The sequence below is a fragment of the Rhinatrema bivittatum genome, chromosome 3 (genome assembly GCF_901001135.1).
Source record: "Rhinatrema bivittatum chromosome 3, aRhiBiv1.1, whole genome shotgun sequence".
Taxonomy (NCBI): Eukaryota; Metazoa; Chordata; class Amphibia; order Gymnophiona; family Rhinatrematidae; genus Rhinatrema; species Rhinatrema bivittatum.
The window spans coordinates 299,750,376-299,822,464 of record NC_042617.1 but is presented as its reverse complement, the minus strand read 5'-3'; the positions used below and the strand labels follow the sequence as shown (position 1 = coordinate 299,822,464).

Below are 72,089 nucleotides of genomic sequence, written 5' to 3'. Positions count from 1 at the left end.
GACAGACTAGAGACTCAGGACCCTGACGTCTGCTGAACCTGAACACACAAGAGACTCAGGAATGCAATACTGGTCTCTGGAGTAGCCCTCCAGCCACTCGATAGCCCTTTCAGACCCGCCGCCTAGAAATGGCAGGCGCGACAGGATGGACGGAGATCAAGGACAAGTGATGGCACTTGGAGACTTGGACGAGACGGAGACAGGCAGGCACTGCCCCTCAGGGTGCCCTACACACACCCCCTTGGGCTTGCCACGGACCACCCTGTCCCACTGCGTGCCCTACACAACCTGAAGAGGCTGGTCACGGACCACACGGAGAGCGGGACAAGAACAGGACTGAAGCTCAGGATGGAGGAGGAATCCGGGCAGCGCTTGAAGAAGGATCCAGCCGGAACAGGACTCCAATGACTGGGAATGGACACCGGATCAGATACGGATTTACTCACAGGATGGTCATCTGGAGGCAGGGTCTGGCAGGTGAGGCTAGGCTTGAAATCCGGAGCTAGGAACTAGAGAATCAGGGACCACAGGACACAGGAACAGAAGTACTGGAACAACTGGAGATGGGTATCGAAGAACTGGAATATCTGAGGACAAGGACATCTGAAGAGAGGAGCCGGAGAGAACTAAGACATCTGGAGATGAAACATTTGAAGACAGGACGGACGAGGATGCAGGATCCGACAAAAGACCAGGAACCATGGACGAAGACAAAGGAGCTCCTATGAAGAACAGAGGGCCTTGAAGAAGCGAAGATGGACCTCAGAGCCTCCTGAAATGAAAAGCTGGAACAAATGAGGAATCCAGGAGCAGACTGGCTCCTTGCAAAGGCGACAAGGGACTGGCAAGGGGTCCTTTTATAGGGCTGAAGAGGAGATGCCTAGATGAGGTTATCAGGTGGGGCCGCAGGACTTTTCTACCGTGGGCCCTTTAAATAATCGGAAGAGGCGTGGCCGCATGCCTAGAGAGAGGCCAGGACCAGAGACAGCGGCGGCGACATCCACGCCGCAAAGATCAGGCCTGGAGATGGCACTCCAGCTGCACAGAGGCAGCAGCATTGGCGGCCTCCAGGCCGCGAGACAGGGCCAGGACGTCAGCGGCTCCACGCCGCAAAAGAGCAGGTTTGGCGGCTCTACCCGCCGCAAAGAGAGAACAGCGGTGGCAGGGCCACGCAGGGCAATGGTGACGGCGGCCTCCAGGCCACGAAGATGAGAGACTGCTTGCGGCTAGGCCCGTGAGCAGGATTGCAAAATCCACCCCCTCATGCAGATGACCCTGATTAAAAAAACAAGTTTTCCCACTCCTGAGGTAAATCATGACTTTGGCAAGTGAAGACTTTATACTCAAGATGGAAAGAAAGGACTTTCTACCAGCCATATAATTGAATTCAGGCGTCTAACTAGTGTGGCGTTTCACTCACTACTTAATTAAAAAAAAAATAATTATTGTCCTTCTTCTCATGTCCTTGTCACAAGCTAGATGTTTCTTTCCCAGAATGGTACCCAAGTGTTAGATTCTTTCCATTGCCTTTGCAAGGTCTTCCTTTGTACAGGTCCCCATAAGATGTAAGCCAATGAGCAAGCACTCTGCACAGAAAGTCTGCCCTTCTTGAGTAAGCCCATTAGTCTTTGATCTGCTTGTTCCTATGATGAGGCATTACTTACATCCTATGTTGACCACTAACAATTTGATTGGTGAGACTTTTTAGAAAAGAATATGACTGATTCAAATAGGAAAGGATTTAGGGTGGCCCTGGAAGAGTAAGGATTTCTTTGCCCACTGAATCCTAAATGTATGTAGATGGAGAATAAAAGGTTCTCACAGGTTCAAATTTTATTGAATCAGATGTCTTAGTAGGTTGTGATACTGATCTTTCTAATGGCCTATCATAAAAATATGTTGTAATATAATATATGAATCTTGGAGATAATATAGGCCCCTTCTTCATATGGTAGGAAACATCTAAAGAAGGGACTCAAAAACCTACTACAACCAATGAGGTTAACTTTCAAACAACTCTATGTGGCTCCATATACGCACATATAGCTGCACGGAAATCTACGACAGACACACATATATTATCAAATATGCGCATCTCTACCCTGCAACACAACTAGTCATAAGAACATGTCATACTGGGTCAGACCAAGAGTCCATCAAGCCCAGCATCCTGTTTCCAACAGTGGCCAATCCAGGCTATAAGTACCTGGCAAGTACCCAAAAACTAAGTCTATCCCATGCTACTGATGCTAGTAATAGCAGTGGCTATTTTCTAAGTCAACTTGATTAATAGCAGGTAATGGACTTCTACTCCAGGAACTTATCCAAACCTTTTTTAAATCCAGTTCCACTAACTACACTAACCAACATCCCCGGCAACAAATTCCAGTTTAATTGTGCATTGAGTGCAAAAGAACTTTCTCCGATTAGTTTTAAATGTGCCACAAGCTAACTTCATGGAGTGCCCCCGAGTCCTTCTATTATCCATAAGAGTAAATAACCGATTCACATTTACCCATTCTAGACCTCTCATGATTTTAAACACCTCTTATCATATCTCCCTTCAGCCGCCTCTTCTCCAAGCTGAACAGTCCTAACCTCTTTAGTCTTTCCTCATAGGGGAGCTGTTCCATCCCCTTTATCATTTTGGTTGTCCTTCTCTGTATCTTCTCCATCTCAACTATATCTTTTGTGAGATGCGGCGACCAGAACTGTACACAGTATTCAAGGTGCGGTCTCACCATGGAGCGATACAGAGGCATTATGACATTTTCCGTTTTATTCACCATTCCCTTTCTAATAATTCCTAACATTCTGATTGCTTTTCTCACTGTTGCAGCACACTGAGCCGATGATTTCAAAGTATTATCCACTATGATGGCTAGATCTTTTTCCTGGGTGGTAGCTCCTAATATGGAACCTAACATTGTGTAACTATAGCATGGGTTATTTTTCCCTATGTGCATCACTTATCCACATTAAATTTCATTTGTCATTTGGATGCCCAATTTTCCAGTCTCACAAGGTCCTCCTGCAATTTATCACAATCTGCTTGTGATTTAACTACTCACCAGGTCATCGAGACCCCCCTGTTTCTTCATAGAAACATAGAAACATAGTAATGACGGCAGAAGAAGACCAAATGGCCCATCCAGTCTGCCCAGCAAGCTTCGCACTTTTTTTTATTCTCTCATACTTATCTGTTTCTCTTGGCTCTTAGTAACCTTTTGGTTCTATTTCCCTTCCACTCCCACCATTAATGTAGAGAGCAGTGTTGGAACTGCATCTAAGTGTATATCTAGCTTAATTAGTTAAGGGTAGTAACCGCTGCAATAAGCAAGGTACACCCATGCTTATTTGTTTTCCCAGATTATGTAATTCAGTCCTTGTTGATTGTTGTCTGTATATAGATCCACTTTTCTTCATTCCCCCTGCTGTCGAAGTAGAGAGCTATGCTGGATATACGTGAAGTAGCGGTCTTTCTCCCCTGCCGTTGAAGCAGAGAGCTATGCTGGATATGCGTGAAGTAGCGGTCTTTCTCCCCTGCCGTTGAAGCAGAGAGGTATGCTGGATATGCGTGAAATAGTGGTCTTTCTCCCCTGCCATTGAAGCAGAGAGCTATGCTGGATATGCGTGAAGTTGCGGTCTTTCTCCCCTGCCATGGAAGCAGAGAGCTATGCTGGATATGCATGAAGTAGCGGTCTTTCTCCTCTGCCGTTGAAGCAGAGAGCTATGCTGGATATGCGTGAAGTAGCGGTCTTTGTCCCCTGCCGTTGAAGCAGAGAGCTATGCTGGATATGCGTGAAGTAGCGGTCTTTGTCCCCTGCCGTTGAAGCAGAGAGCTATGCTGGATATGCATGAAGTAGCGGTCTTTCTCCCCTGCCATTGAAGCAGAGAGCTATGCTGGATATGCGTGAAGTTGCGGTCTTTCTCCCCTGCCATTGAAGCAGAGAGCTATGCTGGATATACGTGAAGTAGCAGTCTTTCTCCTCTGCCATTGAAGCAAAGAGCTATCCTGGATATGCTTGAAGTAGCGGTCTTTCTCCCCTGCCGTTGAAGCAGAGAGCTATGCTGGATATGGGTGGAGTATCAGCTTGTTTGGTTTGGGGTAGTAACCACCGTAACAAGCAAGCTACTCCCCACTTTTTTGTGAATGCAAATCCTTTTTCCACATTTCCTCTTGCCATTGAAGCTTAGAGCAATGTTGGGCTCTTAGAGCAATGTTGGAGTCGCATTAACCGTGTGTATGTTTATTGAAAGAGGGTATTATCTCCAGGTAGTAGCCGTCATTCCCGCAAGCCACCCACTCTTCATTCACGTCCTCTAGACTTTATGGATCCATAGTGTTTATCCCACGCCCCTTTGAAGTCCTTCACAGTTCGGGTGTTCACCACTTCCTCCGGAAGGGCATTCCAGGCATCCACCACCCTTCAGCCTGAACTCTCCCAGTTCACCCAGATCTGCCATCCAGGCAATAGTATACAATAAACAAATCTGATATACAATTGCTCAATATATTTAGCAGGTGTAAGTTGTCAAATGTACATGTATATGTGCCTTATAAAATAGCAACTTACGCAAGTAACCATTGGCCCTATCCCTTGCAACTCCCTACACTAACTAAAATAGTGCGCACTAAATCAAAATAGTGCTCAGTAAGCCAAAAATTTTAAAAACAAAATTTTGTGGGTTTTTTTTAATCATTTTGTCATTGACATTGCCTATGTTGTTAAAAAAAAAAAAAAGTACATCCCTATTATTTAATGCTAAACATTTTGGCAAGTTCTTTCAGTGTCATGTTCTGAAAATACTTCAGTTCCAGGACAAACCTTTAACTGATTGTACAATTCTCATGTGCCTATGGAAACTGTAATTCATTGGAAGTTATATTGAGAAAAATAGGTCCATGCCCAGTGAATAGGCCAGACAGTGCCTGCTACCTTTAAACTGTGGACTGCAAACCAATATTCACTGTATGTGTCTTTCACGTTTCACAGATGACCCAGTGTTCTAATGTTGTGTTTAATCTAGAGAAAAGGCAATTTTAGTTCAAACATTTTTATTATTTGAATAAACAAACAAACGTGACAGAGGACGCTGTGTTTCTGATGCATCCTCGGACAGAATACATTAATTAAAACTGTAGAAGTGTACATAATGAACCCCGTCCCCTTCCACCCCTCCCCCCAATCCCCACCCACTCACTCTAAAGCAGGGAATCAAGTACCACACTGTGTCAACCAAAAACAAAATAGACAGTGTCAAAATGTCCATAGAGATTGCTAGAAGTTTATAAAAATTTTAATCGTTCAAAATCAGACTCTTGGATCTATGCAGGAGTGCTTGGATGTACGGGTCCCATATCGACACAGAAATTTCCTTCGATGAAGAGGAGAACATCGGGAGACCATGTCATCCATCCGCATCATGTGGTGAAGGTGGTTGCGCCATATCCAGAAAGTCGGGGCTTCCGAATCTTTCCAGCCCATAAGTATCACTTTTTTCCCCACCAGACTTACTTTCTGGATAAGTAAATGAGGTCCAATACCCCGAATCTGTAAAGGAGGAATGCAGCCAAAAAGCAACAGCAGCTGAGATATGGGAATCGGAACTCCCAGCACATCTGCAACATAACTGGCAATACGGCCCCAAAAATGTTTTATTGGGGGGCATGCCCAAAAGGAATGGGACAACGTACCAATATTTGTCTGACACTTCTTGCAAGCAGCAGAGGGGGAAGTTTTTGAATGAAATGCTACTTGGGCAGACACGTATGCTCTCCAAAGGAACTTGTACTGCATTTCCCTATAATACATGTTCGAAGAGGTCTTGGAGACTCATTTAAAGCAAGACTGGAGAATAGAAACAGTAATTGTAAACACACCATCATTATTCCATCTGTCCGCTAATATAGAGCAAGTATCAGTGCTTGAGAGCTTTTTGAGACCCTTATAGTAAAAGCACAAGGAAAGAGGTGCGGCTTCTCAAACAGGAACAAGGCGTCCAGGGAATGGAATACAATTGATTGTAAGGATTCAGGTGGTAGAGACCTAATGTGGTGATGTATTTGTAAATAGGGAAAGACCTGCTCATTGCCAAGGTGATACAATTCTTTCAACCCTGGGAATGACAGTATGTGCTCCTCTTTGTCTAATAGGTGGTCCAGCTGAGTGATTCCTTTAGAGGCCCACAAATGGAACCCAGTGGATTGGGAACCTCTAAATAGGCAAAAAATAGAAACAAACGGGGGATCTTCATCAATTTGGTTAAGGCTAGCCAGGCCTGTCTAATAGGCAAGGTGAAGATATTCTGGACTAAGAAGGCCGGGAGCTAATCTGAAGGGGCTTGCAACACATACTTCAAATCCAATAGGGCCGTGAGCGCTTTTTCAGCGGAGAAATTAATATTAAAGGGCCTGTCTAAGAGCCATTCCCTGATGATATGCAAGTTGCCAGTCAAATTATAAAGTGCCAGATCAGGCCCTCCCCCCCCCCATACCCCATTTTTCTTTCAGCCAGCTCAAAGGTATCCTGGGTTTCCTGCCCTGCAGAGAAAAGAGCGCAGCGCTTTGTCCAAGCTTACGAGGTCTTTGTGTTTGAGATGGAGAGGCACATTCTGAAGAACAAAATGCCATTTGGGGAGGATGACCATTTTAAACCGATTGACCCAACCAGCCAGAAAAAGTGGTAGAGCACGCCAAGCGCGCAGCCTCTCTTGAGAGGATTTTAACAGGTTAGGAATATTTAGGCTATACAATTTTGGCCGGGGAATACAGAAGGGAGACCCCCAGGTATCGAAAGGAATCACTGGCCCACTGCAGGGGGAAAGGCCCGTCCCATCGTTCCCAGAGGGTATTAGGAAAGGCCAAGGCTTCAGATTTGTCAGTATTAAGGCACAAGCCAGAAAAAAATCCCAAACGCCCAAACTAATTGCAAGAGGAGTTGGAGGGAGCATATCACATCTGTCAAAAATACCAGTATGTCATCGGCAAAAGCTGTGTGTTTGAACATTTCAGTCTGAAAATGAATCCCCTTCACCTCTCATGCTGCCTGAATGGATAAAAGGAGGGGCTCAAGTTGTAGAAGAAATAAAAGGGGGAAGAGAGGGCAGCCCTGCCGTGTACCCATATAGCCTGGAAAGGCTTCGGACTGTGAGCGATTTGCAACAATGAGGGCGGTTGGGTCATGATACAGGAGCTGAAGGGCATCATAAAAAAGCCCCCCAAATCTCATGTCCCACAAGATGTGAAAAAGATATCCCCACTCCACCCTGTCAAATGCCTTCTCGGCGCCAAAACTAATCACGAGGTAGGGGGTTTCTATCTATTGACACATAGCCATGGCCGCTAATACATGCTGAATGTTGGTAAGGGCATAGTGCTTCCTGACAAATTCCACTTGGCTAGGGCCAATCAGGGAAGGTAGTACCTCTGCTAAACGGTCTGCCATAATTTTAGCCAGCAGTTTCTGATCAAAATTTAGCAGGGAGATGGGGCGATAGGACGCTGGGGAAAGGGAGTCTGTCCCAGGTTTGGGAATGAGTAATATGCGCTGTGTGGACATGATCAAGGAATGCTCCAGCTTTTAACAGCTCAGAAAAAGTAAGCGACAGAGGGGCCCCCAAGGAAACAACCAAACATTTATAGAATTCGGCTGTAAAACCATCAGGGCACGGGGCTTTGAACTGTCTTGCCTGGTGAATAACTAGCTGAACCTCCTCTTCCATGATTGGACAATTCAGCCAGGTACCCTGGTCGAGAGATAAATGGGGGAGACTCAATTGGGTGCAGAATCTGTCACAGGCCTCTCAGTCCCAACCCTCAGTAGTGTATAAGTCAGAATAGAACTTCCTAAAGCTGCTTAAAATAGCGGGAGTGTCATTGACTACCCGCCCAGAGGAAGGGCGCAAGGACGCTACATGACGCGGACTGCAGGCGGCCCTAATCAAATTAGCCATCAATTTACAAGATTTATTACTAAATTAGTAGAGCTTGTATTGATAATACAAAAGGCTCTTTTTGGCATGCTGGTGCAGCAAAGAATTCAGGGCTCCTTGTAAGGAAAGATAGCCTTCCCTACTGGGGCACGTTGAAGTTGAGTGCTCAGAGCTAAAAAGCATTTATCTAACGTTTTCCGCCTGTGGGCTAAATAGGAGATTATGTGTCCGCGTATAACTGCTTTTGCGGTGTACCAGAACAAAATTGGGGTCTTGGAGTGTTCGTGGTTCAGGTGTGAATACTCTGACCACTGAGCTTGGAGGTATTCTTGGAAGTGAGTATCATCGGCTAGGAAATATGGAAAACGCCAAATGGAGGAGGATGGGGGAGAATGAGAAAACATTAAGTCTAACCATATGGGAGCGTGATCTTAAATAACAATATCATCAATGCCAGCATCACTAGTTTTAGAAAAAATATGATTACTGATTAAAAAATAGTCCAATCTAGAAAAATTGGCATGGGCGTGGGAGAGATGAGTGAAGTCTTTTTCTATGGGATAGAAAATGCACCAGGCATCAACCAAATGCAGGGATTGCTCCAAAAAAGAGAGGCCCTTACCCACACGGGTATCTCTCTGCTGCGCATGAGATTTGCTAATTGAAGATCACGAGTAGCGTTAAAATCCCCCCCAAAAATAATGGCGTCTTCCATATAAGGAAGGAGTATTTTGTAGATCTCTCTAAAGAAGCCAGGACTGTAATTGTTGGGGGCATAAAGGTTGCAGAATACAATAGTGGAATTATTAATATCAGTGACCAAAATAATATGTCGCCTCTGGGGGTCTTTGATTTCCCTATGAACCTTAAGGAGCAGTTGCTTGTTAATTAATATGGCCATGCTGGCTGATTTAGAGGAGGCAGATGCAAAGTGGACCGCTCCCACCAAACTCCTGCACAATTTCCCATGCTCTACATCATTAAGATATATCTCCTGCAGGAATACTAAATCTGCGGATTTCCTCTTTAACAATTTGAGAATTTTAGACCACTTAATAGGAGAATTAATTCCGCAAACATTCCAGTATATTATACTAGTTCCTCAATTAGGTGATCAATTTACCAGAAAAAAGTACATAGAAGTGGAATATCGTCATTCATAATGAGAACCCTCCCAGCATAGGCCCCCATCACAATCAGAAACATCAACATTAGGCTTATAGTGACTAAAGCAATCATGTAAAAAAAAGCACAGTATGGAAACAGTGATTTTGTGAAAGTTCCCTGTATACCCACCCCCCATCCATCTCCCAACCCCAACCCCAAAATACCCCATACATCCAAAACAAGATATTGGAGATCACTACATTCAGGACCTGGCCTGCAATTGTTTCTGCATGGTCACCGGACCAGGTGTCTCCGGGCCAGTCGGAGGCGGTGGAACTCGGGCATTCAGGAAGCTTTGCACTTCCTCGATTAGCAAGGGCCCTCAGGTGTAGTGACCCGAAGTCCCAGAGCTATCAGCTAAGAACAAAAAGGGGTCAATGCCTGGCGCTGTGCCGCCAAATTAGCAGAAAAATCCTGGAATGCCAGGATCTTTTGGTTGTCATAAGTTAGAGATTTCCCAGCACGTATCCCTTGCAAGATTTCATACTTATGTGCAAAATTAAAAATTTTTGCGATGACCACTCGTGGATGGACAGCGTTTACCTTTCTAGGCCCCAGCCTATGTGCACACTCAACCCGCAGAGGACTATGTGCACGCGAGAGGCCTAATTCCCCGAAGAGCCAGGTTTCTAAAAAGGCAGGCAGGTCTCTCTCTTCCAGAGATTAGATCTGCGTGAGAGATTTTCCAGGTCCACTAAGCACTCGGTGTGTTTCACTAGGGAGGCTTTCAAAAGTGAGATGTCTGGCTGAGACATGAAGAGGCCATCTTGGATATTACCAAAAAGCACAAAGGAAGGTGATCTATGAAAGCCGTTAGGAAATACAAAAGAGATACATGCCTGTAGTCTTTTTTGATTCCTTTATTGAAGTGTACAATCATGGACTCTTGATTTGGTTCAAGTCATGAACTTGTTTGTTAATTGTATTTGCATCTGTCTTATCCACTTGGCATCACAAGTGGAGACCCGTATTCAAAAGTGGACTGCAAGATTTAATATTGTTGCGGATAAGACAGATGCAAATACAATTAACAAGCAAGTTCATGACTTGAACCAAATCAAGAGTCCATGATTGTACATACAAGCCCCTGAGGCAGCCGTCACAAGCGGCGAAACTCGGCCAGAGTCGGGCTATCATTTTTTACGTCTCCACTTTAATAAAGGAATCAAAAAAGACTACAGGCATCTTGGATATTGGACACGCATTGTTCCACTTCTACAAACCGAGTCATATCCAGCGATGGCAGCGGATAGCTCGGACAACTTAACTGAAATAGTTTTGAGTCCGGGTCCCAATGCCTCCACTACCACCGCTTTAATATCAGCCAAGGCTGTCGTGGGAGTTGGCTCCGCTGGCCGATCTCCGTCGCTGCAGGCTGTTCAGGAAGTCGGGGCCTTTCCTTTTCTTTATCTTTCTTGACAATTGAGACATCATTTTCCAAAGCCAACAATGACTTGACAAAGAGGATAGTTCAGCGGGGTTAGGTGAGCTGAGAAAAAGTTATTTTGTGAGTGTGGATGGGGCCAGATGCAGAGGACATGATCTCCGAGAAAAGACAATTTTTTGTAAGTTTCCTGATACTTTTTTGGCGAGGCCAACATAAGAATTAGCCAGATGTTTTACATGAGGTTTGGGAATTTTTGGGGAGGCAGGGAGGGATCTGCTACCAGATCAGTTTTAACTGGCCTATACTGAGGCTATATGCCACAGTTCTTCATTCACAAATGCTCAAGCTTTTCTTCCCATTTTTAACTGCCTTCTATCTAGTCTAGCCATTGCAGTGATAATACTTTCAGCAGGGGGCACAAATGATGATTTTGAGAAACCCACAACACATAAGCATTGTCAAGTTAAGTGTAAACCATTGATAAGACAGGCGAAGAGAGAATTTGAAATGAAGTTGACCGTAGAGGCAAAAACTCATAATAAAAACTTTTAAAAATATATCCGAAGCAAGAAACCTGTGAGGGAGTCAGTTGGACCATTAGATGACCGAGGGGTTAAAGGGGCTCTTAGGGAAGATAAGTGTTGCGCTGGAGCAGGATTGGTGAAGGATTGGTACGGCCCTCTGGTCGGACCCAGAGAGCCGTACCAATCCTGCCACCAGGAGGCGGAGCACACAAGGAGACAGAGGCTAACTGGAGCTTCACCAATAACAGTCCGGAGTTTCCGCAGGTTGAGCCCTTCGGTACCCGGACTGCCTGGACTTAGGTGGGCCTCTAGTGGTCTCCTGGAGAGATAGCGGAGTGGTATGCCCACCATGAGCAAGGGTACTAGGTTGATGCAGAATGGATGGACTAGACCCGAACTGGAAGCTCCAGAGACCTCAGGGAGGTAGCAGTTCAGAGAGGTTCTCCGGGCAAGACAGGCAGCATCTGTGGGTCTAGTCAAGTGGAAGCCGCAGTTAGTTTCCAAGCAGGTTGGTCTGGTAGTCACAGTAGGCCAGAAGAGAGGGTCCAAGTGAAGCGCAAGAGTCAGAGCCAGAGTATCAGTCCAGGAATAGTCAGCCAAAGCAAGGGTTGATACTAGAGTCAGTTCCAGACGGCAGACAGGAGAATGGTCAGGCAGGCAGAGGTCAGTACCAGAGGTCAGTCCAAAGAGGTACTACCTGAGAAGGATACAGGAACACACTGAGACACAGGGAATGAAGAGATGCTGGAACAGGAGACGCTGGAATGAGAGAACACTGGAACACACGAGGCAAACTAGAACAACAATGGTGTCGACCTGATTGCCAAGGTGAGGCTCTGGGGACTGGGCCTCACCTTTTATACTAATATCATGTGAGGTCATCAGCAGGCGCCGTGGACTGGCTTCCCGCGCTGGGCCCTTTAAAGAGCCGTGCGGTCCGTGCGCGTGCACGCCTAGGGGCAGGGCCGACGCCGAGCCCCGATGTGAGGAGCGTTGCGAGACTGAAGGCCCTGATGGGCCTGGAGACGCCGGGGGTGCCGTGGACAAGAGGCACTGGTAGTGGCTGCGAGTGAGGGGGAACCGGAGCTGGTAGACGGAAGCGCTAGGTGAGCAGGCCTGGCTGCGGCGCCAATGCAGCCAGGACGCGCAACAATAAGGCCAGTGCAGAAAGACTAAATTAATTCTTTGCTTCTGTGTTTACTAATGAGGATGTTGGGGAGATACCAGTTCTGGAGATGGTTTTCTTTTTCTTTAATTTTCTTTTTATCATTTTAACAAAACAAACAAGACAATTCTTACTAAATGAAAATGCAATAATACACTTAAACCAAAATATATAAGGTTTTCAGAAAATATACATTTTCCCATTAGGTAACATAAGTAAGAGGGGGGTGAAATTTTCAAGGAGAAAATAACAAGAAAAGAAAATACAGGAAATAGGCTTAACAATATATAAAGCAATCATATCTATTATGGATCCTCAGACCTAGGATTACCAGGAGAGATTGTTATAACACTCCTTGCGTTAATAAATGATTTTATATGCTCGGGTAAAAAGAAAACGTAACATTCATTTTGGGATTTAACAATACACTTGCACAGATATCTTAGTATAAAGGAAAACCCCATAGAAATTACCTGAGTTCTCAGGGCAAGAAAATCTCTCCTTCTTTCTTGTGTTGCTTGTGCGAAGTCAGGATATATACGGATCTGAGATCCATAAAAAGAAACTTCTATAGACTTAAAATATCTTTTCATGACTTCGCTCAGATATAAACGAGACCATGAGAGTTGATCCCTCATAGAACTCGGCCGTGGAGTCTTCCAAGAACTGGGTCAAATTTTCCAGAATCTCAGTACAATTTTGCATAGCAGCTCTATCTTTGACAGAAACAGGAAGAAAGAACAACTTGCTAATGCAAGGAGTTTTTCCTTCTTCAAATTTTAAAATTTCAAGGAAATATTTTTTTAATGTTATATTAGGAGATTCGCCCACGATCTTAGGAAAATTAAGGAAACATAGATTTCAGTGTCTCAAATAATTTTCCAAGCTCTCCAGCCTTCGGGAGACACTATTTAAATCCTTAATCAATTTTACATTACAGTCCTGGGACTTCTGCAGCACTGTTTCAATTGTATCCACACGTGGTTTGATCTCATTAAATTGGCCTTCGTAGGTTTCCATTTTAGAATTAAGATAATCCATCTTGGTGTAATCCCGCATAGAACTTCCCAGAGCAGCAACTAGGTCCCAAATTGCATCCAATGTTAGTGTTGCTGGCTTGAGGGCATCTGAAAATGGGAAACCTGAGAGGACTCACTCATTTTCCCCTCCACTGATATTCCAGCCAGTGTCATCTTCCCCGATCCATCCATGGCTCTTTCACATACCTCCAGCTCCCTGGCCGGGGTCGATGTAACCGGCTGTGACCTCAAATCCGCACCACCCGATGCTTCCGAGGTTCCCGCGAGAGGTGTGAGGGTCATGGGTTCTTCTCCTCTCTGGCCCCCTCCCGTCGGCATCACAGGAGCCGCGTCAGTGCTCTGCATTGTGACTGCCAGTGAGAAGTCAGGGGAAGTCATTGCCATTAGGAAGCGAGGATCCAGGGGACTTAAGGTGATCTCCCCCAACGATGCCGATGCTCCTTCACAGACCTTCGTAGTGGGGGCTTCCTCCCCCTGTGCTATTGCTTTTCCAGATGCGTACGATGTTATTAACCGCTGCCCTGTTGGAGGGTCCGTGTCTGAGGGGTCGACTCGGACCTTTCCTTTCCTCTTAGCCGGTATGTTTAGGAAAAAGTTTCTCAAAGTAACCAGAGCAGCTTATGACCATCCGGTTCACACTGCCATCTTGCCCCCAGCGGAAATGGTTTTCAAGAGTAATGAGTCAGAATAACTGAACCAAATCACTATGAACCTGGAAGATATAGTAGGCCAGATTGACAAACTAAAGAGTAGCAAATCACCTGGACTGGATGGTATGTATCCTAGGGTTCTGAAGGAACTCAAAAATGAAATTTCAGATCTATTAGTATAAATTTGTAACTATCATTAAAATTATCCATTGTACCTGAAGACTGGAGGGTGGCTAATGTAACCCCAATATTTAAAAAGGGCTCCGGGGCGATCCGGGAAACTACAGACCAATTAGCCTGACTTCAGTGCCAGGAAAAATAGTGGAAAGTGTTCTATCAAAATCACAGAATGTATAGAAAGACATGGTTTAATGGAACAAAGTCAGTATGGCTTTATCCAAGGCAAATCTTGCCTCACAAATCTGCTTCACTTTTGGAAGAGGTTAATAAACATGTAGATAAAGGTAAACCGGTAGATATAGTGTATTTGGATTTTCAGAAGGCATTTGACAAAGTTCCTCATAGAAACATAGAAATGACGGCAGAAAAAGACCAATCGATCCATCCAGTCTGCCTAGCAAGTTCCCACACTTATTTTCCCATACTTATCTGTTTCACAGACCACCAAGTTCAGGGCCCTTGTTGCTAACTGTTTGATTCAAATTTCCTGCCACCCCCTGCCATTGATGCAGAGAGTAATGTTGGAGTTGCATCAAAGGTGAGCATAAGGCTTAATGTTAAGGGTAGTAACCGACGCATCAAGCAAGTTACCCCGATGCTTGTTTACCCATGCTGCACAGATCAATGCCTTATTGGATGTTGTCTGAATGTAAATCCCTTTTTCCACATTTCTCCCTGCCGTTGAAGCAGAAAGCAATGCTGTATATGCATTCAAAGTGAAGTATCAGGCTTAATTGGTTTAGGGTAGTAACCGCTGAAATAAGCAAGCTACTCCCATGCTTATTTGTTTACCCAGACTGTGTAGTTCAGACCTTGTTGGTTGTTGTCTGAATGCAAATCCTCTTTTCCACATTTCCCCTTGCCGTTGAAGCAGAGAACAATGTTGGAGTTGCATTAACCATGTGAAGGCTTATTGAGTAAGGGTAGTAATCACCAGGTAGTAGCCACCATTCCAGAAAGCCACCCCCATGGCTCTTCTCTTCATTCCCATCCTCTAGCCTTTATGGATCCACAGTGTTTATCCCATGCCCCTTTGAAATCCTTCACAGTTTTAGTCTTCACCACTTCCTCTGGAAGGGCATTCCAGGCATCCACTACCCTCTCCATGAAGAAATACTTCCTGACATTGGTTCTAAGTCTTCCTCCCTGGAGTTTCAAATCGTGACCCTTGTTCTACTGATTTTTTTCCTACGGAAAAGGTTTGTTGTTGACCATGGATCATTAAAACCTTTCAAGTATCTGAAAGTCTGTATCATATCACCCCTGCTTCTCCTCTCCTCCAGGGTATACATATTTAGATTCTTCAATCTCTCCTCATAAGTCATTTTATGAAGACCATCCACCTTTTTGGTCGCCCTTCTCTGGACCGCCTCCATCCTGTCTCTGTCCTTTTGGAGATAGTCTCCAGAACTGAACACAGTACTCCAGGTAAGGCCTCACTAAGGCCCTGTAGAAGGGGATCATCACTTCTACTAGATATTCCTCTCGCTATGCAGCCCAGCATTCTTCTGGCTTTAGCTATTGCCTTGTCACATTGTTTTGCCGACTTCAGATCGGTAGACACTATCATCCCAAGGTCTCTCTCCTGCTCCATGCACAACAGCCCTTCACCCTGTTATGACCGTCGTCCCTGAGCTCCTATGGTGCTTGTACCAGTCTCCGAGCCTGCGGTTCCTGCCTTGGATCCCTGCTCTTCAACCTTGAACTCTGACTTTGGGTACCCGCTCCTTGGGGGCATGCTCTGTGCTTCCTTTTCGGGACTTCATCCTGCGCTGCCCCGCTCCTCGGAGTAGCCTCAGCGCAACTTCACCAGAGATCCTGTCTCTAAGCTTCCCCGCTCCTCGGGGTAGCCTCAGCATTACCACACCGGAGTTCCTGTTGCTACACTTCCCCGCTCCTCGGGGCAGTCTCAGCGTTACTACACCAGAGAGCCTGTCTCCACGCTTCCCTGCTCCTCGGGCCTGCTCTGTGCGTCTCTGCCTTGGAGCTCCTTCCTCTGGTTTATCCTGTCTCCTGACCGGCCTGGCTTTGCAATACTTTGGACTGTTCTCTCATACCCTGCTCCTTGGGGCACCCTGTAGTATTGCCTCAGTGCAGGTGTCTGCGATCACGTGGCTGTGATGCAGACAACTCGTCTAAGCCTCTTGCTCCTGGGCCACAGCCGTGGTCCAGTAGCCTGTGTTTCCATTTAACCTCGTCTCCCAACGGTGGGGAGAGTCAACTCCCACCTCAGGCCAACAGTCCACGAAACCTAAAAAACCTAACAAATTGCCAAGTCCATGGACCCGGCAGAGGACTCACCTAGCCAGGCCATCCCTGGCCTGGCGCAAAGAATCAGTGAGCAACAAAAGTTCCTGGAAACACTAGCAGCTGCCATAGACAATTTGAGCACTCGTTTAGACGCCACAGTGACCACCACCATGACGTCTCCCAAGCTTCAGAAATAAGACTGGCAAGTTATTGGCCAACTTAGTCAGGGCAAAAAGGAGTCATAATTGTATAGTCTCATTACAAGGCCCAGATGAGGTTAGACACACTTCTACAGAGGATATTTGTCAAGTTCTACGGAGCTTTTATATCAAGTTATATACTGAAGAATCCCCACAAATGCAAAGGACCTGGAAGAAAACTTTTTTCAGGGGTTACATCTCCCCCAAGTGACTACGGCCCAACTTGAGGCATTGAACAAACCCTTTACCATCTCAGAAGTCTTAGAGGGAATCAAAACCAGCCCACTACACAAAGCCCCAGGACCCAATGGGTTTAATGCAAATTTTTATAAAACACTGAAAGGGGAACTTAGTTCAGTCCTAAAGGTTTTTTGTAGCAGTATCGCAGGAAGGAGGATTCCCCAGGGATGCAAACGAGCCTAAATTATAGTGCTACCCAAGGGTGGCAAGGACCACACTCAGCCTTCCTCTTACAGGCCCTTATCACTTCTGAACTTTGATCTAAAGTTATTTGCAAAAATATTGGCAAATCGGTTGAAGGGGGTTTTGCCCATGCTGATCTCCTCCAACCAGGCAGGCTTTGTACTGGGTTGATCAGCTGGAAAACATATAATACAATTGTGGCAGGCTATGTGGCATTGCAAATTAGACTCCACCCCCACTTTAGCAGTTGGATTTGAAGCAGAGAAAGCGTTCGACAAGGTGGCTTGGTGGTATTTATTTTCAATACTGGATAGATATGGCATGTCGGGGGCTATTGTAAAAAACATATCCCTTCTGTACCAGGAACCCTGTTCAGCAATATTGGCAAATGGGGACATGTCCCAAGAATTTCAATTGCAGAGGGGGACAAGACAGGGCTGCCCTCTTTCTCTGTTGCTATATATACTTACCTTGGACCCAATGCTGCAAAAAATAGAGACATCGCCTCAGGTATTGGGATTTGAAAGGAGGGGGGAGACTTTCAAAATAGCGGTGTTCGCAGATGATGTGTTGGTGTTTCTGACTAACCTGGTATCTTCCCTAAGGCAGGTTATGGCACTACAGGGCCATTTTGGGCAGTTCTCTGGCTTAAAAATAAATACGGATAAATCAGAGGCGTTAGATGTAACGAGGCAATTAAAAACCAGATGGCCGGGCCCTTTTCCATTGAGATGGGTAGAGAAAGAGATGAGATACCTAGGGGTGAACATCCCAGTGGAGATGGAGGGATTATACAACAGCAACATTCTTCCTTTACTAAAACGGACCAAGGAGAGAATGCAGAACTGGCAAGGCTTGCCTCTTTCACTGGGAGGGTGGACACAATTATTCAAAATGATAGAACTACCCAGATGGTTATACCTCTTTCAAATGGTACCCATTAGACTAAAGAGAACACATTTGTTAGAATTGGACAGAGCACTAGGCAGTTTTTTTGTGGAGAAACAAACGGGCGAGACTGGCCTTAACGAAACTACAAATGTCCTACATAACAGGCGGTCTGTACTGCCCCGATTTGCATCTGTATAATATAGCCTATTTGCTACACCACGTCTATGATTGGGTATGGGGTGCAGAATGTTTTTTCGCCCCCACTCCTTTTTGCAGGCACGGAGCGCTCCGGTACAGCTGGGAAACATTCTACAGGTGCCAGTCTGCTCCCTTCCCAAAGAGCTTGAAAGTAACCCCATGGTGGACGCGTGCCGACAGGCATGGAAATTCCTTTGCGCAAAACTACAGGTGCCCTGGACAGGGATGCCAGTGCTTACGGTTTGGGGGAACCCAGGTTTTCTCCCAGGTATGAATATGGGGGAATGACAATGGGAAAAAAAGGACTTAACACATGTGTATCAGTTTATACAAGCTGATACGGGGCAAGTATGTAGCTTTCAGGATTTACAAACCACATTATACGCTTCCGAGAACTGAGTTCTTTGCCTATTTACAAGTCCGGCATTTCATAATGACAGACCTTCAAAAAACCCTCAAACTTTGGAACTATACTAAAATAGGGAATTTCTTCAGGTCCTGTCGGGGAAGAAGCTGTCAGGGTCATTGATAAGGGCCTTGAGGGAGGTAGGGGCGGGGGAGAACACACAGGCCCTGACTGGGAGATGGAATCAGGAAATGCCAGGAGCGGTGATGCCAGGCTTGCTACGTGCATGCTTTGCAAACCTATGGTAACTGAAAATGTGAAGCTCAGGGAGGTGCAGTTCAAATTTCTATGGCGTATGTATATTTCACAAACCTGGACATACAAAATAAAATTGACTGATACGGTTAGATGTTTCAAATGTAACATAACCTCGGACACATTGTTTCATTGCTTTTGGGAATGTCCAAAGGTGGTTCCATTTTGGGGGAATTTTTTGCAGTACTTGGGACAATTGCTATGTTGTACTCTGCCGGCCTGGGCATTATTGTGCTTGTTTGATTCTCCAGAAGAACTCACAGAGGATAGGTCGGACTGTAAATATATGTTTCTGAAGAAGGTGTTTCTTCTGGCTAAGAAGTCAATACTGGCGCATTGGTTGGACACTAGGGCACCATTCCTTACATATTGGAGGATACAACTGCACCAAACGATGGTCTTCGAATACCTGTCGGAGCGTAGGTCAGCTTCAAAGCGATATGTGGTGTTCATGGATATCTGGCGGGAGTACATAACATCTCTAACCCCCAAAGCATGAAATAAAATATTTATATTGAAATAAAGATATACAAGCCTTATAGACACAACTGAATAGTATTTGATATCAAGGAAACATGGGGCAGCAGGGGTTTTGTCATTCTTCACCCACGCCCATGGGACTATTGAAGGCGGTGATGTAGTAATGATGGACTGGGGTGCAAACTGGACTGCTGGAGGTTCCCGTACAGAGAACTTGCCACTTAGGTTGCCTACCCTTGGCAGGGGAGGGGTGCGGGTTGAAATTATTATCATTACTGAATTTTGGGACATTGGATGTATGGTATGTATAAGTGCCCACATGGTATTAGTAAGTCTTATGCTCTAATTTGTGGTGTTGGGTGTAATCTTACACCGTTTATGTGTTCAAGGAAAATGTGAAATAAAGAAGGGGAAAAAACGTATTCCTTAGCTCTCCCCAAAAAACTGTAGTTATAGCTGTCTCCTTGAAGTTCAAAGCAGACTGAGCCATAAGAGGCTTCTAGGAAAAGTAAAAAGTCATGGGATAGGTGGCGATGTCCTTTCATGGATTACAAACTGGCTAAAAGACAGGAAACAGAGAATAGGATAAAATGGACGATTTTCTCAGTGGAAAGGAGTGGGCAGTGGAGTGCCTGAGGGATGTGTACTGGGACCCGTGCTTGTCAATATATTTATAAATGATCTGGAAAGGAATACAAGTGAGGTAATCAAATTTGCAGATGATGCAAAATTGTTCAGAGTAGTTAAATCACAAGTGGATTGTGATTAATTACAGGAAGATACCTTGTGAGACTGGAAAATTGGGCATCCAAATGGCAGATGAAATTTAATGTGGATAAGTGCAAGGTGATGCATATAGGGAAAAATAACCCATGCTATAGTTACACGATGTTAGGTTCCATATTAGGAGCTACCACCCAAGAAAGAGATCTAGGCATCATAGTGGATAACACATTGAAATTGTCGGTTCAGTGTGCTGCAGCAGTCAAAAAAGCAAACAGAATGTTGGGAATTATTAGAAAGGGAATGGTGAATAAAATAGAAATTGTCATAATGCCTCTGTATCGCTCCACCTTGAATACTGTGTACAATTCCGGTCGCCACATCTCAAAAAAGATATAGTTGCGATGAAGAAGGTACAGAGAAGGGTGACCAAAATGATAAAGGGGATGGAACAGCTCTCCTATGAGGAAAGACTAAAGAGGTTAGGACTGTTCAGCTTGGAGAAGAGACAACTGAGGTGAGATATGATAGAGGTGTTTAAAATCATGAGAGGTCTAGAATGGGTAAATGTGAATCGGTTATTTACTCTTTCAGATAATAGAAGGCCTAGGGGGCACTCCATGAAGTTAGCATGTAGCACATTTAAAACTAATTGGAGAAAGTTCTTTTTCACTCAACGTACAATTAAACTCTGGAATTTGTTGCCAGAGGATGTGGTTAGTGCAGTTAGTGTAGCTGGGTTTAGAAAAGGATTGGATAAGTTCTTGGAGGAGAAGTCCATTACCTGCTATTAATTGAGTTAGAAAATAGCCACTGCTATTACTGGCATGAGTAGCATGGGATAGACTTAGTTTTTGGGTATTTGCCAGGTTCTTATGGCCTGGATTGGCCACTATTGGAAACAGGATGCTGGGCTTGATTTACCCTTAGTCTGACCCAGTATGGCATGTTCTTAAGTTAACTGGATAAGTTAAACCTGCTCCATAGCAGGTTTAAATTAAATTTAGCCACGTAAGATTTCTCTGGCTAAGTAGAGAAAAATGTAGATATTCAGCAGAATAGCAGTGCTGCTGAATACTCCATGTAAGTTAGTTAGGTAAGTCTTATCCGGCTAAACTACTTAGCTATCTCTGAATTGAACTCTTGATATATGCGTGCATATAATGCATGTCCTCTGAGGACCTATTTTTTAGGCGGCCAAGGTTTTGTAAATTACTTTCCTTTCAAGTCACTGAAAATCCACTTACCTGCACATGGCTGACTTACACTAGTTAACTCCATTTTTACTTGCATAAAAAGGTCATTCACCCTGCTTTGCTAAACGTTTTCCCATAGACACAAGGAGATGGGAGAGGGGTGATTTCCAAAGGCAGCTCTGGGGTTTTCTTTATGCACAGAAATACCTTTTGCAAAACCTGCCCGCCTGATATACATGCAAGTTTAACTGGATTGAGCGGAGGCATTCCTGAGGGTAAGGTCGGGAAGGAATTTGGACTTTCCATGCATACTCTGGGATTTCCAAAAAAGTATGTACACATTCTAGCAGGTGTAAACACGTGCAAGTGGGTTCAGTAGGATGGACTTATGCACGTACGTCCACTTTGAAAACTGGTGTAACTTATGTGTGTATTTACCAGCTAACTTATATGTGATGTCATGTGTGATGTTACCCCCAGAAATGGGGGACAAAGCCTTATCTTTGAAAATGTACCCTTTCCTGCATTCTTTTTTTTTTAAGAGACCGGGAAACTGAAAACGGCTCTCTGATGTGGTCCCTTTCCGGGCACCTCCTTGCACAGCGAACGAGCAGAAATGTATTGTGCATTCGTGAAACTCTTCCTAAAAGTCCTTACAGCTCATAACCTCTAAGAAATAATCAGCAGTGTAGTAAAGAAGGTGATCAAGCAGCAGCCGGTTATATGTGCCATGGGCATAGCGTGAATATTAATGTAGATAAACAGCTTTATAAGATATCATGCAATCTCATTTCTAACATGAGATGCAAGAAGGACAATCAACATACAGAACAGATTTTTTTTTTTTGTCTAATTACTCCTGCAAACGCAGAGAGTGAATAGCGAATAGCGCATATGCTTTCATGTTCTGAATGCCTTCAAGCAATGCAAATTGTTATAGGTGTGTTTAAACAGACCCCACTGCTATAGCTGCAAGGCTTAACAAACACTGAACTACCGTTAAGTTGATCTGTTCAGCTCATATAAAACGAGGCCGTTAACAGGTCTCTAATCAGAGGGGCTCGGTCTCCTTCACTCTTTGCTTGGCTCCTTAACGCTGCTTTACTTCTTTTAAATTCAATTTCTCCTTGAACAAAAAAGTACAATGAGTCACTTCAGGGGCTTTAGTGTTGGCTCTGCCATTACTCCTAGTGTAGCAGGTAGAAGCAGAACCGGCTTTAGTTCAATGTCTGCATCACATGGTGGGGCTGCTGCCAGTTTTGGCCGTGCTGCTGGTGGTGGTGGAGCTAGCACTAACTTTGGCAGTAGAAGTTTTTATTCTCTAGGTGCAAGTAGACGCATTTCCAGTGCTGCAGCTGGGGCCTCAAGAGTCGGGGTAGGCTATGCCGCAGGAACTGGCAGTGGGTTCGGGGTTGGGATTGGGGTTGGAGCACGTGGTGGGTATGGGTTTGGTGGATCTGTTGGAGGCTTTGGGATAGGTGGTTTTGGGGGTCCAGGAGGATTTGGAGGTGGCCCTGGATTTCCCGGTTACCCACATGGAGGCGTCCATGAAGTTACCTTCAACCAGAATCTCTTGGTACCACTCAGCCTGGAAATTGACCCAGACATCCAAAAAGTGCGAACAGAGGAGAGGGAACAGATTAAGGTCCTCAACGACAAATTTGCTTCTTTCATTGATAAGGTAAGGTGGCAACCATTATAACTTATTGCCTATAGCCCATTGAGTGAAATCACTTTGCAAAAGTGAGGCTTTTGGCTTACATGTGTAGCTTCTCTTTGACTTCCAGTTTATCCCCTGTAGGTTTGCTTATTGGGTAAAATAAATATTTTTTTCTTTGTAGTTACCGCACAGCAAAAAACCTTAAGAAATTATATGTCAGAAGAGCAGAAATTATGTTAATTATTTGACATGATAGTAACTGAATGTAAAAAAGATTCTCTTGAACTGGTGAACTACACAAAAAGAATCTGGTGCTCAGAGAACAGAAGCACATGCCATGTGCAATCCAAAAATCCCTATATTTTTTCCAAACTGACTTTTATTACCGAAGTTTTGCAAATTGACTTGATCTTTCACTGGTCACAGGAAATCATCAACACTTTGTTTCAACTCCTTTCGGTCAGTCTGCTTCCATGCGCATTTTCTTCTGCTTAGAACCTAAAAATGACAAAGTAGCAGTACATTTAGGATAGATTTAATTCTACAAAGAAGCTTTAAAGCAAGATCTGTGTCCTGCATATTTGCTTAGCACACTCTTTTCTGAGTGCATGAATTTCTATTTCTTCATAAAATATGAAAAAAAAAAAGAAAATTATAAAAATGAATTCAAGTATTTTATTATTCTTTAGCCTGTGGAATAAGCAAGGATAACATGCAAATTATTTTTTCTACTCCATCCACTTGCTGTCCATTCTTCAGTGACAGCTTTTACTTGGCTGCTGCATTGCCCACAAACATGCTCTGATGTGTCGGCAAATTGTTTTGATGACAATGGTTCAGTAGTTAGAAATTAATTGAACCTGTGGGGGTTTCAGGTCCGGTTCCTTGAGCAACAGAACAAGGTGCTGGAAACCAAATGGGCACTTTTGCAGGAGCAAGGGGGCCTATCACCCACCTCACGCAGGAACACCATTGAACCCCTCTTTGATGTTCACATCAACGACTTACAGAAGAAGGTGGATAGTCTCTTGAGTGAGAAAAGCCGACTGAATGGAGAGCTGAAGAGAATGCAGGATGCAGTTGAAGATTTCAAGAACAAGTGAGTACCCTTTATAAATCATACAATGCCAAAAGAGTTTGCCCAACTAGTATTCTGCATAGAAAGCTCATGCTATATGCCTGTATTACAGGTCATGGGGGAAACAAAATTTACCAATGTACACTGCGTCGCATCCACTAAGATACTTTGCAATTCTGAATATAGATGCCAAATTCTGTGTTTCAGTTCTTATGCCACAAGATATTTATCCAGTAGCTGATATGCACTGTAGAAAAGATTATGTTGGGGCCATTAGAATGCACATTTATATAATGCTGTGCTCTGAGAAGACGCGGAAGTCTATGAATTCCTTTTCATCCCCTTTTTTTTTTTAGCCAAGATCAAATGTCAGGTCTGAGCTATGAACTCAAGATGGCCCCTTCTTGTCCTATGGCTGAGATAGAGAACCTGTCTTTCCGATATAGGTATCTCTGGGACAGTCCACTTTTGGTTTCAGTCATATCTCACAAATAGAGTCCAACAAATTTGTATAAACCAAGCAAGATCAGCCCAATTTCCTTTAAACACAGGAGTCCCACAAGGATCTGCTTTGTCAGCAGCACTATTTAATATTTATCTCATACCCATTTGTCAATTGCTATCAACTCTAGGTGTTTCTTACCGTCTATATGCCGACGACATAGTTCTACTTTCCAACCAGACACAACTGGAACTCCACTCTAAACTTCATTGAACTTTGCTTAACCTCAGTTAAAAAATGGCTATCCTACAACAAACAGTCTAAATCTAACAAAAAATGAAATAATGATGCTAGAACACCCATTATTTGAAAAATTCCTAATTCCATTTTCCTTGATAACACATCCATTAATATCTCCAAACAAGTTCGTAATCTTGGTATTATATTAGATCCAAAATTCAATCTGTCTACTCATATAAAATCCATTATCAAATCCTCATTCTACAAACTTTGATTACTTAAACACTACTTATCCCAATCTTTTCTGTATAGTACTTCAATCCCTAATACTTACTGGGTTAGACTACTGTAATTCTCTTTACCTAGGTCTATCTCAATCTGCTATACGCCCACTTCAACCTGTACAAAATGCTGCAGAACGGCTACTTTTTAACCATAGACTACATGATCATATAACTCCGATTCTCTTTCAACTACACTGGTTACCAATCCAAAGGGCGTATTCGATATAAAACCCTCACCATAATACACAACCTTATCTATAATAACAATAAGTACTGGTTATCTTCTACCCTTCACTTATACACTCCCTGCAGAAATATTAGATAAAAAAATTAATTTCTCCTACCGGATCCATCCCCTAAATCAACCAGGCTATGACACGTGAGTGCGCTTTTTCCATCGCAGGGCCAACATTATGGAATACTTTACCTCTTGATCTCAGATTATTATCCAATAACAAAGACTTTAAAAAAGCACTAAAACACTACCTTTTCAAACTAGCTTTCCCAGATCTATGTAAATTACCTTCTCCATAAGTTCAGTTCATGTTTTGTTATTTTATATTATTTTAAAGTTATATATTGTACTACTTATTTTGTTATTTTTATATTATATTATTTATCTTGCGTTCGTTTACTAATTATGTATGTTTTTATTTATAACCTGCCACGAATGTCGGAGAGCGAGAAATAAATACTTTTAAACAAATAAATAAATAGAACAATATGGGAGAGGGAAGGGCTAATGCTTTGCCACCATACCTAGTGGGGCACATGAAACCATCTGGATGTTGGCCCCATTCAGGAGGACTAAACTTCTGAATGAGATACTGCTAATAGACTGTAAAATAAAGTCGGTATAGTATGGCACACTGGTACTGGATCTAAGTTATAGAAACGAGACTCTTGCAAGGTAGAACAGTAATTAGAATGCAGTATTGTATCCCCATCCCTCAGCATTCTACTGTACCAATTGTTTAGCCTAACAAACAGTAAGTAGTCATTCTCTCTCCTTTGTACCTACAGATATGAGGATGAAATTAACAGGCACACGACTGCAGAGAATGAGTTTGTGCTTCTCAAAAAGGTCAGTAGTTGAAACATAAAAAGATGGTCTTTTAATAAGGTTGTATTATAAGCAAGCAATAATAAACCCTGTGAACTAATAATTCCAATTGGGAATTATTTTTAATGTAGTAATTAGAATGTCTTAGAAAGAATTGTTCTTTAACCGCTAAGTTATGGCCAAACACAGATATCAGCACCTGAAAGAGGGACATAAAACTATGAAACAAGCCAAGAAGTAATGCTTCGAAACAGCTGGGGCTGGAAACATTTGGAGGCAGAGTTCAGAATCAGGGAGAAAGCATGATTTGTGCAGATCTAAACAGGCTTTATAGACAGCTAATGCTCCAATACTGCAGTCCCACTTTCTGCACTGACGATTAGCTGGACGTTATCTCTACTGGGGATTGGACAACAAGTGATAATCTTAAATGGCAGTAGGAGAGATTTTAGGTGAGACATTAGGACGGTCAGGCAAGCACTGGAACGAGTTGTCTGGGGAGTTGTTAGAAGCTGTCACAGGTTAGGCACAACCATCTGTCTGGGATGGTTTAGGAATAGGGGATCTCATCTGAAAGCAAGACAGGTGGACAAGATGACCTTTTAAGGTCTCTTACAGCTCTCTCTTTCCCATGATTCTGAAAAGGGTCTTACCATAACAGTCCTAGAAAATAATTGCCCTTCTTTGTCTCAAGATTATCTAGACCTAGTCAGTATCCAGATGAAATGTTGTACTTTCCCTGACACAGTATGTTGATTAAGGAGAAAAAAAATAACAGCGAAACAAATGAATGGGCCCACTAAACGTTCTTATTCGTCAAGGTCTTTTGCCATAAATAGAGAAAGGGAGAAACACCTTAGTGAATCAGGCCCTAAACCTGTCCACCATTTTCTTCCATAAGACCAGTATTGCTTGTACCCTTCTGTTTAGGAAGTGGACGCCGCCTACATGACCAAGGTGGAGCTGGAGTCCAAGGTGGATGCTATTACAGAGGAGATCAACTTCCTGAAAACCGTCTATGATGCGGTAATCAGTGCACTGAATTAAACCAACGGGCCAATCACATATAGCCGTGAAAAGAGGAATAATGTTAGAAAGGAATGACATTTATAGCTAACCGAGCAGGTGGCAAGGTGTGATGCATTTCAAAAGTGCCTAGGGGGTGTCTTAACACTCACTCTGCATTGCTTACCGTTTTCATTTCTAAGTTGCTACTCTTGGCATGTTAGTTACGTAAGTGTGTAACCATGCTTGGAACAAAGTCACAATTTATATCGCACAGCCCAGCTCTTGACTGGCAATAGTGCCACAAATGGCAGCACACACACACAAACACACACACATATCGTTTAACCATTTTATTCTTTCCTATTTCTTCCTCTTCACCAAGTTTTGCTACCCTTGTTAATTGTAACTGTACCTTTGGTCACCTCAGTTCTAGTTTGATGTATTTAATGCACTCCCGTTTCATGTAAACCAGCAAGATATGTTCTCATGATTGCCGGTATATAAAAACCTTAAATAAATAAAATAAAAATAAACAAAACACACCCCTACTGCATAAACCAACCAGATGTCATCATGTATGACATCTGGTTGGTTTATGCATGTATTTCCTTTTATCCTTTTCGGATCATGAATGCCTGCAACAGTGCAAAACCATTAATGGGGGAACAGCTGAAAGGATTTTAACATTACAAGAACTGGAAAATTCAGTTTTTCAAATTATTGCAGAATGAATACTACGGTTGGCTAAGTATTCTTTGCAGTGTTGTACAGTACACAGAGGGTACAGCTTTCTTTAAAAGATAGCCTTTCACAACAGCCTGGAAGGATTACATTATCTGAATCTGAGATTCATGCCTGTGCTATTCTGTTGTTACTTTGACCTCTCAAATGTTCTCTTCCACCTCCTCCTCTCCCCCAAGTGATGTCGCATGGCTTGAATTTAGGAGCCTTTTTGAGTGACTAACAATTGCCATCTAATTTACAGTAAAGTTGTGATTGGTTTCCATACAAATGGTAAAATTTACAACTATCTTCCAATCCATCCATTTCGCCTTCCTCTCTTCCCGTATTTACTTCTGTATCCATCTCTCTCACAAGTCACTGCCATGTATCCTCTACTCTCATCAAGGGTTGCCAACTCACCCCAAATCAATTGAGCAGGTTGATCCAGTCCTTGTTTTGCCCCATAGAAGGCTTAGAGCTGTAATTCTGATTATCAAAGGGAAATCAATAGAGCAATCAGAATTACAACTCTAGGCCTGCAATGGGGCAAAACCAGGACTGGATCAGCCTGTTTATTCGATCTGGGGTGAGTCGAGAGCCCAACTCTCATTCCATGCCCAATCAGGGCACCCTCCTCTGTCACTGCACACTTGCACATCTTTCTCTTTTGCAATGCTCCCTGCCAGGCATTCATCTTCTTCTCTCATGCTACGCTCACTAGCATGATGTGCTCTCCTTTCCTGTCCCATGCATGCTTTCTTGTCTCACAGTTATTCCCATGCATGCTCTCCTCTCTAGTGCTCACTCCCAGCCACCACCCACCGCCATTCACAAACACTTATTGCTTGACACATGCAGGAGAAGTGTTCTTGCCAAGGCCAAGGCTGTCTGAGGTTGGTAGCAGCATGCCCAGCAAGTGGGAAATGATGGCTATCCACAGTGGTGGTTTAATGTGCATGGCAGCACCAGGAAGGGCAAATCTAGAACCAGTGTGGACTCCCGGTTTTCAGTACTAACCACGGGAAAAATGCTAGTGTTAGAGACAAGGTTACAACAGAATAAAAATAAAGAATGGGCCAAGAGTGGATTCCCATGGCCTGGCGGCAGTAACAACTGGAATGTTAGGGCTCGGCCAGGTATTAACTTTCTGCCTCCTGCAGGTGACTTAGGAGAGAGCAGATAGCACTTCTGTACATATGATCTAAAAAGTCTTAGACAATATACATTTAAGTAGCAACCACCAGCTACCTCTTACAATTTTAAGTGTCCGTAGCCTCATTTCAGCTCACATTTACCACCACTAAATTCAAGCTTTGTCATACTGCTTCACAGCAGGCTACGGATTCTGTGTCTGAGTAACCGAAATAAGAAAGGCATGCGAGATAAGACTGTGCCTTTGTAGCCAGAAGAGTCCATGAAATAAAGGACTTCCCTACACACCTTGATGACAGAAACTTTGTGCCGTTTCCAGGAACTCACTCAGATACAGGCACAGATCTCGGACACCTCTGTTATTTTGTCAATGAACAACAACCGAAACCTGGAGCTGAACAGCATCATCGCTGAGATGAAGGTTCAGTTTGAAGACATTGCTACCAGGAGCAGAGCTGATGCTGAGGCTGTATATCAAACCAAGGTGAGATTAGATGGATGAGCAAAGTAGGAGAGTCACATTCTGTTTGCTGAAGATTTCAATATTGCTTAATATGTTAGTAAGATGCAAATACATGTACTCAGACAAAGTAATAGCCAGGCTAAATCTATATGGTATCAGAAAACGGAGTTTATCACTGCCAAATGTAATGTAGTGTGTAATTCACCTCATAAATGGCACATCTTCTGAAACTGCATGATTAAATAACCAGAAAATTGAATGGACGATGGCCTTGTTATGCATTTCAAGCAGCAGGTTTTATCTAGATTCTTCTAAATTTCAGCTTGCCTGCGTCTTGGCACTAAAAGGTTTGGGGCGTAACCCTTTTAAATCCGCTCCTGTGCATGCCGAGCCTATTTTGCATAGGCCCGGCGACACTCGCAAGCCCCGGAACGCGCTTATGTCCCGGGGCTTGAAAAAAGGGACAGGGAGTGGGCAGGACTGAGGCAGGCTTAAATAAAAAAAAGGGGGGGGGGGATTTAGGTAGGGCTGGGGGCGGGTTAATAGGGGAAGGGAGGGAAGGTGGGGGGGGGGTAGAAGAAAAGTTCCCTGCGAGGCCGCTCCAATTTCGGAGCGGCCTCGGAGGGAAAGAGGAAAGCCATCGGGGCTCCCCTAGGGCTCAGCGCACGCAAGGTGCCCTTGCGCACGCCGACCCCGGATTTTATAACATGCGCGTGGCTGAGCGCGCATGTTATAAAATCGGGCATAGATTTGTGCACGCCGGGTTGAGCACACAAATCTACGCCCGCACATAGATTTACAAAAATCTGGCTCTTTGTGTTTGGCATTATTCCTCAGTCCCCTTTGTCTCCTTGATTTTTTGGGTTCAAGCATATTTTAAGTCCTATAATTTCAGATTTATGAAATGAACCTTTCATAGCCATGTCCCCTGTTCTTACAAATCCTGTTCACTGAATGCGCTCTTTAGTTGTTCATGTTGTATTCATGCTTTATATCTAATTGGTGATATTGGCATGGAGTTCTGATGATGATCAGCAAAGCAACCCCTCCCTGATCTGCCTGGATTGGGATAAGCACGGGAAATCTTTAGTTACTAAAAAATGAACTATAGGAGTAGAATTAGCGGATAGGTCAATCTGACTGGCTGCACTTTCCCCTTCCTCTTCCTCTTCTGTCATTCACATGTCTTTCATGACAGTCACAAAAACATGGAGGCCTCCTAGGCAGGGAGGCTTCCCCCAGGGGAAAGAGACTAGATTTGGATCCCTACAGTTCTTCCAACCCTTTACCTTGATAACTAAAAAAAAAAACCTTTATAGAGCATCTGAGGACAAGGGAAACATGGAGCAGAGGGAAAGAATGACAGAGACGGCAAGAGATGACAAGAGGGGTTACACATAGATAAATCCACCTTTATGTACACAAGGTAAAGTATTTCTAAGCGCTAGGTTCCTAGAGGACAAAGGTTTTTGCTGTAATTGACATTAATTTAATAGTGCAGCCAACATTCAAAAACATGAGGTTGAGGAGCAATGTGAGTTTCAAAAGCTTGAAGCTGCCCAATTATTTTGGTTTGAGTGCAGAACTCTGGTCTGTGAGCTCTGAGGCAGTAGCAGACTGTGGGGTGCAGCCACTGCAGTGCCTACAACACAGGGTGGTAATAAAGGGGGAAATGGTCAGGTGCTGATGCCCTTCTGTTGTTAGGATGACCAGATTTCTCCATGGGTCTCTTGCTTTCATGCTATCTTCTGTCCCCAACCACATCCTCTCATACCACTCTTTGAAGATCTTTACTGGCACAGAAGAGAGAGGATCACTTAGGATCACTTTCATGTGACCAGAAATGCCTTCTTGTATAATACACTATTTTTAGCATGCACAAGAGGGCCTTGCCATAAATGTTAAAATTTATTGTGTAGACTCCAATATGTGGAGAACTGCATAGATATGCAAAGTCAAGCAGGATGCTCCCTCAAGCCTGCAAATGTTAGACTTCAGGAGGGTAATTTTCCAAGGGTCTTCTGCAGGTAAATTAGTGCTTTCCTTACAGACCTGGCCCTTTGGATATTTGCTAGACTGATACAGAAATAAAATTATGCATATACACACTGGATTTATATGCATAAAACTGGATTTTACATGTGTAAATGTACTTTACCCATGTAAGTGGACTTTTGAAAATTGCTACAATATATGCTATTGTCAGTAGGTTTTACCCGCATTAAGTGCACTTAACAAGGGTAAATGGCTTTTGAAAATTGCTCTGATAGTATGTTACATTTACATGCAGAACTCATTTGAAATTTCAACTGAATATGCGCACACTTTTATGCACATAGAGGAGAGGCATTTCATGGGGTGCACTCTGGGCAAGGTTGACACTTTTATGCACACATTTTGATTTTAAGAAGTATGCTTGTAAATTCTTTGGGCAGAACTATGCTCACCAAAAAGCAGGTAGAATCGTGTGCATGTAATGTAGCCAGGCTAAGTTTCAAACAATTTCAGATCTATTAGTTAAAATGTAGAACCTATCATTAAAATCATCCAATGTACCTGAAGACTGGAGAGTGGCCAGTGAAACCCCAATATGTAAAAAGGGCTCCAGGGGCGATCCAGAAAGCTATAGACCAGTGAGCCTGACTTCAGTGCTGGAAAAAACAGTGGAAATTATTCTAAAGATCAAAATCACAGAGCATATAGAAAGACATGGTTTAATGGAACACAGTCAGCATGGCTTTACCCAAGGGAAGTCTTGCCTAACAAATCTACATTTTTTGAAAGGGTTGATAAACATGTGGATAAAGGTGAACCGGTAGATGTAGTGTATTTGGATTTTCAGAAGGCATTTGACAAATTTCCTCATGAGAGGCTTCTAAGAAAAGTAAAAACTCCTTTCGTGGATTACAAACTGGTTAAAAGACAGGAAAGAGAGTAGGATTAAATGGACAATTTTCTCAGTGGAAGGGAGTGGGCAGTGGAGTGCCTCAGGGATCTGTTCTTATAGACCCGTACTTTTCAATATATTTATAAATGATCTGGAAAGGAATACAAGAAGTGAGGATATTCAAATTTGCAGATGATACAAAATTATTCAGAGTAGTTATATCATAAGCAGATTGTGATAAATTGCAGGAGGACCTTGTGAGACTGGAAAACTGGGCATCCAAATGGCAGATGAAATTTAATGTGGATAAGTGCAAGGTGATGCATATAGGGAAAAATAACCCATGCTTTAGTTACACAATGTTAGGTTCCATATTAGGAGCTACCACCCAGGAAAGAGATCTAGGCGTCATAGTGGATAACACATTGAGATTGTTGGCTCAGTGTGCTGCAGCAGTCAAAAAAGCAAACAGAATGTTAGGAATTATTAGAAAGGGAACGGTGAATAAAACGGAAAATGTCATAATGCCTCTCTATTGCTCCATGGTGAGACCGCACCTCGAATACTGTGTACAATTCTGGTTGCCGCATCTCAAGAAAGATATAGTTGCAATGGAGAAGGTACAGAGAAGGGCGACCAACATGATAAAGGGGATGAAATAGCTCCCCTATGAGGAAAGACTAAAGAGGTTAGGGCTGTTCAGCTTGGAGAAGAGATGGCTGAGGGGAATATGATAGAGGCGTCTAAAATCATGAGAGGTCTAGAATGGGTAAATGTGAATCGGTTATTTACTCTTTCAGATAATAGAAGGACTAGGGGGCACTCCTTGAAGTTAGCATGTGGCACATTTAAAACTAATCGAAGAAAATTCTTTTTCACTCAGCGCACAGTTAAACTCTGGAATTTGTTGCCGGGGATGTGGTCAGTGCACTTAGTATAGCTGGGTTTAAAAAAGATTTGGATAATTTCTTGGAGAAGTCCATTACCTGCTATTAATCAGGTTGACTTGAAAAATAGCCACTGCTATTACTAGGATCAGTAGCATAGGATAGACTTAGTTTTTGGGTACTTGCCAGGTACTTATAGCCTGGATTGGCCACTGTTGGAAACAGGATGCTGGGTTTGATGAACCCTTGGTCTGACTCAGTATGACAATTTCTTATGTTTCTTACACATGTAAATTCACTTTGAAAATTGCTGTAAACTGGACATGTAAGCCCACAGTGTTATGCAGCCTGTTATAAAATTGCCTCCAAAATCAAGATGCAGAACTAGAGTCTGTTTTCTTCTATGTGTTGCCAACAGTTTGAGGAGCTTCAGAGCACTTCTGTCCATCATGGAGAAACCCTGCGCACCACCAAGAGCGAGATTGTTGAGCACACCCGCATGATCCAACGGCTGAAGGCAGAAATTGAGAATGTGAAAAAACAAGTAGGTTTTCACTGAGCATCATAATTCCTGAACTGGACAACACGGACTCTTCATTTGTAACTGAATGAAAATTAGGGATGTGCTGTCGTTTGAAACAAAATAGGAAATGTCAACAGTATTTCCTGATTTGCTTCATTTTCAAAATGAAAGAAAAACGAATGAAATAGCATTCATTTTGCCTTTTATTTTGTACCACCACCGGCTGCCAATTAAAAACAAACATCAGCTGGCATTTTTAAAAAGCCCCTGGGCTTTCTCCTATCCCTGAGGGTAGCCTCCTGACACCCCTTAAACCTCCCCTGAACACTCTTCCACCCCCCCATGGGGAGCTGGCACCATTATGAGAAATGGCACTTGTGGACCGGAAGTAACAGGGGATTGCTCCTGCTGCCTCGGGAGGGTAACCATTTTCAGGTTTATGCTAAGAGAACGATCATGGGGAACCTCAGGGGATGGGAGAGAAAAAGGGGGCACATGGGGTGAAGCAAGTTAGAGGGAGCTTTGTAAAAATGTTGGCTGTGGTTTTGTTTTAGTGCGCATTATTGTAAAGTAGCACGCACTAAAATGACCCCTCCCCCCCCCAAAAAAAAACAAAACAAAAAACCTGAAACAACTCCCCAAACAAAATAAAAACCCTGCACATCCTTACTGAAATACTTTTGAGTTCTCTGTGAATTTAGTGCTTGCAGTCAAGGAGCCTGTGGTCTTCTTTAAACCTAATCAACTATGTAATCTAAATACTAATGGTTGATACTTTTGGATGCAGTATTAATTTCCAGACTGGAAGCAGAAGGACTGAGATAAGGAAATATTCTTATAGAATAAAACACAACCCAATCTTTCATGATTCTATAGCCAGAAGAGAGACTGCATAATTAACATCTCACTACAGAATAAATAAGTCATTGCAAAATACTCACAAGAGCTACTACCCCCACTACACAGAAACAGTTCAGCCTTTTGCAGGCATTGTGTTGAAAAAAGCTGCTCTCTCTCCCCAGTAGTGCATGGGGCAATAGTGTGTTGCTGCAGGCTGACTGGACAAGAAAGTGAGCCAATCAGGTTCCTACCAGTGAGAAGGCCGGCCAATCAGCATAAATGCAGGAAGGGAGTCCCATCTGAAACAGAGAGGACTCTCTGACTCTGGACACACTGCTAGTATAGCTGCTGGCATCTAGTGGCCAGAAGTAGACTGCAGGCTTTTATTGGCACTAATGCTGCTGCTGGTTCACCTGGAACAGCAAGGCATGTATACTGTCTTTGCTGTATATTAGTTTTGGTATTATATATTATTGGTAAAGATTTTTATTTATATATGCCATCCTATTTTTTTCCTTTCCCCTGGTTTTCTACCCTCAGTGGTTTCTGCCACCCTTTACCCTCAGACAGCACAAACAGGTGGTTTGGGGGGAAATATCACCAGCCCAAGGGCTGGAAGGGTTCCTCCTCCTTCATGACACACCCTCAGCGCCCCGGGTAGTTGGCAGGGGTGGACATGGGAGCGGCAACTATCTTCACCCGTTCCTGGCCTTGAGCACAGTGTATCTGCAGTATCCTTGCACAGTAGCACATGTTGCTATGGCCCGAGCCACAAAACTGGCTTCTCCCCGCCCCCCCCCCCCCCCCTTCCCCCCAGGTATTTCATAGGCTTTTATTCCAGTAAATAGCTACTTACCCGGGTAGAATGGCCTGTCTAAAACCTGGCACATGGCACTTTTAGCTGCGGGAGAATGAGGCATTCCTGCAGGCGTGTTTAGTTTGGGGGAGGCGGAGGAAGAAAACAACACATTCCAGTTTCAAATATCAGTGCCCTCGTTTTCTCCTTTTCCACCTACTACCTGCACAGATAGCGGGTCCAAGGATACGGGGAAGGCTTTTGGCACACCAGGCTATAACAGCCATCCTAACCCTTCCCTCCTGGGCACGTGCCCTTGGAGACCTATCTTGGGTGCGAGAGGACACTACATCACCTTGAGGGCAGGTCCTAGCTACAGGATTGCTTCCTGCCTCATCAAGCTGATGCTCTCCTTCCAGGCGACCTTTCTACAGCAAGGCAGCACAGGGACTACCAGATTGGAGGTGGGACTGCTCTACCATGTCCCTGAAGGTCTCCTGTATGTACCTCCTGTATGTACCTTAGCTCCTCTAGGTCTGCCACTCGAACATCCAGAGATTGGATGATCTCTGAGGACCTGGAGCTCTTTGCACTTAGAGCACACACATGATCTCTTGCCAGCTGAGAGATAATCCCACATGTGGCACATGAACCTTTCGGTCCTCTACTGCTCTTCTGGACAGAGCTCAGGGGGTATTTCTTGGTAGGCCAAAGTTATCTGGTTATCTTAGCCAGATCATTCAGATATTCAAAGTTAGCTTGATAACTTTAGTCATGCCAAGAGGCAGTTCTAAAGTTACCCAGACAAACTTTCTCAGAAAACTTTGGATTGTCTGAGAACAGGCAGTGGCATGGCTGAATATACAGTGCAAGTTACTCAGGTAAGTTTATCCAGATAACTTACCCAGACAAACCACAGTTGAATATCAACCGCAAAGTGGCATGCCCAAGTCAAAATTAGTATTTTATTTAGTATAAAGCACCTATAAAATTTGTATTCATAGGTGTTTTAGAATATTTAGCTAAAAGTTTTTAAAATTTGCCACTTTCCGTTGCCCACTGTAGAATAATCCCACTGCCATGGCATTATGTGCAATCACAGCTGTGTGTGGGTCATCAAGGCGATAAATTCAGCTGACTGAACAACATGCAAATGTATTATAATTCTCCTCAGAATGCCAAGTTTCATGTTATTGCTGTAGAATTAAGCTAGAAAGAATACAAGAGATGGCTCTTGCACTATCACTTCTGACTTGCCAGCTTCTTAAACTCTTTCTGACATGACCTGCTTACATTCAAAAGAAAATTGTGAAAGATAAATATGGGCATCTAAGTGTCAGGATTTGCTGATAATGGATAATGGGAAAGCAAATGAGCTGTCATTAGGCTATATCTGCTAAATACTGAAATATATCATTATTTTTTTATTCTTCTTGGTTTGAGAACTAGGGAAGAAGACATCCAAGCATATGTAGAAAACACCAAGAACTAATAATAATAATAATCATAATAATAATAGAATAAACATAGTGGATTCCACACACTTTATATAGTTTAATACTTCATCAACATGACACAGCCACCTCTGAGGTGAAAGTCTAGTTAAATGTTTTTGGAGCCTGATATATGTGTGGGTTTCCAAGGAAGACTGGGAAATAAGGTGAAATACTAATATTATTGTGCAACTATTTTATTTATTTATGTATTTGTTTGTTTATTTATTTACAGTGCTTTATATGTGCAAAAAGATCTAGGCAGTTTATATAAGGATAACATTCATAAAAACTACAAATAAAAGATCTAAAAACAAAATAAAACATTGAATAAATTTAAAAAATCAGAACATTTAAATGAAACATTGATTTGACAATAAGCTGCATAGTCATATTTGGTGAAAGCTAAACCAGAATTCATAGAAGTGCCTGCTTAATTAAACCTGTTTTAACATGGCCTGAAATGTTTTAGTGAAAGTTAAAAGACACACTTCTTGAGGAAGTGAGTTCCATGGAGTGGAAGCAGCCACAAAAAATGCCCGCTCCTGAGTCTCAGCTAGCTTAGCTTCGCGAACTGAGGGCCCATAAAGAAGATATATCTCTGAAAGGATCGTAGATTACAAGTTGGGTTGTAAATGTGAAGCACAGATTTGATCCACAGCAAATTGTGAATCAGAAGGTACAGAGAAGGGCAACCAAAATGATAAAGGGGATGGAACAGCTTCCCTATGAGGAAAGGCTGAAGAGGTTAGGGCTGTTCAGCTTGGAGAAGAGACGGCTGAGGGGGGATATGATAGAGGTCTTTAAGATCATGAGAGGTCTTGAACGAGTAAATGTGACTCGGTTATTTTCACTTTCGAATAATAGAAGGACTAGGGGGCATTCCATGAAGTTAGCAAGTAGCACATTTAAGACTAATCGGAGAAAATTCTTTTTCACTCAACGCACAATAAAGCTCTGGAATTTGTTGCCAGAGGATGTGGTTAGTGCAGTTAGTGTAGCTGGGTTCAAAAAAGGTTTGGATAAGTTCTTGGAGGAGAAGTCCATTAATGGCTATTAATCAATTTTACTTAGGGAATAGCCACTGCTATTAATTGCATCAGTAGCATGGGATCTTCTTAGTGTTTGGGTAATTGCCAGGTTCTTGTGGCTGGTTTTGGCCTCTGTTGGAAACAGGATGCTGGGCTTGATGGACCCTTGGTCTGACCCAGCATGGCAATTTCTTATGTTCTTATGTACCTTTAAAGCAATCTTGTATAGGGATGTGAATCGTTTTCCATATCGTCTTAACGATAGAAATCGTGTGGCAGGGCAAGAAAATCGTCTTAGGCACGATTTTTTAGTTAAAAAATCGTTAAAAATCGTTTTTTCCGGTTAGTGCGCACTAACTCGAGTTAGTGCGCACTAACGGGAGTTAGTGCGCACTAACTGGGAGTTAGTGCGCACTAACTGGGAGTTAGTGCGCACTAACTGAAAATGATACAATTTGACACTTTTCAGGTCAGTTAAGGTCAGTTTAGGAATGAATATGTATTCCTATTGGCTGCCCTCTTATTTATTCATGTTACCAAGTTTCCTACTGACAGTATATGGGGGATGGGAAATGGAAACAGTTGGTAGCTTGACAAAACAAGTAATGTGATCAGTCAATGTGACTAGAACTTGTGCCCTAACCCTGATACCAGGGGTATTGTGATCTTCCTGCACACAGTGCCCTATCCCTATTAATACCAGGAGTGTTGTGATCTTCCTGCACACAGTGCCCTATCCCTAATACCAGGGGTGTTGTGATCTTCCTGCACACAGTGCCCTATTCCTGATACTGGGGGTGTTGTGATCTTCCTGCACACAGTGCCCTATTCCTGATACCGGGGGTGTTGTGATCTTCTTGCACACATCCCGATATCAGGGATAGGGCACTGCATGCAGGAAGATCACAACACTCCTGGTATTAATAGGGATAGGGCACTGCATGCAGGAAGATCACAACACCCCTGGTATCAGGGATAAGGCACTGTGTGCAGGAAGATCACAATACCCCGGAGGAGTGAGGGTCAGGCAGCTCCCCCCTGTCTGTGAAGCCAGCCTCTCACTAGTAATGCAGGGAGGGAGCTGTCTCAGACTTCACCATCCTCCCCCCCCCCTTACCCACACACCATTCACTAGCTGGGACATGGGGGAAGTCAGGAGTGAGGGTCAGGCAGCTCCCCCCTGTCTGTGAAGCCAGCCTCTCACTAGTAATGCAGGGAGGGAGCTGTCTCAGACTTCACCATCCACCCCCCCCCCCCCCACCCCCACACCATTCACTAGCTGGGACATGGGGGAAGTCAGGAGTGAGGGACAGGCAGCCCCCCCCTGTCTGTGAAGCCAGCCTCTCACTAGTAATGCAGGGAGGGAGCTGTCTCAGACTTCACCATCCTCCCCCCCCCCTCACCCACACACCATTCACTAGCTGGGACATGGGGGAAGTCAGGAGTGAGGGTCAGGCAGCTCCCCCCTGTCTGTGAAGCCAGCCTCTCACTAGTAATGCAGGGAGGGAGCTGTCTCAGACTTCACCATCCTCCCCCCCCCCCCTCACCCACACACCATTCACTAGCTGGGACATGGGGAAGTCAGGAGTGAGGGTCAGGCAGCTCCCCCCTGTCTGTGAAGCCAGCCTCTCACTAGTAATGCAGGGAGGGAGCTGTCTCAGACTTCACCATCCTCCCCCCCCCCCCTCACCCTCACACCATTCACTAGCTGGGACATGGGGGAAGTCAGGAGTGAGGGTCAGGCAGCTCCCCCCTGTCTGTGAAGCCAGCCTCTCACTAGTAATGCAGGGAGGGAGCTGTCTCAGACTTCACCATCCACCCCCCCCCCCTCACCCACACACCATTCACTAGCTGGGACATGGGGGAAGTCAGGAGTGAAAGTCAGGCAGCTCCCCCCTGTCTGTGAAGCCAGCCTCTCACTAGTAATGCAGGGAGGGAGCTGTCTCAGACTTCACCATCCTCCCCCCCCCCCCCTCACCCACACACCATTCACTAGCTGGGACATGGGGGAAGTCAGGAGTGAGGGTCAGGCAGCTCCCCCCTGTCTGCGAAGCCAGCCTCTCACTAGTAATACAGGGAGGGAGCTGTCTCAGACTTCACCATCCTCCCCCCCCCTCACCCACACACCATTCACTAGCTGGGACATGGGGGAAGTCAGGAGTGAGGGTCAGGCAGCTCCCCCCTGTCTGTGAAGCCAGCCTCTCACTAGTAATGCAGGGAGGGAGCTGTCTCAGACTTCACCAACCTCCCCCCCCCCTCACCCACACACCATTCACTAGCTGGGACATGGGGGAAGTCAGGAGTGAGGGTCAGGCAGCTCCCCCCTGTCTGTGAAGCCAGCCTCTCACTAGTAATGCAGGGAGGGAGCTGTCTCAGACTTCACCATCCTCCCCCCCCCCCTCACCCACACACCATTCACTAGCTGGGACATGGGGGAAGTCAGGAGTGAGGGTCAGGCAGCTCCCCCCTGTCTGTGAAGCCAGCCTCTCACTAGTAATGCAGGGAGGGAGCTGTCTCAGACTTCACCATCCACCCCCCCCCACCTCACCCACACACCATTCACTAGCTGGGACATGGGGGAAGTCAGGAGTGAGGGACAGGCAGCTCCCCCCTGTCTGTGAAGCCAGCCTCTCACTAGTAATGCAGGGAGGGAGCTGTCTCAGACTTCACCATCCTCCCCCCCCCCCCCTCACCCACACACCATTCACTAGCTGGGACATGGGGGAAGTCAGGAGTGAGGGTCAGGCAGCTCCCCCCCTGTCTGTGAAGCCAGCCTCTCACTAGTAATGCAGGGAGGGAGCTGTCTCAGACTTCACCATCCTCGCCCCCCCCCCTCACCCACACACCATTCACTAGCTGGGACATGGGGGAAGTCAGGAGTGAGGGTCAGGCAGCTCCCCCCTGTCTGTGAAGCCAGCCTCTCACTAGTAATGCAGGGAGGGAGCTGTCTCAGACTTCACCATCCTCCCCCCCCCCCCCTCACCCCCCCACCATTCACTAGCTGGGACATGGGGGAAGTCAGGAGTGAGGGTCAGGCAGCTCCCCCCCTGTCTGTGAAGCCAGCCTCTCACTAGTAATGCAGGGAGGGAGCTGTCTCAGACTTCACCATCCACCCCCCCCCCCCCTCACCCACACACCATTCACTAGCTGGGACATGGGGGAAGTCAGGAGTGAGGGTCAGGCAGCTCCCCCCTGTCTGTGAAGCCAGCCTCTCACTAGTAATGCAGGGAGGGAGCTGTCTCAGACTTCACCATCCTCCCCCCCCCCCCCTCACCCACACACCATTCACTAGCTGGGACATGGGGGAAGTCAGGAGTGAGGGTCAGGCAGCTCCCCCCTGTCTGTGAAGCCAGCCTCTCACTAGTAATGCAGGGAGGGAGCTGTCTCAGACTTCACCATCCTCCCCCCCCCCCCTCACCCACACACCATTCACTAGCTGGGACATGGGGGAAGTCAGGAGTGAGGGTCAGGCAGCTCCCCCCTGTCTGCGAAGCCAGCCTCTCACTAGTAATGCAGGGGGGGAGCTGTCTCAGACTTCACCATCCTCCCCCCCCCCTCACCCACACACCATTCACTAGCTGGGACATGGGGGAAGTCAGGAGTGAGGGTCAGGCAGCTCCCCCCTGTCTGTGAAGCCAGCCTCTCACTAGTAATGCAGGGAGGGAGCTGTCTCAGACTTCACCATCCTCCCCCCCCCCCCTCACCCACACACCATTCACTAGCTGGGACATGGGGGAAGTCAGGAGTGAGGGTCAGGCAGCTCCCCCCTGTCTGTGAAGCCAGCCTCTCACTAGTAATGCAGGGAGGGAGCTGTCTCAGACTTCACCATCCTCCCCCCCCCCCCTCACCCACACACCATTCACTAGCTGGGACATGGGGGAAGTCAGGAGTGAGGGTCAGGCAGCTCCCCCCTGTCTGTGAAGCCAGCCTCTCACTAGTAATGCAGGGAGGGAGCTGTCTCAGACTTCACCATCCACCCCCCCCCCTCCCCCCCACACCATTCACTAGCTGGGACATGGGGGAAGTCAGGAGTGAGGGTCAGGCAGCTCCCCCCTGTCTGTGAAGCCAGCCTCTCACTAGTAATGCAGGGAGGGAGCTGTCTCAGACTTCACCATCCTCCCCCCCCCCCCCTCACCCACACACCATTCACTAGCTGGGACATGGGGGAAGTCAGGAGTGAGGGTCAGGCAGCTCCCCCCTGTCTGTGAAGCCAGCCTCTCACTAGTAATGCAGGGAGGGAGCTGTCTCAGACTGGTATCAGGGTTAGGGCACTGTGTGCAGGAAGATCACAACACTCCTGGTATTAATAGGGATAGGTATACTACACTGAGGGTAAGTTTATACTATAATTCTCTTATATCAAATGATTATATCCACAAAAGAGAATACACTAATTCACCAATACAATCTCAAATTTATAATTTATTAATGAAACATATAAAATAGATCCTATCTAGACAATAATTTCTATCTAGCACAATCATTCCTCCATACCACAATCATATCTCAATTACAGTCATGCCATACCTATAAAAACATCATATATAAAAATCCCAACACCAATGTGTAACACTTCTTATTTTTATAAATCTAATATCAAATGTCTTATTGCAATAATCTCTGTAATACTTCTAATAATTTTATCACAAACTGTAATAATGGTGATGCGATATAATTCCGTGTCAGCAGAACCCGATAAGCACAGGTTCAAACATCACACTCTATACTTTTCTAAATGTTCCAAAAACGGTGACATCGTCCGGGCGGGTCCAATGGACGATGTCACCGTTTTTGGAACATTTAGAAAAGTATAGAGTGTGATGTTTGAACCTGTGCTTATCGGGTTCTGCTGACACGGAATTATATCGCATCACCATTATTACAGTTTGTGATAAAATTATTAGAAGTATTACAGAGATTATTGCAATAAGACATTTGATATTAGATTTATAAAAATAAGAAGTGTTACACATTGGTGTTGGGATTTTTATATATGATGTTTTTATAGGTATGGCATGACTGTAATTGAGATATGATTGTGGTATGGAGGAATGATTGTGCTAGATAGAAATTATTGTCTAGATAGGATCTATTTTATATGTTTCATTAATAAATTATAAATTTGAGATTGTATTGGTGAATTCGTGTATTCTCTTTTGTGGATATAATTAATAGGGATAGGGCACTGTAAGAGATGACTGTAGTAGATTGAATAAAGATCTGATGTTTCTGCTCTCCTCACACCAAACAAAAACAACACACAAGCAGAGAAGCCCTTCTTACAAAGCTGAGCTAGTGAGTTAAGTAGGAGGAAAAGTAAACATACTGGTGCCAGTGTGGCTACTTAAAAAATACACTTACCAACAATCAATTACATATATTTGAACTGTGTACAGTTCCAGCCAGGATCACCTTTCTAAAATGCACAGTGATTGGCAAATTCAACATGCACTAGCATTTCAGGTGCCTGCTAACAAAAATAATAAACAAACAAGTTCTAGTCACGTGAGTGCTGATCATTACATTACTTTTTTTGTCAAGCTTCCAACTGTTTCCATTTCACATCCCCCCAACCATATTGGTAACATCAATAGATAAGAGCACAGCCAGCCAATAGGAATACATACATACATATTCATTCCTAAGTGACCTTTACTGACCTGGGAAGTGTGAACACTTTATTTCATTTCTGTTGGTGTTCGTTAGTTTCCAGTTCCATTTCCCATCCCCCCAACCATCACCTCAGTGGTAACCTTGGTAACATCAATAGATAAGAGGGCAGCCAGCCAATAGGAACACATATTCATTCCTAACTGACCTTCAGTGACCTGGAAAGTGTTTATTTGTATCATTTTCAGTTAGTGCGCACTAAATCGAGTTAGTGCGCACTAACGGGGAGTTAGTGCGCACTAACTCGATTTAGTGCGCACTAACACGATTTAACGATTTTTAACGATATATCGTTAGAATTTCTATTGTATCGTGTTCTATAACGATTTAAGACGATATAAACATTATCGGACGATAATTTTAATCGTTGAAAAACGATTCACATCCCTAATCTTGTATGTAATCCAAAACGGCACTGGCAGCCAATTCAAATTGTAAAAAGCTGGAGAAATGTGGTCACTCAACCCCTGACCTGTAATAAGCCTAGCAGTGGCATTCTGCAAAACTTGAAAAAGGTTAACTAATGTACAGTCAGTTACAGTTATCAGTTGATGGCAGTATTAAAACTTATACTACTATGCAAAAGTCTGATGAGGGTAGTAGGGGTTAAAGACCACCAACTAAGTGCAGTTTATATAAAACCATATCTCACCACAGCCTTAATCTGATCTCGAAGGGTCAAACTGTTGTCAATCAAAACCCCCAAGATTTTCACACAGGCCACAGTAGGCAGCTCAATATTCTCAAAAGGAATTGTACCTGGAAGAGAATCTCCCTTAGAATGCTGGATTAAAATAATCTCTGTTTTTAGCCATAAAGATAATTTATTATGCATAAACCACTGGTTAATTGAGGATAAACAAGTTGATAATAGAGTGATTGTGTTAGCCCATGAAGACTGTATGGGAATAAAAAAAAACTGCATATCGTCTGCATACAACCGGTATCTCGCGCAGAGCCCAGCCAATAAGTCTGCAAATAGGTGACATAAATATTAAACATTGAAGCAAAGTTGAGCCCTGGGAGCCACCAGTTGTAATGGGATGCCAGTCTGAGCAGCTCCCATTCAATCACACTTGTTGTGATCTCCTGGATAAATAAGACCTAAACAATTACATTTTTATAAACTAAATTAACAATGAAATGCCCACAGAGTACTTTGGTCCTCTGTAAACGGAGTATTTTGTGATGAGATGAGAATTAGAACTCAGCAGGTCTCATGGGGGTGGGGAGGAGGGGTTAGTTTTTGTAATTTCATGCAGAAGTTAGTTACACCAGTTTCCAAAACAAACTTTATATGAATAAGTCCGCTTTGAAATCATACTAGCACAGGAGCAGCAGAATGCCTTTCTGTTTGGGGAGGCCAAGCCAACTAAACTCCACCCGCCCCCTCCCTCTCTGTCCTCCTTCCCTCCATCAGTCTCCCTCTCTTTCTCCCTCCCTGTCGTCCTCCCCACCCCCTCTTCTCTCTCCATTTCTTCTCCCACTTCAGTCCCCATTTCCCCCATCCAAGGTGATGAGCGGCAGGAGGAGAGCAATGGTGCTGCCTCGTGCTGCATCTTCCTCTTTCCCTGCCACCTGACCCGACTGCTGCTTTCAGCTGTGCAGCCACACAGACTCCCATGCACTTGAAAGCAGCAGTGGGGCCCAGAGCTGATTCCTCCTTCTTCTCCTCCTCCTGCCGCTGAACAGTTGCGGCCTGCCCGACCTGGCCCCTGATCTTCCGCAGCGACTCTGCAGAAAAGGACAGATTTTGGTCGGGCCACAGCCCCTGTGGCCCACTTCATTTTGACACCAGTGTCCCACCAAATCTAACCACGCCCATTTACGCCTGGTATTTAATGCACCGAAATTTACCAGGAAAGTTTGCGTGTACACGTTTGAATTTTTAAACATAGGTTTGCAAGTCTATACCCCTCCCCAACTCCACTCCCAGGAATGCTTGCATCCAGTCCGGATAAACCTACACACAAACAGGACGTTACTCTGCATATTGGGGTGATCATTTTTAAAATGCCTGTTTCTGCGAGTAAAACGCTGTTTTACCCATGGAAAATGCTTTTGAAAATGACCTGCATGATGACTAACCAAAATCTAACCAATTAAATAAATGGAAAATAAATCTGAGCTCTTCGTTTACAGTGTGCCAAATTGCAAACATCCATCGCAGAGGCTGAAGAACGTGGTGAGATCGCTGTCAAGGATGCCAGGTTAAAACTGACTGAGCTGGAGGAGGCCTTGCAGAAGGCCAAGCAGGAGATGGCCCGCCAGCTGCGGGACTATCAAGAACTGATGAATGTCAAGCTGGCCCTGGATGTTGAGATCGCCATGTACAAGAGGTTGCTGGAAGGCGAGGAGAGCAGGTGGGTGCAATATACCCCTATCCCAGGAGGGGGGCACAGATTTGGGCCTCAAAGAGCTCTCATTATCATAGTAGATGATGGTAGAAAAAAGACCAAATGGGTCTATCCAGTCTGCCCAGTTATACCTATCCACATTGCCAAGCATATCAGTCACAGAGCCCTGATCACTTTATTGAAGACAGTTTGCATCATCTTTCTCCGTTGTTTTACACCCTTTGGGGTAACTGCTATGCAAAATCCCCTTTCTATGTCACACCCAGCACCCTTCCCCTCCCATTACCAACCATAAGGTTCCATAATAATTCAGTCACCCATACTAGCATGGCTATTATGTGAACAACCACTGTCGCCAACCTGCTGCACCAATCTGGTCAACACGAGAAGCCCTTATTCTGCCATACAAACCGAGCTATGGGAGCACCTGCATTTTTGATAGGACTTCTAGTTTTCATTGCAGTTGCAGCCCACCAGACAGACCCATCTACTGATTAATTCTGTCATCGCAGATGGCCAGACAGACCTGAGTACATGAGCGCACGCATTTCCTTGAGTGCACTGTATGCCGAGAACGCGCTAGGCTCCCAGTCCCTTCCTTCCTTAAATTCCATGGACCAGTTGCAGTGCTGTTGAAGAGGGGGCAGGGGTCTTCTAGAAAATTAAAGAGCTGGGGGGGGGGAGAGGGGGAGGAAGGAGAATATACTCCCTCACTCAGCAAGCCTTATTCTCTTCGGTCAACCCTGCAGCTGATCTGTGTTAACTAGCCAGTTTAAGAAAATTGTCTTCCAAAAAAACAAGATGCTCTTATTAAAAAAAGAGATAAGAAATCCTCCAACTCCCTCTCCCCTCCCCACAATACTACTGCCTTATGGCCTTTTTTTTTTTGTTTTTCCAACTGGGGTGCCAGTCCCAAGGCCCGCTCTCAGCGAAGGGAGCAACTGCAGCTGAATGTTGATGGTCCTGCATGCGACTGAGTCAGCATCTGCTCCGCCCTCAGGCTGCGTGGTGGCAGGGCAGGAGATCGGGGAAGTCTCCCCTGGCTGTGATGCAGGGCGCAGCACAGTTTTGTGCAGTTACAGGGCAGCTCTTGCTTCCTCCTCATCCCTCTGCAATCACTGTCAACTCAGGCCGATGCAGTATGGTGCGCTCGACCGAGCACAACTGTTAGCCCCCGTTTGGCCACACGTTTTCGACGCACTATTTTTACCCCTTATACAACAAGGGGTAATAGCGTGTGGAAAACGCGTGGCCAAACCCCCCCCCCCCCCCCTGAAACGAATAGCACCCGCAACATGCAAATGCATGTTGATGGGCCTATTAGTCATTCCCGCGCGATACAGAAAGTAAAATGTGCAGCCAAGCTGCACATTTTACTCTTAGAAATTAACGCCTGCCCAAAGGCAGGAGTTAATTTCGGCCGGCACCAGGAAAGTGTACAGAAAAGCAGAAAACTGCTTTTTTGTGCACCCTCCGACTTAATATCATACGATTTTAAGTCGGAGGCCCCAAAAATTAAAATAAATAAATAAATAAATCAGCCCGCGGCTCGTGGGTTGGAAGATGGATGTTCAATTTTGCCGGCGTCCGTTTTCCGAACCCGTGGCTGTCAGCGGGTTCGACAACCGATGCCAGTAAAATTAAGCTTCAGCTGTCAAACCCGCTGATAGCCGCTGCTTCTGCCAATAAGGAGGCGCTAGGGACCCACTAGGGTCCCTAGCGCCTTATTACTGCGGGCCCTCATTAGCATAGAGAATCGTGTGCCCAGGAGAGTGGCCTGGGCGCGCGTCGGGAGAGCAGGCACATTTTACTGTATCGGCCCGACTGTGAGCCAGGAGCAGTGCTGCTAGGGCCTGCTGCTGGGAGGAGCACTGCTCTAGCACGTCTAGCTCTGGTTATTACGGTAGCAGCCGGGGCTGGTGCTTCCATTAGACAAACTGGGCAGTCATCTAGAGCTCCAACATCATGGGGACAGCAAAATCCCACCGGCATGAGGCCTAGGTGGGGAAAGCCAATACTGCCAAAGAAGGGAGCGCTGTGCTGGAGGGATGCTTGAGCGGAGCTTCACCTACTTGAACCAGCCCTGCTTGCAGCCCGCCCGACAGACCTAGCTGCTATTTTATTCTTCTACTGTCTCTTCACTTTGGTTTGCAACCAAGGATCCCCTGTGCTGCTTATCTCATGCCTTCTTGAAATCTGTTTCCGTTTTGCCCAACACCACCTGCTCCAAGAGGGCGTTCTATACATTCATTACCCTTCTCCTAAAAACATTATTTCCTGACATTGTTCCTGGTTCTACCTCCTCAGCGCCTTATATAATGACTCTTTATTATAGAACTTCCTTTCCAATGAGAAAGGTTTGCATCTTGTGCACTATTTATTTATTTTTCAATGTAATAGGTATAAACACCGTTTACAGTACAAATAATAAAGTTAACAAAATATAGAAGCTGTCTGCAAATGACAGTAACATAAACACAGGACACGCACACACACACACACACACACACACATATATCCAACTGTGTTAAATTAAAAACAATATAATCTACATTTTTTTTTTGCATTATAAAAGAACCTCTTTATATTGTTTTGGAGTTATATCACAGAATATTTCCCAAGCATTTGCATAATCCTTATATAACTATTTCTAGAAAATGTGAAGTCTTATTTTTCCAACAAAGTCCAGTCTAGCATAACCTTATACCAACATTTTATTGGTGGGGGCGTTTCTTTAATCCAAAATTTCCAAATACATAGCTTAGCCAATATTATGGCAATACATGCTAATTTAGAAAAACCTTTCGATAAATTTAAAACCCAGGATGCATAATCCAGCAAAAAAATTTCTTCTTGAAAGGGTGGTTTAAGAGACACAACCCTCTCAACTACAGAGCGGACTGAATCCCAAAAGTCATATAATCTTACACAAAATAAAAAATTATGAATCAAATTTCCAATTATCACTTTACATGCACTGATCAGAATTTATTAAGCTCATATGCAGAGTCCTCTCTGCAGTAAAATAACTTCTATGTAGAATTTTAAATTGTGTTTCTTAAATTTTAACATTTAAATTACTTAGCTTGCACTGGTTTCCCCATAGCATCATAAAGCGACGGATTCCCAATTCAGCATTCCATTGCAATGTTAATTTGGACAAGGCTGCATTCAAGGTCATTTCTAACCTCATTTTACACTGAAATGTAATCTTATTATGCTTATGACCTGTGAGATTCATTACAAAAGTAAGAGAAGAAGATTTAAATACATTGAGACTTGTTGTTGCAAGCTCCTAACATAGTACCTGATTCACTAAGGGTTTTTCCCCATCGACACAAAATGGGAGAAAAGCCTTATTGAATCCGACCCATAGCGCCTAACCTGTAAATGGGCAAAAAGACTGATCCCAGTGCCTCCCCCCAACTCCCGGGTGAGAAGGTGCCAGGATCAGGGCAGAGGGTCCCTTACGCCTGGCATTGGACAGAAAAGAATCGGGGGGGGGGGGGGGGGGGAGGGGTGATATTTTCTATCCTTGCAGACGGGTGTGAAGGAGGGAGGGAGGCTGCTATAGAAATTTCTAATTCACCGGGTCTGGCCTCTTTCTAAATTTGACGGGTTTTAGGGGCCAGATAACTTTAGACCTGCTCAGTGGCAAGTCTAAAGTTATCCGGCTAAACCTAGCCGGATATACGCAATATTCAGCTAGCTTAGCTGGATAACTCAACCTCCCCTCAGGAACACCCTTGAAATATCCCTTTATAGCTAGATAAGTAGTTATCCGACTTTTATTTAGCCAGATAATTGGCTGAAAATGCCACATTGGCCATTTAGATGGATAACTGGTGAGTTAAAAACTATTGAAAAAAACCCTCCTATAAACAGAAAACCGTGAGTAAGGCTATGGACAAGCTATATCCTCTGCCAGAAGAAGCTTTGGAGCTGTTACCAGTTCCCAAGGTGGATGCGGCAGTGTCGGCGGTCACCAAGAGAACCACTATCCCGGTCACCGGAGCAATGGCCCTCAAGGACTTCCAGGATAGCAAATTGGAACTTCAACTCAAGAAGATTTTTGAAGTGTCAGCTCTGGTGGTGCGGGCCGCCATGTGTAGCAAGTTTGCTTTACGGGTGAGCCTCCAATGGGTTCAGCAGCTGCATTGAAGACCTTTTGGAGGATGAGGCTCACCAAGCGGGTCGGCTGGAAGCGGTGGTTGCTTACAGTGCGGATGCACTTCATGATCTGTTGTGGGCCTCGGCCAGATCTATGGTGTCCGCCGTGTCGGTGCGCAGACTCCTTGCCCTTTAAGGGTAAGATTATTTTTGGCAAACCGTTGGAGGACTTGATTCAGTCTCTGGGAGAGAATAAGGTACATCAATTGCCAGAGGATCGGCCCAAGTCAAGAGGCTCTTTCTCTGCGAGGTCTCGCTTTCGCGGGAATCTGAAGTTTCATCCGGCCAGATCTTTGGGTCCTGCCTTTAGGCCAGGGGCTCACAGATAGCAGTCCTGGTCTCAGTCCTTTCGTGGCCTCCGGTTCGGAAGGCCAAGATCTTCCCAAGCTGCCCCGGAGCCAAATCCTCACAATGAAATGAGGCTGGCCCATTCTTCAGAGGTCAGTGTGGGGGGCAGACTGTCCCTTTTTTACGAGGAATAGGCCAAGGTGACATCGGACCAGTCCTCACAGTGATAAGACATGGTTACGCGTTAGATTTTGTACACCGTCCTCGCGACATGTTCCGGTGTCTCCATGCGCATATCAGGAAAAACGTCAGGCAGTGCATGACACATTGCGGCAGTTTCTAGCCCTGGGAGCCATTACCTCAGTTCCATTGGGCGAACAGAGGAAAGGCCGATATTCCATCTATTTCGTGGTGCACAAAAAAGAGGGGACTTTCCAGCCCATTCTGGATTTAAAAAGAGTCAGCAGATGCCTTTGTGGGCATTGCTTCCGAATGGAGACTCTGCGGTCGGTGACTGCCTCCGTAAGAAAGCGTGAGTTTCTGGCATCGCTGGACCTGACAGAGGCATACCTGCATATCGGCATACGGAAGGTCCACCAGCGGTTTCTATGATTTTTCATCCTCGGTCATCATTATCAGTTTCGGGCTCTGCCGTTCGGGCTTGCCACCGCTCCCAGGACTTTCACCAAGATAATGGTGGTGGTGGCAGCACAACTTCACCAGGAAGGTTTGTTAGTACATCCATATCTGGATGACTAGTTGATTCGAGCCAAGTCCGAAGATCTTTGTCAGGCAGTGGTCCGCAGGGTGCTGCAGCTGTTGAGATCACTCGGGTGGGTGATCAACTTGGCCAAGAGTCACCTCTTTCCCTCTCAGACCTTGGAATTTCTGGGGTCTCTATTCGACACGCAGCAAGGAAAGGTTTTCCTAACAGTGGACTGCATTACCAAGCTACAGGGCCAGGTTCAGGCCCTGTTGGCCAAACGTCTTCCCAGGGTGTGGGATTATCTGAGGGTCTTGGGATCCATGACTTCCACTCTAGAGCTCATGCTGTGGGCCTTTGCGCATATGCATCCTTTACAGTCGGCATTGCTGTCCAGCTGGAGTCCAGTTTCAGAACAGTTTCATCTGCCTCTAACACTTTCCGGAGTCGACGAGGGCCAGTCTCGACTGGTGGCTTTGCTTGGACAATGTGCTGCAGGGAGTTTCCCTGGTAATGCCCGAGTGGACAATAGTGACTACGGATGCCAGCCTCTCCGGTTGGGGAGCAGTATGCCTATGGAAGTCGGTGCAGGGGCAATGGTCTCTACAGGAGTCTCAGTGGTCCATAAATCGCCTGGAGACCAGGGCGGTATTTCTGGCCTTGCAAGCTTTCCTTCCTCTGGTTCAGGGGAAATCGGTCCAAGTCCTGTCCGACAATGCGACCACAGTCACATATATCAATCGCCAAGGAGGGACCAAAAGTCATCCAGTGGCGGAGGAATCCGGCCGTCCATTACTCCTACCATGTGACAGGGGCCGGCCAATGGCACGGATACCCTGTCACATGGTAAGGGCAAAGGGCCATCGGTGCCATTTTTATTAGTGGCAGCCGACGGCCCGAGAGCGGGAGATCGCTCCCGGGACCCTCACTGGACCACCAGGTAATTTTAAAATGTTTTGGGGGGGTCGAGAGGGTGGGGAAAGCTAAGGGAGCTGTTTTAAAGGGTCGGGGTGGGTTTTTTGTTTATCAGCTTGGGCGCAGCTGATAAAAAAAAAACCCGAACAGGCCGCACGAAAAAAAATTCACGATGTGAATCGGAACCAATTCCGGTTCCGATTCACATCTCTAGTCACTACCCTTTTAAGATCGCACAAGACGTCTACGTCCTTAACTTACACCAAGGTGTGGAAGGTGTTTGAAGCCTGGTGCATTGAATAGGAGATTAACCCTCTCCGGGCATCTCTAGCAGATATTTTGTGTTTTCTGCAAGCTGGCCTAGCAAAGGGATTGTCGTGCAATTCTCTGAAGGTCCAGGTGGCTGCTCTTGGTTGTTTTCGGGGTTCCATTCATGGACTGTCCTTGGCAACGCATCCGGATGTGGCCCATTTCCTTCGAGGAGCAAAGCATTTACGACCCCCGCTCTGGTCACCTTGTCCTTCGTGGTGTCTGAATTTAGTCCTCAATGCTTTGTGTGGTTCGCCCTTTGAGCCTTTAAAAAGAGCGACTTTGAAGGATCTTACATTGAAGGTGGTGTTTCTGGTAACTATTTCTTCTGCTCAGAGGGTGTCAGAACTTCAGGCGTTGTGTTGTAGGGAGCCCTTTCTGCGGATTTCTGAGTCGGGAGTTTCATTACGTACGGTCCTGTCCTTTCTTTCAAAGGTGGTTTCTTCTTTTCACCTGAATCAATCAGTGGAACTTCCATCGTTTGCAGATTTAGATCAGGCGGATCCCCTCGCGAGAGACTTGCGGAAGTTGGATGTTCATAGGGTGCTCATGCAGTACCTGGAGGTTACGAACGCCTTTCGTTTGTCAGACCATCTTTTTGTGCTGTGGAGAAGTCCAAAGAGAGGCAATATGGACTTCCAAGACTACGATAGCTCGCTGGCTGAAGGAGACTATCACCTCGGCTTATTTACTGTGTGGGAAGTCCTCGCCGGTGAATGTTCTGACACATTCTACTAGAGCGCAGGCTGCTTCCTGGGTGGAATACCAGCACATTTTGCCTCAAGAGATTTGTAGAGCGGCTACATGGAAGTCTCTGCACACGTTTGCAAGATATTATCGGCTGGATGTCCGGGCTCCGGTCCCGGGGGGGATTTGTAGAAGGAATGCACCGAGCGGGCCTCTCCGGGTCCCACCCTAAGTAAGTTAGCTCTGGTATATCCCAGGAATCTGGACTGATTTGGGTACATACAGGGAAAAGAAAATTGGTTCTTACCTGATAATTTTCGTTCCTGTAGTACCACGGATCAGTCCAGAGTCCCGCCCTTATCAGCATCAAGGCAATGGAGAGTCTGCTCAGTCGATAGTTGTCTAGTTTGGGTCTGAAAATCAATCTTTTCTCCTTGGTTATCGAATTTGGGTCACAGTCAGCCTTGGTGATCCGGTTTTGAGTTTACGGTTCCTGTATATAGTTAGTTTGGTTTGGACCATTCTGCTTTGACATTGAGTAATACTGGCAGACTGTGGGTGGCACCTTGGTATATATGGCAGAGTCTGTCAGAACATTCTCTGTCTCCTTCTGCTGGAGGGGAGGCAAAACCCAGGAGTCTGGACTGATCTGTGGTACTACAGGAACGAAAATTATCAGGTAAGAACCAGTTTTCCTATAATTGGCACTACCAGCATTCCAATGCCTTCATTGCCCTATACTTTAATCATAGGCTTTGATATTTGCAAAATCATTGACTTTTTGAAAAATGTTTTTTCAAGTGCAAATTAAAATAGTTTATCATGTAGCTATTTCTTTTAAGTCCATCTAGAGATCAGAAAAAAAGACTAATTTTTTATATTCTTCCTTAAAAAGATGAGTCTTTTGTAGATGTTTGCACATGCTCTTTTTTAAACATATTAAAAATCCTTTTCCTATTTATCAGAGAATGCATCTCATCCATGTTTAAAGAACATAGGTTAATCTCAGCCATAAGAAAAAAAACCAAAAACCCCAAACACTGAAAAACAGCATATTTAAATGATCATCATCTTGCTTGGAGCAAGATTCCCAGAAAACAATAGGTAAGAGGATCCCCCAGCCTAGACACTCCGCCCATACAGTAATTCTTCCAAAAAATAATTTTGAAAGAAAAACATAGCAATGATTTAAATATAATCCTGAGAATTCAACCAATAACCCACACCGAACATGTCTATAACTTGAACACAGAGAGAACACATTCACGCCACAATCGTACCACAAGACACAACACAAACAAAAACCAACAATGACAATTTTTGCCCTTGCGCTCCAAGGGACTGCATCCCACGGTCTGCTTTCATTCCTTCTTGGCTGAAGATGTGCCCTACCAGACCCAATAAAATAGTAAAGCCCTCCTTGACTATCCAAAATGGTAACAAGGAAGAAGAAAATGCAAATACAAATCCTCCAGGAAACATCGGCCACCAAGTCAAAGAAAAGAAGATAAAATAAAACTTGTCACATATTGCATATTGAATAGGTGGTTTGTAAAATGAACAGTCGCTTTGGAGGGAACTAATAACCATTTGCGCCATTGGATATAAGAACACATTTAAAATGGTACTTGGAAATAACATTTGTGATATACCATGAACAGTCCACAAAAAAAAAAAAGCCAAAATTAGGCACCAAGCCACTTGTAGTCCAATTTATCTGTAAAACATACAAAAATCCGCAAAGAGCTTTCATAAAACAGTAAACTCATAAATAATGAGAAAAAAAATGTTCATGAATATAACACTGAGCCCTGTAAACATTCAAACAGACCAAGTCAAGAAGAAATCAGGGAAACAGCAGAATATTGCGGTGCCACATGAATGCATGACAGAGAAAAGAAAAACTCATGCTTCTAAAAAATGTTGTGCTGGTTCTCTAGTTTGAAGGTGATCAACTTTACCATTAGAAAAGGCTCACATTTTTGCAGGGAATAGCAAAGAAAACATCACTCCTTTGCGGTACAGCTCAGAGCATATTGGTGCCAACTGTCTGTGGGCTTCCGACACTTTATTAGAGTAGTCATGAAATAAAAGCAGCTTTTACCCCTCATATTCCAGAGAAGTGCGTTTTTTATATACTCTCATTAATTTCACTTTGTTGGCAAAATTGGGAATTTGCGCGGTCACTGGCCTGGGCCTGACTGCACTCTTCTTCGATGGCCCCAGCCTACGTGCACACTCTTCGGCCATCGGTTCTGTCACCAAAGAGAGGCCCAGTGTCTCAGGGAGCCAATACCTGCACAGTCTGCAGCAACTCGGATTCTTTCACCTGTTCAGGTAGTCCGATGAAGTGAATACTGTTTCTGTGTGTACAATTTTCTTAATCTTCCATCCAGTCCAGTAAAGCAGTGTTTTCTCTTTAACTCGTCCACTTGAGTGTCGAACTAACTCAATTGCATTTCTTGAGCCACCAGCCAATTATCCAAATCCAAAAGCTACACTGAGAGTTGTTCACCCCTTCCTTGATTTCATCCAAAGAGCTTGTGTAGCTTACAAAAACTGTTGTCCAAAATTGCAGATATATTCTTTGTCGTTTCTTTTACTAAGTCTTCTTTCAAATCCCAAAATGACCTCTCCATCTTGGCAGCCATCTTCTTTTCTGAGCATTTAACTTTCTCTTTTACAGTTTTCCCTGATTTGATCTACATAATAGCCTACAGGCATATAAGACCAGGATTAAATGAAATATCTTCCTTAAGTCTTTTAAACAAAAAATATAAATAGAGTAGGGGAAAAAAAGGAAAAAAAAATAAAAGGTCCTGGTGGATCTCCTCTCCTTTGCAACCTCTCAGCTGCTGCGTGTCACCTGAAGCCTCTCTTGTGCACTATTAATATCTTTTAGGTATTTAAAATTTCTCTTTTACATTTCCCATTTTGCTAGTTTGTGATGTCTGAAAGGAATACAGAAGCACTTCATTCTAAGGATGTGCACACACAAAAATTGTATTTCTGTTTGGTTTTTAATTTGTTTAGTTGGAATTTTAAATCTGTTTTTTTGGTTCATGTAATGTTTATTTCAGATTCGTTAATTGAACTGAAATAAACATTAAATAAACCCTCCCCACCAAAAAAAACTAAAACAAAACTCTAAATAGTGGTCTTCCTGGGCTCCCCTGTCACTTCCCCAGGTTACGGGGCCTCCCAGGTCCTTCTGCTACCCCCACCCTAGCCAATAATGCTGGGCCAGGACCTTTCCAGGCTAGGCTGAGCCAAGCCCAGCCAAGGCCTTTCCTGTTCTTACCCACAAAGACGCTGAAGCTAGGGCTCTGGCCTCACTTAACCCTTTCTGTAGAGGTTTTCATCCCTGAAAGGGGCAGCAACAATTCCCAATCACTCCAGCGCCATCAGCTCTCTTTTCAAAAGCAGTGCCAGAACAAATCTCACTACTGATTTCTTTTTGTTCATGGTCTCATTTAAGACAATTTGTGAGCGATGTCATTTGTTGGAATGTTCTTTTCTTTACACTCAATAAAAATCATTTGACACAAAAGTAGTGCCAGCTGACCTTGAGGCTGGCATCAAGTTTGATGTCAACAAAATGGCACCAGTCTCAGAGCTATTCGGGTCAGTACCATTTTGTGGTACAGCTGGGTATTTGTATGGCCATACAACAAAATGGCACTGTACCAAATAGCCCTGAGACTGGCGCCATTTTGTTTATGTCAAATGTGGCGCCGGTCTCAGGGCCAGCCGACGCCACTTTGAAAGAGGAAGCCGGTGGGGCAGGAGCAACTGGGGATCACTCATTCCCTTTTTGAGAATGAAGACCCCCATGGAAGAAGTAAGCGGAGGCTGGGGGAAGCCAAGCCCATGGAAGCCCCAACCTCAGCCTCGGGATATTGGTAGGGGGTGTGGGGGAGTAGAGGGGATCGGGGAGGCCCAGTACCTGAGAAAATGTCAAGAGGACCTCAGAACTCTTTTTTTTTTTTTTTTTTATTAAATTTTTGGAAACAAATTGAAAATATCCAAAAATTTAGGGATATTTTCAGTTCATTCTATTTGAAATGAACTAAAAATAGACTTTTTCACTCAAAAACAAATGCACACCTCTACTTCATTCTATAAGCTACACACTTTGAACCTTTTAATGCACCAGACTGAATCTTAGAACATAAGAACAGAAGAATTTCCATGCTGTCTCGGAGTCCCAAGCTCCCGGGTTGTGTCCGTGTAGTATGTCTTTGAAGGTGAGGACACCAACCCTTAGGAATAGTAGACAGTCTCATCGGTTTTGAAGGGTTGACAAGACTGCTGAGCCTAGCGCTGCATCAGAGGTCACTAGCTGTTGAAGACAATAGTGTGATGTGAAGGTAGTGAATGGAGGACCAAGTTGCCGCCTTGCATATGTCCAGTAATGGAACCCTTTTCAAGTGGGCAACTGATGCTGCGGTGGCACGTATCTGGTGCGCCTGAGGCTTCATGTGAAGTTTGATTGAACGTTTGTTATAACAGAACTGAATGCATTGTGATAACCAACTGGCGATGGTTCTCTTAGAGACTGCTTGACCAGGGTCATTTGGATTAAAGTAAAGAAAGAGCTGAGGTGGTCTGGAAGGAGATTGAGTTCTTTGTTTATAGTAAGCTAGACCAGCCTGGTAAAGAGTATGGAGGTACTCCAGCAGTTATATGGCGGTAGAGGAGAATGGATCTAGGTTCCGTGGTTTGCACCATGTCACGTGGTGATGCAATTTTCCTGCAATTAAGCTCTGGAATTTGTTACCAGAGGATGTGGTTGGTGCAGTTAGTGTAGCTGGGTTCAAAAAAGGTTTGGATAAGTTCTCGGAGGAGAAATCCATTAACTGTTATTAATCAAGTTTACTTAGGGAATAGCCACTGCTATTAATTGCATCAGTAGCATGAGATCTTCTTAGTGTTTGGGTAATTGCCAGGTTCTTGTGGCCTGGTTTGGCCTCTGTTGGAAACAGGATGCTGGGCTTGATGGACCCTTGGTCTGACCCAGCATGGCAATTTCTTTTGTTCTTAAACCAAGGTCCATTGAGCCTGACGTCCTGTCTCTGACAGTGGCCAGTCCAGGTCACAAGTATCTGGCAGATCCCATAAAATAGATCTAATTCCTCTTACTCACTCCCAAGGATTGCAAGAGCTTTCCTTAATCTACTGTGCCTAGCTAATATTGTTATAGAATTTTTCCTCCAAGACTTGTCCAAACCTCTTTTAAACTCCACATTGTTAGCTGCTTTGACCACATCCTCTGGCAACAGATTCCACAGCTTGATAGTGTGCTGAGTGAAAAAGTACTTTCTGTGATTTGTTTTGAATCTGCTGGTTGTAAGTTTCAGGGAATGTCCTCTTGTTTGAGTATTTTTTGAAAGGGTAAATAGCCATCTTTTATATACCCGTTCCACCCAGGGCTGATGCAAGGGTCTTTAGCGCCCCCCCCTCCCCCCCTCAAAAATCCATCCGAGTTGAACGTGCCCCTCTTACAGTGGAAGATTTATAGTCATGTTCTCTCTCTCTCCCTCCCTCCCCGCTTCCTCGGGATAGCATCTAATGGTGCTGTCCCGCCCCTCCCCGCTCAGACCCTGCCCCCCAGCCCACCCCTTTCATCAGGCCTGGCACTTGTGCGTGTATTGGGGGTTACGCGTGTGGCTGGGCCATGCGCGTGACCCCCTGATTTTTACATGTCATGGTCTTTTAAAATTTGGGGGTCAATAAATAATTTTCAATAATTACAAACTTACAAACATCAATAAAATATTTCAAAACAGACACATCAAATAACATCCAATGATTAAAATAAGGATTTTAAAAAATTTCTCGTTATCCATACCTTGGAACTTCTGATTTCCAGTTGCCCTGAAATTGTCAAGGATTAACAGACAGAGAGTAACTGGGGTAGTTATGCACACACATGCTCTCTCTCACTTTTCCACACACAAGCATACATGCTCTCTCACTCTCCCACATACATGCACACATGCTCTCTCACTCTCCCACACATATACACATATGCTCCCTTACTTTCACACACACATGCACACATGATCTCTCACTTTCCCACAAATGCACACATGTTCTCTCACTCTCCCACTCATGCTCTATCACTCTCCCACACAAATGCACACATGCTCTCATTCTCCTACACACATGCCCTCACTCTCCCACACACATGCACACATGCGCCCTCACTTTCGCACAAATGTGCTCTCTTGCTTTCCCACACACAAGCACAGATGGTCTCTCACTCTCCCACATACATGCACACATGCTTTCTCTCCCTCTCCCACACACATGCACACATGCTCTCTTTCACTCTCCCATTCATGCTCTCTCTCACTCTCCCATATATATGCTCTCACTCTCCCACACACATGCTCTCACTTTCCCACACACAAGCACACATGCTCACTCTCACTCTCCTGCACACATGCTCACTCTCACTCTACCTCACACATGCTGTCTCTCTCACTCACTTCCTCCTTGACATAGCAGGCAGCAGCAGCAATCTCCTTCTTCAGCCCCCCTGGCCAAGGGAATGACTTCTGGCCATGGGGTTGAGCCAGCTCTAGCATTTGACTACTTCAGGCAGGTGCGCTCCTCCGAAGCAGCACGGCTTCACCAAAATTGACGGCGTGGTAAGCATGGCCTTAGTAAATGGAAAAGCAGCACGGCTCTGCCAGAATCAGCAGTGTTGCCAGCGGGGTCGTGCTACTTTTCCATTTACTAAGGCTGTGCCGACCACACCATCAATTTCGAAGGGGCCACACTGCGTTTTTCTTGCTGAGGACCTGCTGGTAGCCAGCCGTGCTGCTGTCATTGGCACATGGCACCTTTTTGGTAGCAGCGCCTATGCCCATGGCCATATTGGCCATAGACATGCTAAGGCTCTGCTTACAGGTGGTGGGGGGTGGTGAAAGTAGAAAAAGTCCCTAGCGGAAGAAAAATCCTAAAACCAACCCTGCTTCTGTGCATATTATGTGTTTTCATTATAGTTGTTAGAGATGTGAATCGTGTGATCGATCGTCTTAACGATCGATTTCGGCTGGGGGGGGAGGGAATCTTATCGTCACGGTTTTGTTTTTTAAAATATCGTGTAAATCGTAAATCGGGGGAGGGGGGAAAACCGGCACACTAAAACATCCCTAAAACCCACCCCGACCCTTTAAAATAAATCCCCCACCCTCCCGAACCCCCCCAAAATGCCTTAAATTACCTGGGGTCCAGAGGGAGGGTCCCGGTGTGATCTTTTACTCTCGGGCCTCCGGTGCGTTGTAGAAATGGCGCCGGCGCTACCTTTGCCCTGCGGTAGTGCCGGCGCCATTTTGTTTTTTTGTCCCCCGACGTCAGGAGCGTAGGAGATCGCTCCCGGACCCCCGCTGGACCCCCAGGGACTTTTGGCCAGCTTGGGGGGGCCTCCTGACCCCCACAAGACTTGCCAAAAGTCCAGCTGGGGTCCGGGAACGACCTCCTAAACTCGAATCGTTTTGCCGTACGGCTCCCGGATCGCTCCCGGACCCCCGCTGGACCCCCAGGGGACAAAAAACAAAATGGCGCCGGCGCTACCTTTGCCCTGTCATATGACAGGGCAAAGGTAGCGCCGGCGCCATTTCTACAACGCACCGCAGGCCTGAGAGTAAAAGATCACACCGGGACCCCCGCTCTGGACCCCAGGTAATTTAAGGCATTTTGGGGGGGTTCGGGAGGGTGGGGGATTTATTTTAAAGGGTCGGGGTGGGTTTTAGGGTTGTTTTAGTGTGCCGGTTTTTCCGCCCTTCCCCTTCCCCTCCCCCTTCCCCCGATTTACGATTTTTGACGATAAATCGGGGGAATTCCTATTGTATCGCGCTTCTAACGATTTTTGACGATTTAAAATATATCGGACAATATTTTAAATCGTCAAAAAACGATTCACATCCCTAATAGTTGTATTCCTTGTAATCCATGCTGGACAATACTGTGCAAGACACGGAATATAAGACTTTATAAATAAAAATGCAGAAGAGTCCACAGTTCAGCTCACCCAGTCATCAAAACACTTAATCTCCTTCTACTCAAATGTTGATCACAAGATTCAATGTGGGGCAGGGTAACTGCACCTATGTGAATTGTATGGTACTATGCTGAGAACTCTAAACGTCCTATGGAAATAAAGATTAGTGATATCATTTTAATTTGTACTTCTTTTTCTTCTCCTTTTTTTCAGGCTGGCAGGTGAAGGAGTTGGTACCGTGAGTATCTGTAAGTATCTTTAGCTATTGTCTGAAGGGGAACATCGGGGGGGGGGGGGGGGGGAGGGGGTTTCCTGCTTCTCCTTTGGGCTTCTTCCAGGCCTATGGCGCCATCGGTTACAACTGCATGAATATTTCCCTGTTTTTAACCTTCTCCTCCCTCTTGTCTAGATCAGCCATAGCAGCAACAGACCTTGGCCACACATTGCGGTTCCTTCCGGAGCCCGGTATGCATGCATGCACCCCCAAGGCCAGCTATTGGTGTTGATGCTGTGCAATGGCTGGGATATCCTCCCTGCCGGGGGCTGCGCTTGCTGTCTCTCTAACACCCCCTGTCCTAGGCAGCCCAAGTTGCAGAAGCTAGGATCAGGAATCTAACTTCACACAGCATCACCACTAAGCCATTGAGCCAGGCCCTCTTGAGGTCTTTTTTTAAGTATTTGCTGACCTCTTAGACTAGCTCTTCAAGAGGCCCTGACCACGTGTTCTTGGGTTTGCTTTCAGCTGTTGTCAGCGCTGGAGGTGGAGGTGGAAGCCTTATAGGAGGTGGACACGCTATAGAAGGAGGATATGGCTTTAGAACCGCAACCGGGCTCGGTCTTGGAAACACAGGGCTCGCCCTTGGAAGCACAGGGCTCGCCCTTGGAAGCACAGGGCTCGGCTTTGGAGGAGGCAGCTTCACTGCCGGCAGCGGAAGATTTGGAAGCAGTTTCTCCTCTGGAGGTATCAGCAGCTCTGCTATGAAATATGCAGCAACCTCTTCAAGCAGAGCAAGTTATCGCACCTAAGTGCAGCACTGTCTTCTTCATCACTACCTAATTACAATCAGAAAAATGTGTTCCACTGTCTGAGTGGCAGCAGCCCGAAATTCCAAGTCACCACTGTCCGCTGTTAGAGGGTAATTTCTATGTTAATGAGCTCACCCTGGGTTTCTCCAATTACTTTGCCTTTTCCTTCTAAGTTTTCTTTTGTTGCCTACAACAACTTCTAAATTCCTTCTAAGTTTTCTTTTGTTGCCTATAACCCCCAGATGTGGTTTCCAGTTTATTCATGACCCTTTTTTTTTTTTGTCAGCTTGTGATAATTTTAATTGAATCAACATGAAAATTATCCAGGGAAGATGTTGTGTGGGAGCTTTCCAAACCACGCATAGGCACAGAATATGGATGTAGCTTTCTACTGCATCAATGTGGCCCTTAGAATCCTGCAGTACAGAAGGGACGTCACTGCAATTCGCCACACGAAGTGCTCGGAGGCGAAGAAAAATGAAGCCTAAGCTGACAGTGTGTAAAGGCTTTGTGGACTCGAAAGCTCACGTACAACACCATCTTTGGATATTTATTACTCTGGCCCACCAATGAACGGTATCACAGCCCGTAAAGAATTCTCCTGAGGCAATATAACTACTAAAGTTCTACACTGCAGTGAGAAATAAGATTTCCAGTCCTCACAGAGAAAGGTTCAGCTGCCCCACAGTGTATATAAACTATTACTATTCTTCTTTATCTTCAGGCCCGGCTAATGCCTTTCTACCTTGTTCTCCATGTCTAATAAATTTCATTTGAGACCTAACAACGTGTCATTGTTTTGTTTTTTTTATTTTATCTGCCAGCACGGCGTGAAACTTTGGAGTCTGACACAATGTGAACTGTAGTGATACACAGGAAAAGCTGGTGTCCAGTTTACTCCTGTGCAGTTCTGCAGCCAAAACACACCAAACGGCGCTGTTTTATTAAATATCTGCACCCATAGCGACGTGCAGAATATAATTAAGAGTGAAAAATAAACAGAGGGTCAAAAATCACGGTGGCAAAACACATGGCGGCTAGGAAGGATAGACCCCCGCCAAAAGTGTCATTAATGACTCACAGCACCTGATAGGCTTAAAAAAAAAATAGAACATTATTGAGTGACCCGATTCAGATGAAATGAAACTGATGTAACATTATCGACAGCCTAGAGGGAGAGGAGTCATCCAGTACTCTGGAGCTATATGAACCTCCATTTGGAATTATAGATGTTTGCCCCATGCAGTTCTTGAACCTCCTCAGCCTTAGTTGGCCTTTTGCCTTCCAACAATGATGAGAAGAAATTACATAAAAATGAACAGATGACAGGGCAGGCATAAACCTGGAAGACTGGATTTCTGGGAAAGCTAAACCGTACAGTATGAATTGTACTGTAATTTGAAGTCACGTACCACTGCCTGTGTCAATGTTAACCATTTGGGGCAGGACCCATACACCAATCTGTAAAACTCTCTCTCAAATAAGGCGGTGCCTTTCTCATGACACTGAGATCTGCAACATAATGGACCCTTCTGAAGAAGGAGACAACTTGAGGAGCAAATCTAAGAAAGCTGAAGGGGGTGGTCCAAGTGCTTGACTCAGTGCAAACAAGTGCAGAAGTCATTTGGGGTGCAGAAATCCAAGCAGCACAGGATATGGGATGAGATGTATGGTAAATGTGCATCAGTCAGGAGAAAGACCTCAGGGCAATCATGCCTGATAATCTTAAGGTTGAAAAGCTGTGCTACAAGGCAGTGAATAAAGCCAGAGGAATTCTGGAGTGCATAGGAACAGGCATAATTAGTAGAATGAAAAGGTGATAATGCCTCCACCTACGTTGTTGGTGAGACCTCATCTGAAGTGCTGTGTTCATTTCTGGAGGCCGTGTTTCCAGCAGGACATGGACAAAGTACAGGTGGCTCAGAGAAGAGCTCCCGAGGGGGGAGATGGGGGGAACATGATAGTAACATACAAATACCTCAAAGGTATTAAGTGTGCACAAGAAGCAAAACCTGTTTTTTTTTTTGGAAAGGAAGTTCTAGTACAAGAGGCCATGATATAATCATCAATAATAATAATAATAATATGAGACTCCAAAGAGCTAACACAGGAGTATCATTAACATATATTTCTCCACAGTAATAGTAACGGATCATGGAATAGCCTTTCAGTGGAGATGGTGGAGATAAAAATAGTGTTACTCCTCGTTTGGCGGGCAGATTCCAATCCTTGCCTGGGTGACTGGGATTTTGGTTAGTCATGGTCAAGTAGATGATGTATTGGACTGGCCAAGGTGAAACCTTCACTGTGCATGGCTGACTAGCACCCTCCGTGGTGAAACAGCTCTTTTTTTATTTTTTGCATAGACACGCTTACAGGGAAATCATAGGACGCTTTTAGGGACCACAGGAAGTCAATTCAGAGTGAGAACAGCGTCAGTGGTTTCAAAAGGTGTTTAAATCTTTTTATGCCAGTGAATATAACAAAGTTCACATCCATTGATAATGCACAGTTAAGTTAGTAGATCTACTTTGTACTTTGAAATAGCAGCTAGATATCCTTCTCATACTATTCTTAGAGAAGAATATGATCATGAGTAGACCATGTTCTCAGCAACAGAGAATTTCACAATCCAAAGGCTACCCTTAGCACATAAACAAGCCTCTTCTTCTTTTCTCCTCAGTTCTTCCCCTCAACTCATCTACAACAATTATTACAGGAGTTTTCAACTCATTCAGTCCTTTGAGTGTCTAGTGAAACCTCTTAGAAAATCAGGAAGGTCTATCAGGTGGTAATCCAAATAAGCCTGATACTTCACTTTCAATGCATATCCAGCACAGCTCTGTGCTTCAACAGCAGGGGAATGAAGAAAAGAGGATTTATATTCAGACAACAACCACCAAGGACTGAATTACATAGTCTGGGTAAACAAATAAGCATAGGTGTAGCTTGCTTGTTACGGCGGTTACTACCCCGAATCAATTAAGCCTGGTACTTCACTTGGAATACATATCCAGCACAGCTCACTGCTTCAACGGCAGGGGGTGAATAAAAGAGGATTTATATTCAGACAACAACCAACAAGGACTGAATTGCACAGGCTGGGTAAACAAATAAGCATGGGAGTAGCTTGCTTATTGAGACGGTTACTACCCCTAACCAATTAAGCTAGATACTTAATTTAGATGCAGCTCCAGCACTGCTCTCTACATCAATGGTGGGGGTAGAAGATAACTAGAACCAAAATGTTACTAATAAGGGCCAAGAATAATAAACAAGTATAAGGCCAAGAGTAACAAATAAATATGAGAAAAAAACAAATAAGTGTGAAAGCTTGCTGGGCAGACTGGATGGGCCATTTGGTCTTCTTCTGCTGTCATTTCTCTTTCTCTATGTTTAATCCTCCTAGTGGCTTTTGTTTCAGATATTAAGTTATAGCTTGATGCCACCTTGTGGCTGATTATTATATTGCACTGTTTCTACTTCCTGCCTCTGGACTGTTATTACTTTAGCCTCATGTGTTGCTTGCTGGGTAAAAGAGTACAACTTGGCACCCAATCACTAGCAGCTTTCAGTGGTCTTTAATTCTACATATTGAACAGCTTTTATGGCCCAAACCAAGAAACTGGAAATGACTGAAACTCTCCATGCTGAAAAAAAAATAGAAGTGCAGAAAAACAGGTAATCTTCAGCTTTCTTCCACAGAACTGATCACAGTAAAATAAATAAATAAATAAATAAATAAATAAATAAATAAATAAAATGTTACAACCCCTAGAGGTCTCACCACACATTTATATATGTTAGGGGTCTCCAGGCTTAACAGCAAGGGCTTAAAGGCATTTACCTCCTTACAAAAGTAAGGCTCCAAAATGATTAGGAGCACTTGGCAAAAGGGCATCAACACTACAATAGTAAGAAGACCTAAGAAAGCCCAGAGAATCCTAAATTGCCCAGTAGTGAAGGGAAAGCCAGAGTTCAGCTTTGATCTATGACAATTGCAACATGGGTAGAGACTAGATGAGCCTTATCATTCTTATCTTTCCTCATAATTCTTATCTTTCCTCAAAATGACAGGAACATTGCCACTTGACCTTCAAAAAGAGACTCAAAACTTGGCTGTTCGGCCAAGCCTTTCATCTACACATGGGTTCTTCTTAGTATGTTTTTACCTTCATACCAACAGTATAGCGCTTTGGTCAGCACCCCAACTTTGCAGATGATTCTCCTATTGTGTTCATATCCATTACCCTAAGTTATTTCGTTATGCCCTCAGTGAGGTCTTTCATGATGCCAGCTATTCTCTGGCATCATGAAAGACCTCACTATTTAAATGTTGTTTTGATACCTGTTCCATTGCTCCAAGTTATTTATTCCTTGTTAAATGTAAAAGCACTCATATATGCTACTTATTGTTATATTGTAAACCGAAGTGATATGTAATTTCTTACATGAATATCGGTATATAAAAGTGTTAAATAAATAAATAGATAAATAAATAAATAATTTGGGGTAGATTTTTAAAAAGTGCGCCTTCGCTTACTTTTGTTGGCGCACCAGGCACAAACAAAAGTACGCTGGATTTTAGTAGATACGTGCGTAGCCGCGCGTATCTGCTAAAAACCAGGATCGGCGCGCGCAAGGCTGCCGATTTTGTGCAGCCGGCGTGTGCCGAGCCGCGCAGCCTGCCTCCGTTCCCTCCAAGGCCGCTCCGAAATCGGAGCGGCCTCGGAGGGAACTTACTTTCGCCCTCCCCTCACCTTCCCCTCCCTTCCTCTATCTAACCCACCCCCCCGGCCCTATCTAAAACCCCCCCTACCTTTGTCGGGGGATTTACGCCTCCCGGAGGGAGAAGTAAATCCCCGCGCGCCAGCGGACCGCTAGCGTGCCGAGACGCGACCTGGGGGCGGTTCTGGAGGGCGCGGCCACGCCCCCGGACCACCCCGGGCCGAAACCACGCCCCTGGGCCCACCCCCGAAACGCTGCATCCCGCCCCCAAAACGCCACGCCGATCGGCCCCGCCCCCGACACGCCCCCCTCGAAAAATCCCGGGACTTACGCGAGTCCCGGGGCTCTGCGCGCGCCGGCAGGCCTATGGAAAATAGGCGCGCCGGCGCGCAAGGCCCTGCTCGCGTAAATCCGCCCGGATTTACGCGAGCAGGGCTCTTAAAATCCACCCCTTTATGTTTCTGAGAATAATTTTCAAAGCGATCTATTCATGTTAATCAGCTCTCTGAATATTGCCCTCCCTGCTGCTGAAGATTGCTCTGACCTCCAAAATGAAAAGGTCCCACTCCAGAGGGATGGATGAGGGGGGGGGGGGGTTTCGGGTTGCTTGCTAAGAGGGATCTTCAGACTTTTTGGGAGGGCAGATCAGGAGATGAAGAGGGAGAGGATGCCCCAGACAGAGTTGTTCTGACACTTGAAAGAGGAGGGGGGATATTGTGAGGGAGAAAGATGCCCCAGAATGGGTTCTTCTGATACCTTGGAGGAGGTGAATCAGGAGGGAGAGTGGTGCCACTGGGAGGGATCCAGAGGAATGGGACTTTGCCCAAAGGAGGGAGGAGGGGAGGGCAGCATGAGAGGTTAGAGACTGCACCAAGGTGGTGGGTGAGATCTGGCCTTGCATGTTGGGTGATGTGTGGGGGACAGGAAACCTCTGTACTAAGTGGCCCCTAGTACTTTTGGCTGTTTAGTACAGGGGATTTCTACATGAAGCTAGGGACTTTTGGCTTTGCGACGCACATTTTATATTTAATACCTAATTTCAGACTTTACTAAGCCCACAAAAAAATAATGGAGGTGGAGTACAAATCATGCTTTTTCCTTTGGGCTTCTTAAAACCTCATTTGCAGGTAATGATCCCTCATTTGCATGTAAGTACATGCTAATTTTAGCAAATCCATTTGCTAACATGTTAAGGGATCCTATTATTCTGCACATAAGGCTTTAGGGCATCATGCCCTAAATGGCTTAACATCCACATTACGTTTTTGTGCAGACTAAAGCATGTTAAAAACATGCAGTAATGCAGCCGGGGAAAAGGAGATAATCAGGTCAACTGATGCCATTATTATATTCAGAAAAAACATGGCAGGAGGGAGTGGGGATCTCTCATACCTCCAAGACCCATTCTTCACCATCAGATGGAGAAATATTGGGGCATGGATCCCCTTCTCAGCTCTTATATGGTGGGCAGCTGGGGAGCAACTTATACTCCCCTCCCCCATATAAGGGGTCATCAGGATGCAGCAGACCCAATGTGCATAAATGGCGATGGCCATTTATGCACATTGGAGTGGCCAGGAGAGCTGACTTCACTGTGGAATGGCCCTTTATACACACAAATTTTAAGACCTGCGCATGGGCGTACATGTGCGAGCACACATGTACGTCCAATTTTATAACTTGCATGCGCGCGCAAGTTAAAAAAAATCGGGGGTCGGCGCACACAAGGGGATGCACAATTGTGCACCTTGCGCGCGCCGAGCCCACACCGAGCCGCACTGCCTTCCCCCATTCCCTACCCCCCCCACCCCAGCTTCCCTTCCCTTCCCCTACCTCCCCCACCCTTTCCCCCCTATCTTTTTTCTATTTTTCCTTTTGTTGACTGCCGGCGCATGATCCCTGGCACAGTGGCAAATGGCCACTGTGCCGGGAGCCTCTGACCCCACCCTGCCCTGACCTGCCCCGCCCCTTTAGTGAAGCCCCAGGACTTAGACGCGTCCCAGGGCTTTACGCGCGTTGTCAGGCCTTTATAAAATAGGCCCAGCGCGCGTAACCCCCCCTACATGCGTAAATCCTCTGGATTTACGCGCGTAGGGCTTTTACAATCAGCCCCTCAGCAAGGAGAGTTGCCTAGGTCATTGGCAGACAAGCTAGTCCGCCAATACTCTCAACAAAAAGTTAACTACATCTCTTGAGTTTAAAAGGTATAGTCAACTTTTTAGGGTGATCATAAACCACCTGAATTAACACAATTTTCGGTAAGCCATTTTAGTTCCAATGAGCTGATCTGCATGCACTTGCATGCAACACACCTCATTAAAATATTTTTTGCATAAACAATCATGGCAAACATGTGAATTACTATTAATATGCTTTAAACCCTTTTAACATGCTTTAAATCATTAACATCTGTTTCGTGCTGTAAATCAGTATTTCTCAACCCTCTCTTGAAGACACACCTAACCGGTCTGGATATCAAAATATCTATAATGAATATGTATTGGATAGATTTGAATACATGCATATTCATTGTGGCAATACTGAAAACTTGTCCAGCTAGGTGTGCCAGGAAAGGGCTGAGAAGCACTGCTGTAAATAGTAAATTTGCCCCAAGAGAGCTTATGACAGGGTAGATATACCCAGGGATCCCAAAACATCTTAAAAACAGGGCTTATCTATCTGGACCCAGTCCACCTTAAGACAGGGAATTCTGGGTACTGCTGTCTCCTCTGCTCCAGGGATCGATTGACAGGAGAACAAAGGAAGGCAGCAGAAATTCTGTTGGCTTATTTGCACTGTAAATAAAGCACACAAAGAGAAATAGTCTTGACCACTCATTTCTGTGCCACATATGGTATCAGCTTGGGGATTTTCTGCACTAAGCAACTGCCAGAATTCCACACCTCAATTGAGAAACTGAAGTAGTGCAAGAAAAAAAACATTTTTATACAACCAGAAGTCCAGACCTCAAGGCAGAAAAGAAATGTTTGGTGCTTGTTAAAGACTTGCTACAGAAAACGCTGTGGAATATAACAGCACAGAGCAGTGGTCAAGGAAAAAAATATTCCTTAACATTCGGGTAGGTCAATCCCAATGAGTAGGCTATGCACCTCTGCCAGCAGATGGAGCTGGAGCAAAAGCTGATGTCACGGCCAAATAGTACCGCCCCAACATCAGCCCACCAGTATTCTCTATCTCCAGCAGATGGCAGACATGAATTTCCCTTCAGGGGAGTGCCTGTGAGTAAAAAAGAAAAATGGAAGAGAAGATAGAAGAAGAAATAGAAAGGAGATAATGGAAAGGCAAGAGCAGCGCTTGCCTCCTGAGGTGTTCCTTTTGGTCCCTTCTTCAGTAGAGAAGGTAGTAGAGACACGGCGGGTTGAGCAGCCATTTGGCTAGGCTTTTTTCCTTAGCTGCGTGATAGGGATGTGAATCGTTTTTTGACGATTTAAAATATCATCCGATATATTTTAAATCGTCAAAAATCGTTAGAGCCGCGATACAATAACAATTCCCCCGATTTATCGTCAAAAAATCGTAAATCGGGGGAAGGGGGAGGGGAAGGGGGAGGGCGGGAAAACCGGCACACTAAAACAACCCTAAAACCCACCCCGACCCTTTAAAATAAATCCCCCACCCTCCCGAACCCCCCACAAAATGCCTTAAATTACCTGGGGTCCAGAGGGAGGGTCCCGGTGTGATCTTTTACTCTTGGGCCTCCGGTGCGTTGTAGAAATGGCGCCGGCGCTACCTTTGCCTTGTCATATGACAGGTCAAAGGTAGCGCTGGCACCATTTTGTTTTTTGTCCCCCGACGTCAGGAGCGAAGGAGATTGCTCCCGGACCCCCACTGGACTCCCAGGGACTTTTGGCCAGCTTCCGTACAAAATGGCACCGGCCATACGCCGTATGGCCAGCGCCATTTTGTACGGAAAAACGATTCGCGTGCAGGAAGTCGTTCCCGGACCCCCGCTGGACTTTTGGCAAGTCTTGTGGGGGTCAGGAGGCCCCCCCAAGCTGGCCAAATGTCCCTGGGGGTCCAGCGGGGGTCCGGGAGCGATCTCCTACGCTCCTGACGTCGGGGGACAAAAAAAACAAAATGGCGCCGGCGCTACCTTTGCCCTGTCATATGACAGGTCAAAGGTAGCGCCGGCGCCATTTCTACAACGTACCGGAGGCCCGAGAGTAAAAGATCACACCGGGACCCTTCCTCTGGACCCCAGGTAATTTAAGGCATTTTGGGGGGGTTCGGGAGGGTGGGGGATTTATTTTAAAGGGTCGGGGTGGGTTTTAGGGATGTTTTAGTGTGCCGGTTTTCGATTTACACGATTTACACGATATTTAAAAAACCCAAACTGCGACGATCCGATTCCCTCCCCCTCCCAGCCGAAATCGATCGTTAAGACGATCGATCACACGATTCACATCTCTACTGCGTGATAGGCCGTGAGATATTTCACGCTTTTTTTTCACTACGGGCTATCAGCGCGTTCCTGAATGCCCAGTTGTGCGCTCAACTTCGATATCTTTTTGGGATGAAATGGCTATATAGCGCCGCTTGCCTCCTGAGGGATTCCATGCAGTTGCTCCCTCAGTAGGGTACTTCAGTCCAGTAGCCTTGAGGGACATGGCCCTACCATGCAATTCGCAGTTGCAGGCTGAGAGAGGCTTGGTGGTATGGGCTTATATCTCTCCCCCTTAGCCAGGACCCATTCCTGTTCTTAGCCATGGAGGGCTGAGCTCAGGTAAACATTTTTCATGTTGAAAAAAAATATAGTCATAGGCTAGTCCATTCATGTCTCTGGGGAGATCCGTGACTATGCACCCATTTGTGCATCCTCCTTAGATATCTTGGTATACTGGGCTCCCAGATTGGGTGCCTAGTTGGGCTTTCGGCCTAGGCGCATATACTTACACATATACATGTGCACACAATTTTTGGACACCCATTCCAGGCGCAAGCTTTGACCACATATTCCAGGCGCAAGCTTTGACCATGCTGCATGCCACTGCAGGGTCTATTTGTGCTGCATGCCACTTCAGGGTCATTCAGCTGCAGCTTTCTTTAAGTCTGTGTCAGCGGTTCCTGGATGCTCGAGGCAATTTCCCTCTTCTGATTTTTCCGGCGATGGTCCATCTCCATGGTCTGTGGGGACTGGGACCAAGGGACACAGGCTGAGTATTCATGAGCCACTAGCTCTCAGGACATCACTTTCGAGCCTGTGGGGCCTAGAATGAACCCTTCTTCAAGGGCCAGTCTTCTGGATCGAAGGTGCCTACTAAGGTTAGTCTGGTCATTCCAAGTCTTCTCCCGCCTGTCTCCGCGACTAAGCGCCATGACACAATACAGCGTGATTAAGCTTGAATGCAGGTAGATCAAAATGAAACCAATAATGTTGATGGTGATGGGAAAAAGTTTCACACCTTTGGAGCAAAATCAAACTTTTCTCCATTTCTTTCTTAGAAATGAGTTCATGGGTTTGGTCTCTCAGGCATTGAAGACCCTTTGAGTGGCCAGGACTGGCTCCTTAGGAATGCAGAAGAAAGTTCCTGTTTTGGTACCCTATATAAGGCATCTTGTTTCCT

General features: G+C 45.0%; 1 protein-coding gene across 1 annotated transcript; it reads left to right on the top strand.

The window, feature by feature from the left end:
• The first annotated feature begins 22,295 nt into the window (after positions 1 to 22,295).
• Positions 22,296 to 62,452, top strand: LOC115088574 (keratin, type II cytoskeletal 5-like). The gene is made up of 10 exons (XM_029596831.1): positions 22,296 to 22,506; positions 22,612 to 22,751; positions 23,606 to 23,829; positions 25,798 to 25,858; positions 26,768 to 26,863; positions 29,040 to 29,204; positions 33,376 to 33,501; positions 45,453 to 45,673; positions 60,964 to 60,983; positions 61,460 to 62,452. The coding sequence occupies exons 1-10, from the start codon at positions 22,296 to 22,298 to the stop codon at positions 61,774 to 61,776; spliced, it is 1,581 nt and encodes a 526-aa protein (XP_029452691.1). The 3' UTR covers positions 61,777 to 62,452.
• Positions 62,453 to 72,089: the final 9,637 nt, after the last annotated feature.

What these genes read in the sequence shown, in the direction of transcription:
- LOC115088574 (XM_029596831.1), top strand. Translation starts at nt 22,296, where the DNA reads ATGTCTGCATCACATGGTGGGGCTGCTGCCAGTTTTGGCCGTGCTGCT. An exon ending in TGAAAACCGTCTATGATGCG is followed by an intron (nt 26,864 to 29,039) that starts GTAATCAGTGCA and finishes TGCCGTTTCCAG; the next exon opens with GAACTCACTCAGATACAGGC. An exon ending in CTGGAAGGCGAGGAGAGCAG is followed by an intron (nt 45,674 to 60,963) that starts GTGGGTGCAATA and finishes CCTTTTTTTCAG; the next exon opens with GCTGGCAGGTGAAGGAGTTG.